The sequence below is a fragment of the Gossypium hirsutum genome, chromosome D05 (assembly GCF_007990345.1).
Source record: "Gossypium hirsutum isolate 1008001.06 chromosome D05, Gossypium_hirsutum_v2.1, whole genome shotgun sequence".
Lineage (NCBI taxonomy): Eukaryota > Viridiplantae > Streptophyta > Magnoliopsida > Malvales > Malvaceae > Gossypium > Gossypium hirsutum.
In genome coordinates this window covers 20,230,754-20,301,263 of record NC_053441.1, presented here as the reverse complement: position 1 = coordinate 20,301,263, position 70,510 = coordinate 20,230,754, and the positions used below count along the sequence as shown (strand labels likewise).

The window sequence follows — 70,510 nt, the reverse complement described above, 5'->3', positions numbered from 1 at the left end:
CGATGTAGAACCTCAACTAGCCAAGTAGACTAATATCTTTTAGCTGAAAACTCAGCTTGTGAAGTTAGCTCATTATGCCTGCCTAATACTACCAAGCGATCCTCGGGTAAGTTCTGATGATAAAGCTCTACAAAACCCAAAGATTCTAAATCATGCTTTCTGAAATTAGTTTTCATTGAGCCAACACTACCCAGTGACACTCGGTTAAATTCTGATGCAAAGTCCAGTAAAATCCCAAGGTCTAAAACATTCTCATAAACTTAGTAAAGTTTGACCACTTTCAAACATGATTTTTGAACCATATAGCACTGAGTAATATCATGAGAAGACACTTATGGCAGAAAACCAGAGTCTAAATATACCATGAGAACTGAAGGGACTATATGGTTGTAAATAATCATATAGTATGTGGAACTAAAATTTCACCTACAGGAAACTCAATTTATAAAAACAATAGTAGACATGCAGTGAAATTTCGCCCAGCTGATGGTGCTACAAGGACAAGGGAGGATTGTATATTTTGGGATTCAGAAATTTGTGGATGAAAAATATTTGGGGGTTAAAATTCATAAGAGTTTATAAAACTATACAAATTGCATTTCCACCTGTGCACAAGAAAACTTGCATGATAACTGCGAAATGATTAACCAGAACAAGACACGAGAGAAACCGGGAAGGAATAGTGAAAAAGATGGAACATCCACAATTATCTCATCTGATGCATGCTCCACTTTAGAAACAGAAAAAGAAATATCATCCATAATCCTTACAAGAAAGCTTCACGATTACAACATAATTTCTGTTGATTACTTTCCATTGCTTCTAACACATTCGCAGCTTCTGGCCCTGCTGACCCACCAGCAGCCATTGATGGGACAGCAGCACTTGGAGTCCATAACTACATGATGGGGCAACTAAAATTAGAAAAGCAATCTTGAAAATTGCATATAACTGAACTCCCATAATAATTTATGTTAACCTTTATTGTGTTGTCAATACCACTAGTTGCCACAAAGCAATCAAATGGATGGCTCTGAACACAGTTTACAACTGCAGAGGACAAGATGACATTTTTAGCGACTAAGAAACCATAGGGTGATAGTAAAGTCCATCTGCAGGGCATGACAGAGAGGAGAAATATTACCAACGCCATCTCCAAGAAGCATTTTTATCAATTTACCAGTCTGCTTCTCCCAAATAAACCACCTTCCATCATCACTGCCGCTAGCAACAAATTCACCTATTCGAATCAATCAGATTATGTCAATATAATAGTTTCATTACTAAAATTGCAAGCAGACCCAATTCAAGAAATTGAATTTAAAAAGCTAACTCGACCTAGGATGCAATAAGGAACTGGATTTTTAAAAAAAAGGAAAAACTGCCATATACTTATGAAAAGGCACAAATTCAACACTACAAAGCAACTGCCATAAATCTCATAAAAAAGAAAAAGAAAAAGCAACACAATTTCAACTGCAGCTAAAAATGTAACTAAGATGACATGAGAAAAGTACCTCTCTGACCAAGGAAACTCGCCTGCTTGATGTCAGTTCCAACATTGCAGTGCCCAGCATATCTCCGCTTCATATCAATTACCGCCTCGGGCTAGAAAAATTATGAATGCATGACATGAAAACCATAAGCCAGAAGATTAATGAAGAGTGTATCACAAGCAATATGATGAATATGTTGTCGAGCATACATAATATCCAAACAGGTATAGGAAGTAAACAAATTTCTTTTCCATGCTATATTATATAGGACACTCCATTGTAGACTTTTCTACAACATTTCAAAGCAATTTGACTTCTAATCAAGTTATTAATACACATCACAAGTTGAAGCAGAAAATAAGAAGTTATCTGTCCAGCAAAGGTTAGCAACTTTACCAGTTACACATTTAGCAATGCCTTAACAATTCATAACTGAATGAAGTCACTTTCAAGATGATTTCTTGATGACATAACAAAATAGGAGACATCAGATTACCGGAAACTTAAACCATTTGCAATCCATACCAAAGATAAGGATGTGAACCTGATAAGCCACTCCATTTTGTGATGACGAGGAAGGAGATCCACATGCACCAGTTTCTCTAGTTGAATCACCTCTTCGATGAATTCTAAGATTTAAACTTCCATGAAATATGTTGGATTCAACATCACGCCCTTCATCACCTGATATTAAAGTTTCAAAATCTAATTCCAGCTCCTCATCAAAATCAGAGTCTTCTCTTTCAGATCTTGGACCATCTTGTAAAGCATCACTGTTAGCTTCTGAGCGATATAGTATGTCACTCAACGACAATACCCTTCCAGTTCGAGGTTCACCCTTATGTGATCCATCACTTGCCTTGTTACTTTTTTCAGCCTCAGCTATTAAAAAATGAAACTAGATTAAGGAAAAGATTAAAATTCAGAAAAAGTCATTACCAATACTAGAGATATTGATCAATCACATTCATGGAATGGAAACTAAAAGGAAGGGATGAAAATTGAAAGAGGGTAGTTCAGCCTTAAAGTGATTACTGAAGTTCATTCCACACATAATAGTGGAAAGTTCAGCATAGGCAATAACCATAGTGATCGCATGCTGTCAACTTGATAAATATAAACATCATGCATGCTACAAGTACACTTGAAACTTGATTGCTCTCAGGCCTAACAACAAATTAAAGGTAATCTATGAACAACGGGAAGGCTTAGGGAAAATTCAAAGGGTGAATTGAGCAGAGAAGAAACTTCAGGAGTTCAGGACATCGCTTATAAGAACATGGCATCTGCAAATCCAGTAAACTGAACAGCAAAGAAAAGTCATACTAGTATTAATTTTAACACCAACTGTGCAAAGAAATTTCAATCAATACACGATTAGACACATAAAACAGTCTTTCAGTAAGAGTAGGATGAGTAAACCATCACAGCATTGTCCTACACACATGAATACATGTACAGCTATCAACTTTGAAGTCAAGAGATAAGATGCTTCAATTGAGACAATGATATGATTGTACAAGACACCAACCAGCAGCAAGATGTTTTTTAATGTTCTCCACTTTCTCAGAGGCCATATCATATGGAGATAAATATTGTGCTGCAACAGCAAAGTCTAATGCTTCTTTATGCTTTCCCAACTGAAAAAAAAGTAGAAAACAAATGATAATAGCCAAAATCTTAGTTCCACCAACTTAACAAGAAGAGACAACTATGAAACTGTCTTGGACCAGATGCAGATTTAGCCTACATAACATCTTTTGATTTACAACTACACAATTCATCCTAAACACTTATTGTGTTGTGCATATATGCATCTAGCGGTAACCACTGGCTTTACTTCATTAACCAACTTCTAAGAATATAAATTTGGCTAAGGAATAAATTCCATTTCCCCAGTGAAAATTAAACAACTTTCCACATTTTTTAAAATATATATACAAGAGTTCCACAAGCTTAAATTTTGTTTAAGCAAAAATGATTTTGAAAGGATAAAAGATGGATTGGAAGCAAAAACCAAAGCGGGGAAACTATTAACTGAGGGTCAAACTTAACAATTTAAAATGTTCTTGGCAACCCAAATAAGTTATAATTTTGTCCGTATACCATGTTTATAAACTCCACTGTAACTCGTTCTGCAGATTACCTGTTCTAAAGCCTCCGCCATACAATAATGAGCTCTAAAGGAAGAACTATCTATTCTTCGAGCATTATGGCAATCTCTAATGGCCATGTGGGCATCGTTTTTCCACTTCCGCTGAAAAAGGAAGCAACTTAATATGTTGGCTATGGCATATCAAATAGATGAAAGGTCAAAGAAGAAAAAAAAACAAAGTAATCATGAAACCTTAAGCCACAAGGCAGCACGTGTACAAAAGCATTCAAGCCTGAGTGTGGGCCCAATATCAATACCATGTCCATCCAAGACTTCATTGCATGCCTCAATTGCATGAAAAATATTTGTCCCATTGTCTAATGATCTCTTAGCAATTTCAACCAACATCCTGCATTTTTCAATCTGTAACCGCCATGTTAGAGTATGGCTGAAATACATACAGAATAACAACATAAGTTAAATAACAATCTACAAAAAAAAAAGGACAATAAAATAAAATATGCATACTCCAGCAGCAGTTTTGCCTCTACTCCGGAGACCATTTTGGAAGACGCCGGAAAGAGGTGGTCGGTGCTCTAGTTTATTTAGTACAGGAGTGAAGGTCATCAATTTTGAAGCATCTCCTGAGGTATATTGCATTGAACTCCCACTAGCTGGCAATTATGGAAACAAAAGATGATCAGATGAATAACATCTTAACAATCCAAATAATAGTTATATAAGCATCGTACTAACTGCAAATAAAGCAAATAACTTGAAAATACTGAGCCAGAGAACATTAAACTAAACTTGAGAATGTGACAAGCTACCACACCTATACTGACCTGAGGCTTAACCTTGACATTGAAATCTAAAAAGCAGTACATGAAAATGAAGAATAAAATAACAAGGGAAGAAGGGGAGGCAAGACACATTAAGCTAAGTTGAATCTTAAGACACAATTCAGTTCTTCGAATTCAAAACAGGAACCTAAATACGGAGAGAAACCAAAACTATAGACATCAAGTCAGGCAGCATGAAACCTCCTTTAAAAAAAAGGACAAACAAATTGGACCATGATTTACGTCCATTAGATATACTTACCATGATATACGTCCATTAGATACGGACAAACAAATTGGACTACAGTAGAGAATCTGGGATATGCTTACCATGATTTACGTCCATTAGATAGACATGCTCCCCACTATAGCTAAGAAGAACCTCTTCTCCATTAGGGCTGAAGGTAACATGAGTTAAGTGCAAACTTGAACGTCCCTGAAAAGCAAAGAAAGCAGTATTTAAATAATAAACCAGTAGTGGTTCAGTTCAAAGATATATAATGACACCTAGAACCAAGAAAGCAGTGTTACTAATGGGGATGTCAATTGATAACAATCAGCAGTTCACAACTGACTCCTGTCAACGCTTTTAACTTTAAACATCCAACAAAACTTTTTTTCAATGTGCAGAGTAATGAAGTAAAAGATTCCAGTAAGAGAAAACTAGTCAATAGTGACCTAATGAAGATGATGAGCTCACTCACTTACCAATAATGAAAAGAAAAGGAAAACAAACAGAGAATTATTATCATTTGCAAATTGAATAGTTACATCATTCAGGACTATCTATTCATAAGTCCACACTATTCAAAATAAAACTTGGTCCTGATGAGAAGAAATCATAAAATTTACCAGAGATATTTCTAAGAAAGAAGTCAACAAGAGTAAGAACTAACAAAGAATTTCAAAACTAACACGGTCAGAGAGATGCATTGGGCAGAAATAATTAACACAAGTAGGTGGTAACATTCTTTTCCGGCAGGAGGTCAATGGTGGCAGCATCCTTCTATCATATAGCCGGGCAAATGCATCACTGCAAACATTCAAATACAAGATTAGCAGAGAACAAAAAAAGCAAATAATAAATAATAAAGGAAGGAAAGATCAGCTACATACTTCCCACCAACAAGGAGTAAATGAGGTCTAGTAGAACTGATATCACATGATTTCAAGGCCAGAGTAAGCCTAGGAGGATCAGCTAGTGACCTCTTTGCCCCATAACGTAAGTCAAGCTGCCAAGAAAAGAAGGAAAATTTAAATGATTTACAATTCTATAGAGATACAGACATTTAAAGAGGAACTCAGAAAATGGATGTTATCTATTTGTTAATCTGACTTGCTGTGACAATTGTACAATGTCAAACTTCAGATAACAACTGAAGACAGATTGGCAAACAATACTGAAAATTTTCAAGCTACACGAGTAATAAAATGACCTTGAGATGATAATCCATTAACCCAAGAATCAAGGGATGTTTTTCTCTTCGCTGGTTAAAGTCCTCTCATGCCGTCTAAACTCTAAAGTAAAGTTGAATGTACAATGACAAGCTATGTAATTGAAACCATATCAAACTAGTAACTTCAGACATTTAAAAAGGTCCATTGAATGGCTGTTCGTTTTCAATCCCAACAAGGAAAAGTTTGAATTTCTATCAATTATCCTGATCGGCAAAAAACCAGGAGGAACAGAAGTACTTTTCCAAATCAAAGAAAAGACTTCAGTGTTGCATAGGATCTACAGAGAATAAAACTGAAATATCACAATTACACTAACAATTATAACCTGGTGAAGACAACAAATTGAAACTCCCTAATGAGCATTTCATGGATAGCTTCATATTTACAATCAACACACCAAATTGCTAGGTAGTACTATAGCAACAAAGTTCTCTAGAGGTATCTAGAACATAAAAGTAAATGAAAAGAAAGCCCTTCATGGTGAATGTGAGTCTCACTAGAACATTGCGACATTCTTGGTGAGAAGATCCAGCTGGAGGACAGGAAGTGCCCTCTCGAAAGTCATGCTGTCTCAGAGTTCCATCCTCACTAGCACTCCATACCATATTGGGGTTTCCAACTTCAAACTGAATTGGCAAACAAGTACAAAAAGTGACTAACTGGAGCAATCAGATAAACATTCATTTCACCATGTAAATCAACAATAAAAGTTGAAAATGCTACCAATTTCTCATGTTTGTTTGCAGTTATTGTTACTCCATTTATCAGTCATTTATGCAATAAATCTTACCGCCAATTTTTTAACTCTTCTTGTGTGACACTGATAGAGTGCTGACGGAGTAATAGCACCATCATTGAACCCTCGGCCATTTAAGCGGGACAAGTTAAATAATCGAACCTGCAAAAATATTAGCCGTCCAATTTACTAATTATAACTAATAGCAACGCGGTAAGGATCCACCATAAGAACCTTGTTTACCAATATGACAAAAAGAATTACCTCTGCATCCCCAGCTCCAGAGGCTACAAGCTCATCAGAAGATTCAGGAATGAATTTTGTACAGAATATGTTAGCAGAATGACCAGTCTCTATAGAATGCAAAAGCTTTCGACCAGAGTAGCTCCAAATATTTATCTGCAAAACGTAATTCATCAATAATTTTGACATACTTCCATAAAACCAACACCCACAAACACCATTCTTGGCACACCTTTTTCAACAGATTATAGGTGCCAAAAACTTTAAAGAACTGGAGGCCCATAAACCAAAAATTTGTTTCACCTTTTAATCAAACTTATATGCCATACTAGAAAGCACAAAAAACATTCCTTAGGTGAAAAGACAATAGTTTTTATATCTTCTAAAAAACTATTTCAAAACCTTTCAGAAACGGCATAAATTATTTACAGGCATCATTAAACACAGATACACAACCCAGTAATCCTGATTCAGAAGGATTACTAGAAGACACAATATTTCACATTTTCCAAACTAAAATGTAAATGAGGCAAACTTAGAACCAATCAACACCATATAAATACAAAACCCCTGATAACATAGTTCAGCCAAAATTCACATTATTAAACTTTGGCCACTTTCATGCTACCTATTACACTCGTAGACAAAAAAAGATGTCTCATACCAGTGCATCATCAGAACCAGAAATCAAAAGTGAACCATTTGAATTCCAAGCCACAGCATTTACACAGCCCTGATGTCCCTGCTCAAACAAAGAACATAGTAAGATGATTTACAAGGACTGGAAAAGAAAAAACTGTAAGTGTAACAAAACATTGTCCCATTGAAGCCCCGAAATTAAAAGTGGCAAATCAACGGGCAACTAGAAAACTATCCAGACAGCATTTAATTTAGCACAGTAGTCAACGCATAACTGCAATGTAATCTAGGAAGACAGAAAATGCATACATTCAATCAACTGCCATAAAATGCCACTACTATAATGTATGATGCATCATGAGAAAAAAGTGCATATATATAAATAAATAAATAAAGTGTTAAAAGAGTCTGAACTCTGAAATACTACCACTGTAATTGCTAATAGAAGATATGCATGTCAATTATAACATCTTTCTAAATGCAAATATCAAATATGCAAAAATTGAAACAACCTCCAATTCTTGTTCCATTGACAGCCTACGAATCAGAGACGAATGCATCTGCAAACTATGACCAACATCCTACATAAACACCAAAAAGGAATCTGTTAGATAAAGCACAGTCACCGTTGTAAGTCAACAAAAGGAAGAAAAAGATTGATAGTAATTGACTACAAAGAAACTAATAAAGATAAAAAAAATAGTCAGAGTTAAACTATCAGCAAGATTCAGGGGAAACTGAACAGAACAAAAAAAAAAATAGGCTCCAGCACTTCGATTCTTGATCAAAATTTCAATAATAAGCACGTATGGATAAAAATCCGGTAACACAGTAGCATTTACTCAAATTCTCAATTACACATCAGATTAACTAAAGAGAAATTATATTAATTCCGCAAATCCTCAGAACTGCAAACGAGAACACCAAATTGTTGTGAAGAATGAGGGGAAAATACGTGGCCAAAGTCGATGCGCCTGTTGTCGAGTAGATTGTGCACGTTGCCGTCGTGGAACGGCCACTGCTCCATCCAGTTTTAATATCGAAAAACAAAGAAAACTGGAAAGATATTCGAAAACCCTAGCTTTGATCGGCAGCGAAGCTGGTAATCAGCGATGAACATATGTGGAAAACAATTCCCATAGTCCTTTTGAAGCTAAGACGGGCCTTTTTTTTTATTCTTTTTGTTGGTTTTAATTACGACAACGCAATGGGTTTGGAGACATTAAAGCATAAAAGCAAGCAAATAAACAAATGCTTTTCTTCGCTTCCTTTGCGTCTCTGTGCGTACTGTGTAGAGATTCTCAAAATTTCGGAGAAGAAAAGACAGTGTTGGATTGTGATGAGGAGCATTGTTTAAGAGAAAGGAGGAGGAGAGTAGGTACTAAATGGGCAAAGTAGCCCAGTAAGGAAGGTCCAATCTATAGAAAGCCCGTGGAAACTTACGCCATTAATTCAATGGTTCGGATTGGTTGAAGAAAGAAGAAGGGGTGGTGATATGACATAACGTGAGGGGCCAACCTCTTTTGGGTGAAACTCCAGTTTCATGCACGCGCCATGTTTTCTCAAATCAATAATAGTGTCTCATCACCTCACTAATAAGATAAAATACGTGGTAGAAATGAAATACAAATAATAGACTGAAATTGATGGTTTTACCTATTGATAAAAAAATATATTATTAAATTATTAAATATAATAAAATGTATTAAAAATATATATTATTAAATTATTCAGGATCGAGCGGTTCACGCAATGTAGTAGGGTCCACCCAATAAGGAATGAAATAGAGAAGTACCCCTTTCATTGAATCATTGAATAAGGAGTATATGGATTAACCATTTCCCCTCTATAATAAAACAAAGCTATCGATATTATTTTGTTTATCCTTAAAATTCGGATCCGAAATTTATTTTATTTTTAATGAACTTACTTATAACACTCAAGAAGTAATGCGACTAATTAATTTTCATTTTAAGAAAATATATATATACACATGAGAGAAAATAGTAAACTGGAAGGTCCATGCCACTTAGACCCTAATGTAAAAAAAAAAAAAAAGCAGGCCACGCTGCAGCTTTAGTGGTCCCATGCATCACCTAAACCATCAGACGCCATAAAAATGGAAAAATAAACTACTTTGCACCGTTTCAGATAGTGAGTTAAGGGCACAACACATCGCTTTCTCATACATAAATGCATGCACGAGATGGTAAACGCATTGGCTAGATGACAAAACATTACATTACATTACACCAAACCAAACATAACATACATCAAGTTCCATGCCAACCATGGCTGCTCACATCATCATCATCATACATATATAACTTGCTAGCCCCCATTAAAAGCACTGCAGAATCACGAGTTCAACAACAAAAACACACACAGAGTCCCATGATGGCAAAGGAATAATACATCAGATGGTGTAATATGGGAAAGGGGGGCCCCCCCTTCCGGCTGAACTGTGGCATTAGCATATGATGAAATAGGAGAAGCCTCCTTGCTCGTGCAATTTCCTGCATCAAAGGTGAAAAAACACTTGACAAGAAATACAAAAAAGGGAGAAGAAACTGAAGGATTGGGGGTCCCAAAACACCTAATGGGCGTGCACTTAGACCCCCTTTTTTATGAGGCCGCGTCCCTCTTGGAATAACCAGTCTTCTCATTCACACATCCAACCCATCATCCCTCATGCCTAGCTGTGAGTTTCACTTTCTCTACAACCCAAGATGTTGACTAATGATGGTTCATCTTCCTTTATTGGGACATAGTATACACTCATGTATCCTTTGCTTCCTTTAGGAAATAGAGATGAGATTTCGACTCCTTATGCTACTGGTTTCCAACTCATATCATTGGGAAGGGTTCATGTTCTTTGTCTACGATCTTCTATTTTTGGAAGGGCTCCAAATTATATATGAAAAACACCATTCAAGATTGTGTATACTTCACTTATTTAACACAGCTCCACTAACAATGACAAAAATAACAACTAATACTACTTGTGAGAACAGCTGCAGGCTGCAGCTCATAGAGTGTTAAGTCCCAAGGTTTTGGCTTTAAGTTTCAGGGATTTCAGGTAGTTGATAGCTTCGTCAAGAACCGCAACTGCATCCTTTCCCTCTCCGCCTGGGATTATGCTTCGCAAAACAGTCACCGTCTCTCGAATTTTATCCTTTCTCATTCTCTTGTAGCTTGAAGACGAATCTGTATCACCTGATCCAGGATTTTGGCCTTTGGCACAGCTTGAATCTGCATCATCCTCGTATTCAGAATATCTGTTAAAATTCCCTGAATTAGCAGTATCCATAAGCAAGGGCAAACAACCATAACTGCCATCAAGCAGTTTTCGCTTTTTAATTAGCCTTGTAGAGCTATCAACCTCTTCACTACCTCCCTCAAATTGCTCATCCTGGGCAGTCATTGTACTAGGGGAATGACCAGTGCTTGTAACTTCTTCATCCTCGGAATACTCACTATCATCATCCGAATAAAGCAACGCATTGAGTTCCTCAGTGTCCTCGTGCATTTCACTTTGCACATCAGTCCCTTTGTCATAAGACACATCTGTAGATATCAGTCCAGAGTGAAGATTCCCTGTTGCTTTAGCCATGGGAACATCCCCGTTAAAGTTACCAGCAGCAGGAGATTTTGGACCCCAAGAAGACAGGCACTTGGTATGAGTCCCAAAAGCAGAACTGAAAATCAGGGTAGTTTGATCACCAGATTGATCAAAAACAAGGAATCTCTTCTCAGCAGCCCCGGTCCCTGCCTTGGAGGTACCACTTTCCTTAAGATTCTCATATCGGTCAGCCAGGTGTTGCTCTTTCAACAAAGGGTTTGAAGCAGGCTCAAAGACCTGTCTGAAACGGGGCAAACAGTAAAACCAGCCACGAGGTTCATTTCGTTGGCTAACCCCAAAGTGATGTAATTCTGGATTTGCATAAACCGGCGAAGTCCCAGTAGCAGAGACCATATCAGTGCCGGAGTTCATGAATCTAGGATTAGTACTTTGCAGTCCCAACGTATTGGGAGCAGCCAAAGAAATCAAGTTGGGTGATTGCCAATGAAATTGCTGCTGAGGAAACCAAGATCCACAGCCTTCTCCCATTCAACAAGAACAATCACCTGCATAAAAACACCATAAAACTTGAAAAAGGTATTCCAGAGAATAATAAGCAGATATTCATAAAACCAAGTAGCAGAGATATAACCACATACCAGAAGTTTATGCTGTAGCAGTGAAAATGGCAGTCTACTTGCAGTTTCTCTCAAAAAAAAAAGAACAAGGCGAAAAAAGAAAACTAAAAATTCCAGCTTAACTTGAACGCGAAAACGTAAAAGGCAACCTACGTAACGGGCTTAAGCAAATGACGGAAATATTCAGCCTGGAAAAAAATAAAAAGGAAATTCAGTAAGGAGTTTGAACATAAACTTTCTTACCAAACATCAATCACAAAAAATAATAAAAGAAAAAGGAATCTCTCATGATAAATAAAAGAAAATATGAACCAATGAAGTGTAAAAACATCACCAAACAAAACGGGTATCTAATTCTTTCATCAATTAAAAATAAGGAAGAAAAATGAACCTGGCAATCCTGAAGAGGTTGAAAGCATGCTATGACTCTAACTACAATGGTGGCACTCCCTGCAATACCATTTTCGTACTTCAATGCCCGGAATCTTGTTTGGGTCGCTGCTTGGCACACCATAACTACGTCCCAACACCCCTTCAATATGGCACCAAAAGAGAGGATCTTCCAGGTACGAAACCGTATTCAAAACCCCAAGATCCAGAATCTAGATTAACTAAAATTCAACAACTACCACTACTAAGAAATGATAATTTTCTGGGATCACAAATTTTGAGCGATGTGATTGAAGGTATTCAGCTAATCTGGCGGACATAACATGGAACAACGATGAAAAAAGTGGACCCCATGGATGATATAACACTAACTAAGAAACAAGAAAAAAAGAAAGGGATGGATCTTGAAGGCGCTGGGTTTTGGAATTACAGAATCACTCTACAATACAAGTTCAAAGAAATAACTTTCCGAAAAACATCAATAGAACGACTCAACCACCAACGCATGCTGTTCCTTCTTCACTGCAAATAGCCACCGTTCACTTCCCTTTGTTAACGCTCCCCCCCAGAAAAAAACACACACACACACACAACCTATTCAAGAACCCTGCAAAGAGGAACTACCACTAAACATAATGAGCTAAAATTCCTAGCAACAAAATCAAAGCTTGATTACAAAAGAAAAAAGAAAAATGTGAAAACCAAAAGCATCAAGGAAGCTAACGATTAACAGGGGGGGAAAAACTCCAGATTGCTCCAATCCTTAGCTACAAATAGAGAAAGAGAGACTTATGCAATCTGAAACTGGAAAAAAGAAAATTTCAGAGAGAGAAAAATGAGGACTACAGTCAAAGGGTTGAGATTTATGGAATGCACGGATCCTAACATATTACTGGATATATTAAATAGGGAAAAGAAAATGACGAAAATATCCTTGATGCACCTAAAAAAGAGAGGAAATTAATTAAAGTTAAAGAAATAATTAAAAATTAAAATTAAAGGTTTTGACATGAATTAAGTGAAGAAATGATGAAGCACAGTTAGAGTCCGTGTGGTGGGTGTTTGGTGTTCGGGCCCCTCTCGGGTGGTTATGACATTACCGGTTCGGGTTCTGGGTCCAATTCTTTCATTTTGCGGAAATGCTAATATTATCCAATTACATCCATAAATAATAAATAATTGTACACTAACTTTTTTTTTAATATTTTCCGTTAAAAAATAAAATTTTGAATACAAATAGATAAATGGAGACATCATCAAATGAAAACAAGCTTAATCTCATCATTGTTGCCATAATATTGAAACTTTTTACAACTTTTTTTTTAATTCCAAATAAAATAGTACCAAATATCAATTATCAAATAATGCCTCGAGGGATGGCATAATTGTGGTTGTTGTGGACTAACCACTTAACCGAATTTCTCTCCTACCTTTTCTTTTTTTTTTTCCTTTTCTTTTTGATACAAAATAAAAATGCATATGTCATTTTATCTTTCCCACGAAGTAAATAAAAATTTATATATGGTGCAAGGCACCATCACATAAAATTTCACTACATATACATATATTGACTTACTAGTGGACCGTCCATTTTTCATGGATATGGTGAGTTGAAACCCTAGGTAGCTAGCTAAATGCTAATTCAAAATTATAGACTACCCCAATGCTTGAAAAACTCCAAACATGAAAAATTAATTCTAAAGTCAAAATTCCATTTAATTTTTTATAATATTGTGTTGGTAGTTGTAAGGATTAGTATAATAATGGGGGAGGGGATTTATTAGAAAGTCATATGCTGTGTGGAATAATAAGCAAAAAAACTTAAACAAAATTCCATGTTTCATGCCACTGAAACTTGTTCTAAGGGGCCATATGGTATTTAAATATTGGTGGTGGGGATGGAAAGAGCATGGAACCATTTTGGTTGTGGATTCTCCAACAAACACACAACACCCCACGCTTTGAAAAGCGTAAAGCAAACCCCCCCCCCCTGCCTTTGCAACTTGCCATTAAACATGCTAATCCTCAATTGTCACTACCCAATATGATTAATGGAAATTTATTGGATAAAAAACAAAAGAAATTGTTCATGAAATATGAATAATAATATATTGTTTTAACAAAACTCGAGGTAAACTTCAGATTTGAGATTATAGCTCTTGTTTGGAGGGATATATGTATATCTATATTTAAAGTAAGTCAGAATGTGTTGTCTAAAAGCCAATGTCAACACTGCAATAATTAAGCAAAGGCCTCTTAAGCAATTATAACACTTATTAAAGAAATCTTTATGAGTTTATTTAGTCTCATTACTTAGCGGGCCAATTAGCAATTCCATAAATCATTTTCTTTTCTCTCTATGCATGCCCCCCTCAAGGTCAGGGGGGTTGAAGTTAATATTACCTTAATAATTAAGGTCAAAATTAACAGTAAAGTAATTATGATAATGAGTTACTAAACTTAAAAACTAATAAAGAAATCGAGATTAATAATTCCTCATTCCAACGTAAGAATCATAGTGAATAACATGACTGATGCTTTTTGGGTAGATATAAGTTGGATTTTTAGTTTTGATTTTTTCTTTTCTTTTCCCCTCTTTATTGGGTAGTTTAAGTCACATTATTAGTGGGTACCCCAATCAAGTTGCTTCAACACTTGGTTATAATTGAGGTTAGGTCCAATCAAGAAAGTGATTGTCATTATAATATATATTTCACAAAAGGATCAGTTATTGTTTTTATTTATTTAATAATGAAGTATTTCAGGGTTAAACATAGCCTGGTTAGTCAAGACATGAACCAAACTCAGTAGAGGTCACTCGCACGCTGCCCACAATGTTTGAAATTTAATTTCATTGGTAAGAAGATTCAATAATAATAATATTGGATTGAAATTGAAAGGTCAGTGTAGTCATTTCATACCGAATAATTATGTAAAAAAAAAATTAAAATTAATGTTTTCAGTTTAACCTCGAGAAAATTAAAATTATATTTATTGGAAGACTTTGAAGGAGAAAAATAAATAAATAAATGGGAAGAAAATCTTGCGATCCGACACCAAAATCTTTGGTACAGTAAGGAAACAGCAGACTTTAAAAAAAAAAAAAAAAAGTCTCCCACGCCGTTTTATCTTTTTCCCAACATGTTCACGCTCCTCCGCTTGCATACCACCTCACTTCCCCTCATTGCCTCACGATTTGATTCCTGTTGACACGTGGAAAAATCATGGTGGTTCACTCTCAAAATAAAATGAAATTCCTCTAAGCTAATCTAAATTTGGATTAAAAAAATATCGTTTTTATTAATTAAATTAACTTTAATGAGTGAAAAATGAAGTATTTACTGTTTAAAATTAGTTGAAGTTGAAGTTGAAGTTGAAGTTCCTATAAATGTTTATTTAAATTAAAATAAATCATTAAGAAACAATATATGTTTATCAGCGTTGGATTAGTTTATAGAAGTTGAATTTTCATTTTTTAATTTTGGGAAAAAGAAGAAACAAAAATAAAAACGTTGCATCAGCATCAGCGTCGGGATTTTATTAAAGAGAGCGCATGCATTTGTGCACGCTTTGGCTCGCGCTTTCATAACACAAGGAAGAAAGAGAAATATATATATTTTTAATTTCCTGTAAGACAGGGTTTTATTTGTTGGGTCAAAGTAAAGTACTATTAAGTAGCTTAACATGCACGCGAGTGATAAGGTTACAGGCGGGTGTACGGGGAGATCTATGCGATGTGGGAATGGGATCGGGGATTGAGTTAAGGTCTTCAGATTGATGTTGAGTACAATTCTGGATTTAACATTTTTCTCATAACCCCAAATTCTTATCTATAGCTGATATTAATTCAATCGTGAATTTAGCGAAAAATTCAATTTTACTTTTTCAGCCAAAACTATAATTATTTTCACCTACATGGTGAGGTGAGTGTGTTGTGATCTATTTCTAATTCAATTAGTGTGATCAAACAAAATCTCAATTAAAAATAATAATATTTTCAAAGATAATATATATTATTATTTTAACATTTTAATATTTTAAATAAAATAATTGAAAAATGGTGCTTAAAACAAGTAGGAATTGAGGATTGAATCTAAGACGTACAAATGAGTTTTAACACTCTAGTTAATTCAATAAATAATTCTTTTCAGAAAATCATTTAACATTGGTGCAATCATGTGATTAGAAATACAGTTACTATGATTCGAGAAACTATAATTAGAAATAATATTAGAAAACAGGGTTAGATTCATAATCAAAATCTAATTTATATAAAATAAAACTTGAAGAAATTATGTCCAAGTTGTAAGGCAATTTGAAATTGAGTATTTTAATCAAATAGAGAACATCTAAAGCGACTAATGCGGAGATGTAGCCGCCAGTGGCGTGCTCTTTAACTGCTAGTTTTTTTTCTTCTTTTTGACTTTTTTGTTTTTCTGGTGATTTCTATATTTGCCTTTTGCCCCCTCCATAACTATTTTAAACCCTACCTCATACTTACATATCAAATATTAAGTCATCAATTTTGAAACGATAAAAATTAAATTAGTAAACCGTTATGAATTTGGGACGTGTAGGATTCTTCTCTTAAAATTTTAATATGTCATAAAGATAAAAGACTTCAATATTGTAAGTAAAGTAGTGAAACAAGTCATTTATATAACCATTCAACGTACCTTTACATAAGATTGTGTTATTTTATTAGACAATTTTATCTGTAGTCATATTTTTTTATGAGATACTATGTATATGTGTGTGTGTGTGACTCACTAGCAAATTTCACTAATAGTTTTGATTAACATATCCCCAATATTATGCTAAGAATAGTTAGGATTTCCAGAAGAAGATATCATTCGTTTGATGAGAAATAAAAAGGAATATCGAAAATTTAAGTGGCTGAAGCCGAAGTATTTGCTTTCGAAGTAACAAAAAGAAAATCAACGACTGGAGTGAGAGAGTTAGAGTCTGAAAAAGAGGATTCCTCACTTCTTTCTCTCATTCAAAACCGTGCATGAGACTTTCATCTCGTATAGCTCCTAAGTGATAAAAGTAAAGAATAACTTATCTTCTTTCTTTTTTTTGATTACCTTCCTCGCGTATGTATAAGATCGAACCCATTCGATTTCTAAAACGGATTAATATGATTTTCAAACGTTTTAAAATTAAATTAGTGATCGACTGTCGGTTAACTAATTATCAATAGTATCAATCATTAAAAAGCATTGAACTGAATATCTTAACAATTAATTAACCAATTATAATAAATCTTAAAAAAAAAACTCATTCATCCAAACAGTGTAAAACTTAATTATATAATATCAAAGTTCTATGATCATAATATTACCATTAAGTCAAGGTTTTTGTTACCTGATAATAAATAATTATTAATCGGTTAAATTTCAATATAAAATATTCATGGACTTAAATTTCATCGGATACGTGAGAAATAGACCTGTCCATGGGCCGGGTGGCCCGGCCAGGCCCGATGGCCCGCCCGAAATATGGGAGGGTTCGGGTAAAAATATAGGCCCGAAATATGAGCTTGGGCAAAATTTTAGGCCCGTTTAAAAAATGGGCCGGGCCTCGGGCAAGTTTTTTTTGGCCCGGGCCCGGCCCGAAAAATATTAAATATATATTTTTTATTTTTAAAATATAATATTTTTTATTTTAAGTTTATTTACTTTCATTTCCTTAACTAGTGTTACAAAATAATAATAATAAAACATCAAGTTTATTTTACTAATCAAATGTTATATTTTGTTACAACAATTAATACAATTAATACAATTAATAATTTGATAAATTTACTAATCAAATGTTAGATTTTATTACAACAATTAATACAATTAACAATTAATAATTTGATAATTTTACTAACAATTAATTTTAATAACAGTTAGTTTTAATTTTATTAAAAAAACTAATTTTAATTTTAATTTTAATTAAAAAACGGGCCGGGCTCGAGCCTCATATTTTTTCTTCGGGCCAGGCCTGAGATTTTATTTTGGCCCGGGCCGGAGCCTAGTAAACGGGCTGAAAATTTTTTATGGGCCCGGCCCGGCCCATGGACCGGTCTAGTGAGAAATAAAGAAAACGCTGGGAGGGATGAGGAGAAAGGAGTTAGAAAAGTTGTTAAGCTTTTGGGTCGTGGACATGGTTAAGTTAGATGGGCCATTGTCCATTAAGGTGGGAGTCAAAGTCAACATGACGGCATTACCAAGAACTCCAAGTACCACCACCAGCAACAGTCAAGGCAAGGAGAGAGACAGAGGTAGGCATTCATTGTGTATTAGCGTTCACACTATCTCCTTAATTCGTGAGGTACTTTTTTGTGGATAAAATCTGTGGTTGTGGCATGGCATGGTTGAGATCTTCGATTGCTTTGCAAATTACGAAGCTTGGGATACCTTGAAACTCCTCTAGTCACCTCGTTTTGGTACGTTAGGTGTTGTATTGCTCATTGATTATTAATGAAGGAGTATCCAAATTCGGCTAAATGTTGTCTCTTTTAGTGGTGGGCTCAAAAGACATAGTAAAAGGTAGACATGGGATGGGAGTCAGAGGAGACAAACATCTATAAATGGGCCTAACATTTAAGAGGACTAAAGCCTAAGAATCCATCTCACTCAATCCTCTTTATTATTATTGGGCCTGGTTTGCACGGAGCAGAGCGGCGGAGCCACCATCATTGTCGCTTGATTGGTCCCAATGCCGTTGAAACCGATGGCCACAAATATATCGACTGAATAGGTTCCCAACGGCTGATGTGCCAAAAGAGTGAAGATAACAACAAAAACAGCTTTATGTATTAGCAGCTGCAGATAAACAGGGAACAGCAACCTCAGTAGTTCATAAAATCTCGTCTTATTGCCCAACATAGAGAAACAATCTTTAATTATTGTGAAACAAACAGTCAATCATAACTCCACTCGTCGTCACTTTTTTTTCTTTCCTTTGAGGGTCAAAGGCTGTTTAATGGGTTTAGGTCATATCTTATCGATTTAAGTGATTCTGCTGTAAATTTGTATTTTTTTAAATTTGATTAATCTTAATTTTTTAAAATTTTGGTCATAATGAGAATTAACTTTATTAGGCCAAATTTTATTATCAATTATTCTTTTCAAAATACAACCATATTATTTTAGAAGTATTTATATTTTTTTATATTTTGATAAATCTAGAAAAATAATACGACAATTGTGATATTTAAACTTGATAATCACTTTATATTTAATGATAAGAATTTAAAAAAATTGATAAAAACATTATTAAAAAAAACATGTTTAAAAATTCATATTCTTTTTAAACTTAGTTTCAATTTTAAGGTGTTGTCTTGTGGAATAACATTTTTCTTCACACTTCACTATCATATATTAATATGAATCCTTTAATTGCACCTTTATTTGACCATATATTATGTTGTATGTGCCCAAACCTGATTATTCTATTGCCATTGTGGTTTTGGAAAAAAAACGTGAATATTAATTTTGAATCTTTGATGAATTATATATTTCTAAACACGCATTAAATCAATGGAAAATAAAATTATAGTTCTGAACGAAAATAAATTTAATATTGAATGTTCCATGTGACCAGTTAATTTAATGCTTTTTTATTGTCAGAAAATAATAATCCACACAATCTTACTATTTCTTTTATAGCCCATCCACCAGTTAATTTAATGCTTTTTTATTGTCAGAAAATAATAATCCACACAATCTTACTATTTCTTTTATAGCCCATCCAAGCCCATTACTTAGAGTTACGCACTTTATATTTAGTAATAACATTATACAATAATAATTGAAACCATAGCAATATAAACAAAATCGAAATTTGGAAATGTATTTCATTTTCATATTACTATTTTTTTTTCTCCCAAAAAACTCCAAAACTAAAAATTGTATCTCACAAAGCAGAAAAAAACTGGGTTTTTTTTTTTTTATCTCTCCCACCTCTCTCTCCATTGCAAGTACTAGCTGCGAAGAAGTCTAATATTTAACAGCTGGTGACACCATCATCAAGTTATCCCTCTGTCCACGCCAAGAGCATGAAATGGCAATTCATACAAAATCCCCTCCACACTCACTACATGACAACTTATTCACCATTCATCTTCTCCCTTCTTTTTTAACACACCCAAAGCTATAGTATGCAACAGTAACAAAACATGTAGGAACGAGCATAGTGTTTTTGTGTGTGTGTGTGTGTGTGTGTGTTTGTTTGATGGTTTTACAGCTCCACTTCACAGGGTCTGTTTAGCTTTCTCCTTTTGGTACTGCGACTGGGACTGGTATGTGTTTGTGAAGAAGAGTTTGCAAATGACCCAACCGTGGTGTCATCACTTTTATAGCTGAAGCAAGCGGCATCCAGCACCCCAATTGGGCTCTGTGGCACGGATGGGACAGTTGCATTGCTTCCTACCTTAATAGACCCACCAACCAATGACATATCATTTATCACTTCCACACACTTCATCACTCTTTCCTGCAAATTCAAACCATATTAGCAAGTAAACAAATCGATCATTTATGGACCACCAGGGCTCACTTCATCACTCTTTCCTGCAAATTCAAACCATATTAGCAAGTAAACAAAGTTAAATCGATCATTTATGGACCACCAGGGCTCATTTACCTTTTTTACATGTTGAGTGAGAAAAGTAGCTTTCTCACTGTCCACTGTTGTGGTTTCTACAGCAACATATATGGCCACTGCTGCTGCAATCTCAGATGGCTTGAATTCCAAGAAGTCAATCCCTACATTTAATTCCCCACCAACCATCAGATCCCTCTCAAAAGAAAATACTACATTTGTCTTTCTGTGTTTCTGCAACTTCGAATAACACAAGAGAGAAAGGGGGGACCTTTTATTGTGCTTGAGATGAGTTGGATTGATCCCAATACTGAACTCCTTAGTGGGGTTTTATCATCATTGAGCTTGTAAAGGAAATAGTCTATGAAGGAGAATGGGGTGATTGCTTGCATTCTCCAACTCAAGGTACTCAACACTAAAAGCTCCATTCTTTGTATGGTTCTAGCCTCAAACACAAATTTAGATTCACAAACCTGTTATTCATGAACAAAAAACTGTTAGATCAAATCATCTTCTACAACACCTAAAAAATAAAATAAAAACTATTGCTAGATTTTTAACCTGCAAATCAAAAACCAATGGAACTTCAGTCTCCTCCATTTTGGCTGCAAGAGATAAACATGCAACCGCTAGTAATTGCATCATCCAAGCTTTGCCCTTCTGCATTATCCAAAGAATGGAGTTCAGTGAAAAGGGCAGGTCCAAAATGTTTAATATTCTCATGTTTGATTGGTGTTTTTTAAAAAAAAAAACTTACTGGTAATTCGTAGGCAGAGAGGAACCTGTCCAAGTAGTTTATTGATAAATACTCACACAAAGGTCCAAAACTGAAATGAGCATGAACCTGTTAAATAAACAAGACAATTAAAAAGAATCAAACATTTAAACAAAACTCAAAAGAACATTTAAACAAAACTCAAAAGAACAAGGAAAGGAATGAAATGATGAAGGCCAAAAGGCAAAATAATTGAACCCAAACAGGAAATGGAAGCATTGCAACTTATACCCTACAAACAAGGACCAATAAAGAGAAATGGAATGTTCAATAAAGCAGAAATACTTTGAAGCCGACGAGAAGGAAATGAAGAGACAAATACAATTAAACAATCAGCATAGGACCCAATTACAAAAAGGAAAAACAATCCACCGATACAAAATAAAAAGATACCAAAACAAAGAGAAAACCAAAACCAAGTTTATTTCACATAAACAGGATCAATCAAAGTCTAAGGGGGGGAAAAACCAAGATTTTCACTTTGAAACGATCCTCTGATAATGGCAAAAACAAGTCCTATTTAGTGAAATAAATGCATCCACTTCTTAAAAAAAACTCATAAATGTGAGACCTTGTAATTAATCTAATCAGAGTCAATTCTGAATTAAAAAGGATAAAATTAAAAACCCACCTTCCGAATAAAACCAACAGCTTCATTCCTAGCCGCCGGGTCTAAATCGCCACCTTGTAACCTCTTCAAGTAACCGGCATTGGGCAAATGCTGATGTTCTTTCTCAACCATCAAAACCACACATTCCTCGCTCTGCAACGGCAACCCATCTTCACCGACGCCATTAAAGACTCGGTCTTGATTCGAGTTTCGATAAAAACTATGATCCCATGTCGACCCAAACTCTCCCACCTCACCACTCCCGCCAAAGTAACAATCGTTATCACCGAAAATGCTGGTGTCGTCTTCTGCACATAGAAGACTCGAAACCATACAATCGAAACTGGGTGCCATTGCAGACAATAAAAAACCTCTCAACAAATTCAAAGAAAAAATCTAAATCTAAATTAAACTCTCTTTTATCGTACCTTCTAAACAATAAATGGATTTTCTACTTGAATTAAAAAAAAAAGTGTTCCTTTAATCAATGAATAGAAATGGGTTTTGTAAGAAATGGAAAAAAAACAAAGAAAAAAAATCAAGTATACAAATAGAGAGTGAAGTTTTGCAGCAGTCTCTGAAAAAGACTGCTGAAGAAGAGGGTCTCTTAAGAAGCAAATCAATGCCCTTTTTAGGGTAAAAGCAAGAGAGAGAGTGCGTGTGTGACTCTGATAGGGAAAGAGAGTGAGAGAATCGGAGGGAAAGAGGAGAATATATATATATAGATATATAAGTACTGCTTGCTAATTTACTAATTATTTATGTTGTTTTTGAGTCTTTGGACTTTCTTTTATATACGTAGATTTTTATTTTTATTTTTTACTTTTCTACGATTTTTTATTGAATCGCGATTGCTTTTGGATTCTGCTTCTTAATAGATTTTTAGAATTTAGTGCGTTGAAAAAAAAGGTAATATTTTGTTATTTTGGTAACAAATTGTAGAAAATTATGATTTATCACTTCATTTGGTGTGTTTATTTACCATAATTAGCCAAAAATGAAACTTGTTTAAAAAATTTTCAATTTTTTATATTATTTTCTTTGAAAAATTCACTTTTATATATCGGTTTGAAATAATATTACCATAATTAATAAAAAATCACTTCGTTTCGATTAAATCAGTTTTGGTTTCAAAATGTTCCATGAAAAATCAGTTTTCGTTTCAATGAAAAATCACTTTTATATATCGGTTTTGGTTACCATAATCAGGAAAGTTTGGATGAATATTCTTTCTTTTTTTTGCAATCAATTTGAAAGTTTTTTTTTTCTATTTCAGTTTATAAATGTTCAAGTTTATTACTGTACATATTTTGTGACATTCAAATTAATTCTTACATTTTAATGATTAATTTAACTCAATAATTAGGGTTTAGCATTACTTGCACTAAAACTTGATTGTAATTGAATAAATTTGGTTAGTTTAGTTCGATTAATTATCAAGTAAAATTGTTTATTTAATTATGTATTTTTAAAAAGGTTAATTTAGTTCAATTTATTAAGTTTTAATATTAAGCGAAACCGTTGATTCAATTATACATTTTAAGAAGCTTAATTTAGTTTGATTTATTGAAATTTGATATTAAGCAATTATGCATTTTTAAAAAGGCTAATTTAGTTTAATTTATTGAGTTTTTATATTAAGTGGAACCATTTATTCTGTTATACATAGTAAAACCGCTTATTCAATTGTGCGTTTTAAAAAAGGTTAAATTTAGTTGAATTTATTAAATTTTGATATTAATTAGAACCGTTTATTCAATTATGTGTTTTTAAAAATGCTATTTTAGTTCAATTCATTGAGTTACGATATTAAGTAAAACCGTTTATTTAAGTTATATGATTTAAGAAGATTAAATTAATTAAGTAAAATCGTTTATTCGGTAATATGTTTTTAGAAGGTTAGTTTAGTTTTTTATTTATTGAAATTCAGTATTAAATAAAACCATTATTTTCAGAAAGTTGAGTTCGATTTATTGCGTCTTAATGGCGTTAGCTTAATTTGATATATTGAGTTTTAGTGCCAAAGAAAATCGTTTATTCAATTATACATTCTCAAAATTAATAAAGTTGTGCTTATGAGTGAAATGGACGTTTTTAATATTTAATATTTAATAATTTAAATGTGTTTGATAGTTATATTAATTTTTTATTATCAATAATGAATAAATGTTGAATAAAATAATTAATTAGAAAACTTTGAAGTTGTTAAGTTGATTTTAATTTTTAAAATATGTTTACGATTATATATCTGGGTTTTTTTTTAAATCAAGTATTCAAATGTTATCATATTTAATTTTTATTCCAAGCTATTCAAATTATATAAAAATATTGTATCATTTTTAAAAATCAATTTTTTTTATTAAACGCTATAATTATATCTTGGACTTAATTTGTATTAATTTATCAAATAATATTTTTATATAAATCCAATACTTATAAATTAAGTGCTAAAAGTTCAACACTTAATTTTTTTAGCTTATCAATGAACACCTAAATAACCGGTTGTAGTTTAGTGGCAAGTGTAACAGCCCAATTTTCAGTAGTGTCAGAACAGTGATTTGAGATCACTAAATTCGATGAAGAAGTTAGAAATATTTTTGAATTAGTGAATTTTGTGATTTAAAATAAATTATTAGGTAAATTGGGTCGAAAACGAGGTATCGAGACCTCGATATTATAAACTGAGCCGTAAATATTTTTATAAATATTTACGGAGTGTCAATAGGATAATATTAAAGTTTCGTTAAGAAATTTTAATGTTTCGATAGTTAATTATGAAAAAGGATTAAATTGCAATAGGGATAAAAGTTTAATTATAGATTAAAGAAAAGTTAAAAGGACCAAATAAGCAATTATACCTTTTTCTAAAGTTGAGGCGGCATAATGAAAGAAATATCTGAGATATTCTAGTTAATATATATATATTATATGTAAGTAATGATTATTATTAATATTTTATATTATATTATATTATATATATATATAACAAAAGAAAGAATAGAAATGAGAAAGAAAGAAACAGAGAGCAAAACGAAACAGAGAAGGGAGAAAGAAGAAAAAGAAAGAGCGACGGTTCAGGGGTTTCAAAACTTCTAAATTTAATTGGTAAGTCAATTTAGTCCCTTTTTCTTATGGTTTTGATATTTTTGGAATCCTAGAGCAAAACACTACTTGATTTAAGTGGAAATTTTGGAAGTTAGTAGGTTATTAGATGTTGTTCATGTTGAATTAATTGATGAATTAGATGTTAAAATGATTAAATTTTAAGTTAAAAGTTAGTAAAAGGTTGATTTGTAAAATAAAATATAAGTTTTGAATCGATAGGGATTAAATTGAAAGAATCCCGAAATTAGGGATTTATGGTGAAATTGAAGAATTAAATTGATTTTATAGTAAGAATTAAGAGAGAATATAGAGTTAGAATGCAAAAATAAAATTAGTATTGATAAGGGATTAAATTAGAATTTGAGGTTGCCATAGAAGGGAAAAATGTTCAGAATGTTATAAAACATAAGAATAAGAGATGAAGTTTAATTTCCGAGCCTTGGGGCAAAAATGTAATTATGTAAAAGTTTAGGGGCAAAATTGTAATTTTGAAAAAGTTAGAGTCGAGGGCTATTTTGATGAATGTGATTATTAAATAAGTTAAATTTACTATTTTAGATCAAGAAGTACGAAACTCGAGGTTAGACAAAGGGAAGAATAAAGTTGAAGACTAAGTTGGTGAATTTGGCTATAATTGGTACCGAGGTAAGTTTACGGTAAATAAATGCAATATTTCAATATTTATTATTAATGCTGTTAATTTCCAGCAATTATGAATTTATTTTATGAATTTATTTGATGATGATCCAAGCATGAAATGATAGAGAATTAAAATTTAAAAGTCCCGTTGATACATAAGGATGGTTCTGGATACGAATGTCATGACATTTGGGTAAAGAGATCCCATGTAAGACCATGTCTGGGACATGGCATTGGCATCCTTAAGATCATGAGAGGTCCCCTGTAAGACCATGTCTGGGACATGACATGGGCACCGAGACGAGAGGTCCCATGTAATACCATGTCTGGGACATGGCGTTGGCACCGAGATGAGAGGTCCCCTATAAGACCATGTCTGGGACATGGCTTTGGCATGTTATTATCAGAAGAGACCCGAGTATTCTTATTATTCCAATGTAGTTCAACGGGCTTGTAAACGAATCATGTTCATGAAAGTTCAGTTTAAAGCATAAATGGCAAGCTCAGGTAAGTTGTAAGACTTAAGAACTTATTATACTATCAATTGATGTTCAACGATGCAGCAATGATTGAGTAAGTTATGCACACAAATATTCTAAGTAAACAAGTAAGAGAACTAGTATGATATTAACTAAAGAGTAAACTAGAGATATAGACATTGAGTTTAATTATTTAAGTTAAATATTGTTATTTATTTGCTAGTAAACTTACTAAGCTTTATGCTTACTTCTTTTATTTCTCTTTCTCTTATAGTATTGCAAAGCTACTTCAAGGATCCTAAAGAAGTCGGAGATCGTCCACACTATCAACTACAACTGCTCGGTATTTTATATCGAAACACGTTTAAGTTATGGCATGTATAGGGATTTAGTTATTTTGTATGTTTGTAGTGATGATTTTGCTAATGAGTGATGTGTAAGTATTTGATGATGTATGGTTATTAAAATGATTAAGGATGAAAGTGTTTGTTGTTATGAAATATTAGGTGATAAATTATGCATGGAAATCATGAAAGGATAAAATTTTGCAAAGAAACAGAATTCAGGCAGCACAGTGACGTGAATTTGAAAAATCACCCAAGATAGTATAAAATGAATTAGAGGGTGAATGATATATGGAATTAAAGCTTGTTGAGTCTATTTTCATGGAAAAATAACGGTGTAGAGAAAAGAAATTTATATTTTAAGATATGTGAATTTTAGTAAGATAGGGTCAGAACTGTTTTTGGAGTCCCCTGTTTTGAGTTTAGAAAATAATTACAAATTGTAAAAAAATGGTTATGAGTTGAAATTTACATGCTTAGATTCCTTAATGAGTCTATTTTCTATAGAAACAAGTAAGAACTTCATATGAAAATCCTATAGTGAGAAAACTTATTTTTAGTGACTAGAGGTCAGGGCAGTCTGGTGGTGACACAGGGGAGACTTTAACTAATAAACTGTACTAATTTGCTGAACCAAAAATTCTAAAAATTTTATGGTGAGTAGATATATGAGTCTAGTTTCAGAGAAAATTTACGGGATTAAATTTCGAGTTCTGTAGCTCAAGTTATAATTAATTTAGTAACTGCTGCGCGATTAGACAGATTTGCTGCGAATAATGAAATAAATTTTCAAACCTAGTTTTTATGCTCCGAATTGGTAAGATAAGCTAAGTAATGCCTCGTGCTCGACTCCGGAAACGGTCTCGGGTAAGGGGTGTTACAGCAAGGGACTTTGTGTTCAAGTTTTCTGTTAGCCTTTATATCGAATTCAATCATTAAACTATAATTTAGTTGTTGGAATCAGACTAGTTGAACCAGGAACCAACATGTCAGTATGGATAAAGGGTTGAATTGAGCTAAGAAACGGTTAAAGTGGTGGTCGAATTGATTTTCTCTTTTTTTATGATTTTTTAATAATTTATTTAATTAAAATCAGACCGGTCGGGTGAATCGGAAATTGATGGGTCTAACTAGTTCGACCACCAATTCATTTTAAAAATCACTGCTTTATAAAATAAAAAATAAAATAAAGAAGTTAACTCCACTAAACATTCCGAAACTATGATCTCATTCAAAATCAGTCACTAAACTTCACATCATTCTAATCACACCCTCAAACTATCAAGATTATATCAATTAGGTCATGTTGTTACTAAAAGCATTGATTTAATTGTTAAATGAACATCAGCTTATACCTAACATAATTTAAAATAAAACTTTAAGAAAAATGAATGTTTTAAAAAAAAAACTTTTCAAAACTTGTACAAAAGCTTTATCGTTTATTTTTTTTGGTCTAACTTTATTCTTAGTCCGTACCTTAAAAAGTTATATGGAACGTTTTATTTATTTTTTAATTTTAAAGTTAGTTAGATGGGATTGAACATGTTATTTAACGACTAAATTAATGGTTTTAATAATGAAAAGACTTGGTTGATTTAACACTAATAATTTGTTTTGAAATTTAAGGATGAATTTAAAATGAAAATTATAAGTTTAAGGATATTTGGTAGAATTGGTATGTTTTTTGGGGTTGTTTTTATATTAGATGCCATAATTTGTGGAAATTTTTAAAAATAAAATTAGTGATGCCATAACAATGTAATTTTAATTATTTAAAAGGATAAGAAAATTATGTGTAAAAATGGTATTCTTAAATGAAAGGAGTGAATCCGCAATGAAAACTGATTAGAGAGAAAGGACCAGCAAAAGGGGTGAAGATTGGCAATCATCACCAGGAAAACAAGTACAATTTCCCAATTATTTACCAATAAAACTTTCATTCCCATAATTTTTAATTAAAAATAATCAACATTTAATTTGTTATATTTTTCTGAATTTAATTTATAATTTGAATGTTTAACATAAACCTTAAACCTGATTTTAATCATTTATATATTAATTTTGAGATAGATTTTTTCTCTTTTATATTTTAATATTTTTCTGTTTTATAATTAATCAAATATAATTTTATTTATGAAAAAAGTTAAACATATTTATTTTTATAATAAATTAACGTGTAATTAGATCTTTCTTATTTGGTAATTGAAAATAAATGAATGAATGGATTTAATAGAAAATTTTTATTTAAAATTTACTTTGTAAATAAATTTTAATAGGATTTTATGGCTTTTTTTTTTTCTTCAAATTTGATGGATAAATGTATTTTACACTAAACCTAATTTCACAGAGAGGAATGAATTATCAACAATTTAAGCTCCGTGATAAGGTTAAGTACCAATTGAAGATTTCGTATTGAGGTATATTCTGTATCACTACACGAGAAATTTTAGTTAAACGTCAATGTAAATTACATGTATATTCAAAAATTTAAAAAAAAATTGATAAACAAAAGAGAAAATTATATCAAATTAAATTGAGCGTTAACTCTGCCTTGTTGAAGGAACCCAAAATTTCATTAATAATTTGCAGGCTTAACCTCTATACTAAATTTAATTTAGTTACACCGTCAGCAATTAGAGTACATTCTCTGAGAATGTATCTTATCCACCACTAACTTTCATCCGTTAGACTCTCTTAGACATTGTAATTCTTGATCACCTCCAAATTATTTGTTTAAATTATAACCTTTTGATACCTTTAAAATGGTTATCAACCTAGTCTTATCATAATATTTTCCTTTTTCGTTTTAATTTTGGACATTTAACTTCCTGTTTGTGTCCAACGTTTCTTTTAAAGCATTAGTTAGAACTTATGATCTCAAATTCCAATGATTCCAGTTGGTGAAATCAAATGGAGTTTTTAATGAAAATGTTCCTTAAATTATCCATCTGCATTCTTACCTGTTTTAATCCTTATTCATACGATTGCTATTTTTATTTTGTATAAAATTAATTTTCTCAGTTGAAGCACAAAGGGAAAAAAATGCTAACCCCAATCACTAATTCAAGAATTTTCGTTCTTCCCAAACAGAAACTCAGGGAACAGTAATTAACTCATGCAAGTAGAAGAAGAAGAAAAAAAAGCATTTGAAATATTCTCAAAATCAGCCCCTAAAAAACCATTTTTGTACAAAGAGGTATGGATTTTTGCTTTTCCTTTCACTTTGTTTTGGATTCTGCAAGTAGAGCTTTTTCTATTATTACTTTTCAGCAAGTGAGTGATTAGATCCTTCTTTCTTTCTTTTTTTAATTAGGAACATTAAACAGTGAAACTGGACTTTGAAAATGGGATTAAAATCATTAAAGGAGAGACATTTTCTGAGGGTAAAAATCCCATCATTTTACTTCATCGGTAATGGTGTGTTTTTAAAACAAAACAATGTCTGGTCGACTGCTAATATTTACAGTCAAATGAAGACTGTAGAGATCAAGTAAAAGAACATCTCACGACAGTTGGTCCTTTCTTTATTTTGTTTTTCTTAGATGTTCTTAAATCACACACAGCCAGATTCGATACCCCTCGACTAGGAATTTTTCTTATTCTCACAATACCAATCCCATGATAATCACATTACAATTACGACTTCCATTTGCCTATCAATTATTCCTCAACCAATTTTAAAATTCGATTAAAAAATGATTTTTTTAAATGACAAGATAATTGTTTTTGAATTATTAGTTTGTCCGTTTATTGTCACTTATCATTCACATAAATCGTGATTTCATTACACCAAGTCAAGTTGATGATCTAATGAGAAGATTTATGTTATATGGCATTAATGATAATCTACCCGTCAACAGATACACAAGCGTTTCCCTTTGAATATATATTTTTTAAATCAATAAAGGATATAAAATAACTAGCACACCTATAATTGTTTTCATTTTTGGATAGCTCTCTATCAACTAATAGCCCCTCTTGGTCCTAAAACACCACTCGTGGTTCTTCGACCTTCTGGGTGAGTCGTCTCTCCATCCTCCTTTTGTATTATGATAACTTTGTTTGATTTATCCATCAATATTATTGATGTGAGTCTACCGAAAATCTGATTTCATTGAATTTAACTATTGGTATATCAGATTTTTAGATATTGAATCGTAGATAAAAGATAATAAATTTAAATAAATAAATAAAAACAAAAATGACGAATTATGAAGGATAGAAAATGTAGAAGCAAACTTTGAATTCAATCTTCATGATTGTATTAACATAAGAAGATAAAAATTGGACCGAATTACGATTTAACCTTGGATGCTTCTGTAACTTCTCAAGGCATTCATCAAAGGCGTGCTTAGGATATAAGTAAGTAAATTAAAGAGACTTTATTATCACAAATTTCAAACCCTCTTTTCCTTCCCCAATATTCTTTCAACTTTTTTCTAACCTTTTTATATTTTTCTTTCATAAAATCCCCCCCCTTTTTTATTACAAAATTTCACCCTTATTTAACTTTTAATGTTTTACCCCCTTTTGGACTTAAAAATGAAAATTTGGGAGTCAAAATAAAATAAAGAACAGGACCCTCCCATAGGCATATGGGGGGTGATGTTGTTGTCAGTTATGCTTGTGCTAATCTCAAAGACCATATTCCCACCCACGTCCATTTTGATCTAAAATTTAAACTTAAACTAAACAAAAGCAAAGCAAAGTGTTTAATGTGATGGTAGTGTTTGAGATCCGAGCTTAACCGAGTGTCATGTCATGCCTCATTGCCCACCACCCATTTTTTTAACTCACACTTCCAATATTCTTCTTCTTCTTCTTCTTTTGTTACTCTTGTCTTGTGGCAGTTTTTTGTTTTTTTTGTTTTCCTCATTTATGTGACTTAAGGTCAATTTCACTTCGTTTCAATATACTAATATCTATTATTATTTTTATGTTTTTGTTATAATTTCTTCATTTTATATGACTTTTTAAAATTATTTTCATCATAATTTCTTAATTTTTCAAATAAAATATTTTTAAATTTTAGGGTGATTTTTTTTCTTAATATATACCATACCAATTTTTATTCATAATTCTTTCGCAACTCTTAAATTAGATGAAAGACACGTTTAAATATATTTAAATCTATTTTTTTATTAACGATTCTAACTGAATGGAAAATTAAATCGAAATCAAAAACACAAATTTTAAATAAAAGCAATTTGTGGGTAAAGTCAAAAGCTGGAAATATAAAGAATTGGATAGAAATTAGGGCGAGCAAATCAAATTTTACCATAAGTAATGCAAACAAGTGGGTAGAAACTTAGATGAGAGGGTTGAAGTGGGGTTATATTGTGTAATGGCATTATTCATGTGGTGAAGCTGTTTAAATCGATGTATTTAAAATATGTAAACTGCATAAAAACTAATATATGTATATTATTTGTTAAGAATGAGACAGTAAGAAGTACAAATCGAGGAATCATTTAAGCGATCCAGATTCAGGAATGTAGCTGCACCCCCATTACCCAAAACCTTGATTAAATATATATATATACTATTCACCCCTTGCCTTAAAATATGACCTTCGCTAACTCATCCCAATACCCCAAACACGACACGAATGAGTTTAAATAAACATACCCCAAGTCATAAATAAAACAAGAGTTGTTAGAATTAATTCGTTGGATTGGTGATCTATTTGTAGGACATGGGCAACACCGCCACCTACGCCGTGGTCCGCCATCACAACACCCGCCGTATCTCCTCTGTCTCTGCTATTTTACGCCACCACCTCCCTTTAAAAAAAAAAAATCCCCCACTTGTCCACTTGTTCACTCAGTCATTAACATTAACATTCAGATTGTATAACATCATATGACATTTTTGGTCTCACCAATAAGAGTTACTGTCTTATCCACAAAATTTGATTTTTCTTGTTTATCATAATTTTATAATAATTTTTTTATGATTATTTATTTTACTATTCAGGTTAGAGTTGATATTCAAGTAAAACTCTATTAATAAGAAGAAAACAATCACTTTCACTCCTTCCAATTCATAATGCATTTATTAAATCCTTAATCCACATTGAAAAACTTAAGTAAGAATCCAATGCCTAAAGGGTTGGATGTCATGGGCTGAGAGCAAAAGCATTTTGGATTTAAATCCTCAGATTACCAAATTGGTATGGTGGGCTTGGTCTTATTGGAGTTTAGACTTTTGGAAATTCAAGCCTAACTTAATCTTAGATATTATTTTAATGAATAAAAACTAAATTTAATAAAAAAAATTAAAATTTTAAATCCCGAGAGTGCAGTGATATCAAATTAGGTGAAAATAAGTATTATTGAACCAAAATTTTATTTTATTTTATGACACAATGAAATAACTCGAAAAGTAAATAAAATTATTCCTAATTTTTAAAAAAATTAATGAATCTGAATCAATGAAATCCAAACTAAAAAAATTATCTTTGATTTTAAAAAAATTAAAACGCTATAATTATTATTTTTTTCGAAAACCAAACTAAATCCAATGATGATATTTCAGGTTTGAACCCATCTTTTAATATCAAAAGGGGGCTAAGTAACAAAAGTAATAGGGGCAAAAACCCCATAGGCCTTTCAACAATGGGTCGACAAAGCTTACTGAATGAAATGGTGGATAGTACACGTGGCAAAAACCTCATCTCAATTCTAAAATATATTCTAAAATTGTGTTGGGTGTCAGTTGAGAGTATCGAATCGAATGGAGTGAACTCTTAAGTTTCCAGATAGGAATGCCAGAACCTTCTGCCACCTAATATAAAAAGCACTACACCCAAACCAAACAATGGCTTCCACTCTTTGTTGTAGAGCATCGTTTCTTGTTTCATCCAACGCAACACGACGCCGTTTCCAACTGCTCGCTTCGTTTCCCACTCTCTCTTCTTCTTCCTCTTATCTCAAAATGGGTTGCGTCCAGCCTCTCCCCTTTGTTCGTCTCTTAAGGTAGCAGTTATTCGTTAGCATCACCCCCACTAAATAATTCAACTATATATATATTCTAATTTTCTTTCAATTTAGCCTCTAATATCCTTCTGGGATTCTTGCTTAGATCCAAGTTCAGTACCCGTGCACCTGATAAGACCGTCCCCGTTGTAAAAATGGAAGCGAGTAGCAACACTGTTCCAAGCATCGTCGTTTATGTTACTGTTCCAAACAGGGACGCAGGTTTGTTTGTTTTTTTAACTTTTTTGGTGCTGGAAAGAGTCATAGAATCTGGGTTTGGTGAAAGAAACCATATTTAAGTATCTTAGCTTTTGGGAATTTATAGCCAATTCATAAACATTCATTTGCATCACGGCACCTTTTTCCAATTCATTCACAATGTACGTGCAGGTAGGAAGCTGGCTGATAGCATGTCAAAGAGAAACTTGCAGCATGTGTGAACATAGTACCAGGTTGGAATCTATATGGTTCTTTATTTTGCACCATTGATACCATAGCAAATCTGTTTCATCCATTGAAAATATATCTTGTTGTGTAAATGTAAACTGCCATGATATCATAGCAATCTGGTTCAGTCAAAGACTGACAGGTTCTTTGTTTCTGATTTTGTAATCATTTGAGCCAACAATGGTTACTAAAATATAATTGTTATGAAGCATGAATGTATTGTGAATGCAGGTGTGGTATCAGTGTATGAATGGGAGGAAAAGGTATGAACTTTATTTTGGATAAATTGCTTTTTTCTTTTTTTTTCGAATAATGCAAGTAAACCATTAAGGCTTCAGGTTTCCTGGCAAATTGAGAAATATTTGAAAATCTAATTATTCTTAATTAAAAAAAAAAGAAAGAAGAAGAAGCCTTTTTAACTTAATAGAGCTTTTGCTTAGGCTGCCAGTCTAAGTATTTCTGATGGCCTTCTGTAAAAGCTATGTTTATATTCATTTATACAAGAAAGAACGAAGTAAATAGGCTATGTCGCTGCTTCTTTAACCAATTTATGGGCAGGTCAACAGAGATCCTGAGGAACTGCTGATAATCAAAACAAGGCAATCCCTACTGCCAGCACTCACAGAACATGTCAAGGCAAATCATGAATATGAGTAAGCAAAAAGCCTCTTTACTTTTTTTTTCAACTAAAATGTTATTCAGACGTTGAATTTTAAAGTTTGAAATTGCAGCTACTACATAGATGAAGTCATAGGGTTGTCTTCAAAAGAAAAAAATTATGGGTGTCCCCCTTTAACTTCGGGACATTATTATCTTTTTACAATTGCATCAAAACTTTTTATTTTTTGTTGAACCCCTTTTAAAGGTAAGAAAAGAGCACCGTTTTATTTTTGAACAAATAAACTAGGAATGCAATAAAACAGCAATGGCGAGATTCTTTTGTTTATCTTACTTTTTTACCCTTTCTTTTTCTCAGTGTACCAGAAGTAATTGCCTTACCAATTGGCGGCGGCAGCGCTGAGTTTCTAGAATGGCTCAAAAACAGTACAAGGGAGTGAAATTCTCGGATCTTGTATTATGGTGTGACCGTGTGTAAAACCTTTTAATCTTTTATGTTTCCTTTTATGAGGATCTGGTGTCTGGCTTGTATGAATGTATATGGCTTCTTCTGGCCTAAATAAAGACTCTCTCATGTTTACAATATGTCATATGAAATCTAAAACCTATTTTTCATAAGAATTTAAGTGTTCTAAAATTTAGCGTCGGTTTAAAAGGATAAATACAATCAACCAATTTGTTTTGAATTCCTTAATTTCCTTTGTTTTTAATCTCTTTTTCGATCTAATACGAATTCTACCCTAGTTATTATGTCCAGTTTTCTATGCCGTCTTTATAAACAAAATCTATCATGGAATTACTACTGTGCAGTAAATATAACTAACTAATTGGAAAATGCCACCTATCCAAGTCGCTTCCAAATTCAGAAATCTAGTCGGGGGTAGAGTATAGCATCATGCCATGGATTACTTCCCATTTTAAATTACACACTTTAATCAACATAAACAAATGACATTCAAAGCCCACCTCCTCCGGAAGAAGACTAGGACCAACACGGGTTACACCACCTTCTATGGCTCGTCTAACTGGTCCTGCATCACAACCAACATCACATACAGTTAGGCATTGGTCAAGTCAATGTGTTAAAATCCCTATAAACATGGTCTTCAAGTGCGTGTACGTGTGTCTATGTGAGAGAGATAGGACAATGACCTGAACATCCGAAGTCCAGAGAGTAAGGTTATCCCTTAGGAGTTGCATAATGAGAGTGCTGTCCTTGTAAGACTCTTCTCCCAGCGTGTCAAGCTCAGCAATGGCTTCCTCAAATGCCTTTTTATAAAAAAACATGGAATATTTAATGAATATCCAACCATTAATTCATCTTTTATTCTTACTAAAACCATCAACTACTCAGCAACATAATTTTATACATAGACGGCAAAGAATGTTTCAGAAAAATAAGTCAAAATGCCAAAAAAGAGATAGCATTTATTTAAAGCATCCAACTAAGAAAGTCCCCAAACAGGTTAGAAAGTTGCAGTAATTTCAGAGGTTGCCCACGTTCCATTTATTTTCTCCCCATAAAAACAAACAAGGAAGACAATAGGAAAAACATCCAAATAAAAATTCATCTCCTAACATGCATCTATGTAATGTTTGAAAATAATGTATTTGCTACTTAAACTCTAGTGTGCTATGCTCAATAAGGATTTGGTTTAGCATATCTACATGTACACATATAGAATATAACTATTTTGCTAATAAGAGGATTGATATTAGTTTCTAGACAATCCTGACTTCACCAACTTAAAACTAAGAAGTAAATTTAAGGTACTAGAATGACTAGAATCAAGCACATAACAAACAGAGCTATATATTTGCAAAAATATAAAATAAAATCATTTGTCACTTTAATTGCGCTAATGCTGGTTAAAACCAAAACTGATTCAAAGTCTTGTCTAATCGGCTCTTAACAAAGTCATCTAGACCAAGTCACCAACACAAGAAGTCAAATCAACCTCGTTTTGGACCCTAGTAAACCTTAAGGGACAAAATTAAGGATAAAAGTCATAAAATAAGGAGCACTGGACATGGTATAAAACTGAATTTAATAGCCTAACAAAGAAGAGCAAACTTTCCAACGTCAAACTACAAAACTAATTAGATTAATTAAGCTAATAATAATATATTCCTCCATAAAGAAACAGCCAAGATCATCGACCAAAAGTCACATTATGTTTCATTTTTAATTGGTTTATGCATCAACTCAAGCAAGGTGAAGAGTAGTTTGGAGCTTAAAGCAGATTCACTTGCAAAGGCTTTAAACAATTCATGTTCATGAGTTGAAAATGAAGAGCACCTGTTTAGCCATGCTACAAGCCTTATCGGACTGATTCAGAATCTCATAGTAAAACACCGAGTAATTCAGCGCAAGTCCCAGCCTGATCGGGTGCGTTGGTGCTAGATCCGTCAGTGCGATATCCTTCAATTAATTCAACACAGGATCCAAAATTTTCAACTTCAAATTATACAGAATTCTCAAATCCAAAAACCTAACCCTAGAATCATAATTCCCAGTCAACATCCAAAATTCTACTCTTAATATTCAATTACTTAGTCAAAGCTTGGCTCTAAGTTAAAAAAAAGTTACCTGAGCAGCCTTGTAAGACAGCATAGTATCCTCAGCAGCAGCTTTCCTCTCATCACCAACCTTAAACTCTGCTAAATACCGATGATAATCCCCTTTCATCTTCAAATAGAAAACCTTCGATTCACTCGCAGCAGCAGATGGGATCAGATTCGAGTCCAACAAAGTCAAGATACTAGCGCAAACATCCGACAACTCAGATTCAACCTTCGATCTATACTCCTTGACGAGCACCACATGTTCCTCGTTCTTCCGACCTTCTTCTTTCTGCTCGATGGAAGAAACGATCCTCCACGCGGCGCGTAGAGATCCGATCACGTTTTTGTAAGCGACCGAGAGAAGGTTCCGTTCCTCGACGGTGAGCTCGGAGGCAGGAGTAGAGCCGAGGACGAGCTTTTGCATGAATTGAACCATCTCCTCGTAGCGTTCGGCTTGTTCCGCTAACTTGGCTAAGTAAACGTACTGGTCACGGCTTAGATTGTCAGGCACCATCGTCGCCATTTTTGCAGAAATTGGTGAGCTTCCGATGGAGAGAAAGAGAGGAATATTTTTTTTCCGGGTTGTTTTCTTTTTCTTGTGGGCGCCTAAATTGAAGAGGGTTTTTTTATGAAAGAGATGTGGAGGGCAAAATGGTAATCACGTCGTTGGGATTAGTGCAATAATTGTTGGTTTGTTTAAGGAATAATAAAAATATATATTAACATGGGGAATCTTATATCTGATTTGAGGAATGGTGGAAATTTTTAGGACTAATAACGAGTAACATCGGAGGCCTCAACCAGCTTGGAACGGTGCGTTTTGAGAGGTCAAAAGATCATACGTTGTGAAATGAATTGAATTTTAATTCCGTCTCCTATCCCATGCCGCCAGCCGAGCTGGCTTTGTGGGTGTGTGTTTTTTTTCTTTTGGCGGCTTTCAGCCTTCAGCCGCGAAATTTGTCGAACCAATAAAAGTATTTTCCACGTATGATAATATATTCGCAAAATTTTTAAAAAAAATCACAGTTTAAAATTACTGTGTAAGGTTGACCTTCATTCTAAAGTTGAAGCACGTCGGCTTAAATTAAAATCATAGTCAATCAAAAAAGGAAAGTGCATTATAGACTTGTGAGCAAACGCCATAATTCTCATCAAAGTAAACCTGTATTAAGGGTAGGCCATAATCTGTAAAGTGAAGATCAAGCAAACGCATATTAAATTAGCTACGCACAATACCACATGATTTGATTATGCTTAATCCTGTAATAATCCTAACACAACATTGCTGTCATGCTAATGTTGCTTAACATACTCTTCTTTTTTTTTTTTTATGGATATCAATATGTTATCCTAAATTAAACTAAAAAACAACATGAAGATGTGTGGAAATTAAGTTCACGATTTTAATTACTTTAATTTTATATTTGACTTCAACTGGAATTAAGTATTTGTAAATTTATATTCAATCCAGTTGTATATTAACGTTGAAATGAAACCATTAATTTATTTTTATTTGAATTTTAATTACCAAAATAAATAAATGAAGATGTTAATAATATAAAAAATTCATTTCAAAATTAACATATAATTCAATTTAAATTTAAATATTTATTGTATGTTTGCATGAAAAATTTTAAAAAAATAAATGAGAAAGATAAAAATAAAATATAATTATCACTAATAACATTTTTCATATAAATAATTTTAGAGTTAAGGAAGCCTTAACTCAATAACAATGTTAAGACCTTGACAATTCTGAGATTCCGAATTCGAGTTTCACTCAATGTAAATAATATATGGATTCGTAATTTATATTTGTTATGGTTTATATCACACTATATGTGATCTCTATATAAATTTATTATGATAAAGTGATTAATATATATTCAAGTCATCAGTTCAATTATGCATTATAATTATTTATAAAAAAATAAAATAAAATAACATCTTTCAATATAAGAATCAAAACTACCATGAATTTTGATTTTTTTTTTCGCTGATTTACTCCACTAGTGATAGAAAGGTTTCATCTTTTCATATGAAAGAGTGTTGAAAAAACAAAACGCATGAAAAAGTTTTAATTGGTGTTTTTAATAAACACGTATAAGTTGCGAACAATTCATTAACCTAATAATAAAAGGATTATGTTGCGAGGTATAAGATACTGAATTCGATCTGGAATAATTTCATTCTCTTCTCCAATTATAATAATATATATACAAGTTAAAACATATAACAAAAGGCATATACCATCATTTAATTGATTTAATTAAACTATTCAATTATTTAACTTTCTAACTTCATACTTATCTCACTAATTTCTCAATTTAAAATCTTAAACAACTTGGTTAAGAAAATCAAGTCTTGAATTGGGGTTTCAGACACAAACAAAAATTAGATTGTTACATTTCTCTCTTCCTTAAAAAATTTCATCTGCGAAATTTACCTAAAAAGATATGAGGATATTGCGATGGTATTGTTTCCTCGGGCTCCTAGGTAACCTCCTTAGCATTATAACTACACCGCAATACTTTAACCAAAGGAACTCGCTTGTTTCTCAATTCCTTCGTTTCCCAAGTCAAATTTTTTTGCAGGTTATTTCTTGTATGATAAATTAGATTGAACCTTATTCGATTCCATTGGAATGATATATGAAAGATCAAAATGATATCTCCATAGCATTGGAGCATGAAAAACGTTGTGTATCTTATCTAGTTCAAGTGGGAGAGCCAACCAATATGCTATGGGTCCAACTCGTTTTAAAACCTTATAAGGTACAATGTATCTCAAGTTCAACTTGTCTTTTTTGTTGAATCTCAATATTTTTCTTTTTCACGAGAGCACTTTCAAAAACACCTTTATCTCCATGTGCAAACTCAATGTCTTTTTATATATTTTAGATCAACACATAATTTTTATTTATCCGAAGTTACCTTCAATCTGTATTTGATCAAACCAACCTTATATTCAGCATATAATTGTTTTTTCCCCCTAAACTCCAAAAAGAGAAATCAAAACGAAGGAAGGAATATTCCAAGGGCATTGATCATATCTACCGGTCCAACCAGTGAACAAAATTAAATTTTGTTTAAACTGAGTTGGATCTAATTTTATTTGGTAAATAGTTAATAATCTAAATAGTTTATTTGTAAATTGGCTTTCTATTTTTAAATTCACCTTAAATTTTTTTATTCATTTTTAAATGAGTGTTTTTAGAATTGAATTGACCGATTGAATAAAAAATTGATTAAAGCATTATTTTGAAGAGAAGCAAAAAATAAATTGTTCTATAAATTAATACCGGATTGATTGAACTTATACTTGAATTAGTTGAAGTAAATTATAATTTCAATATTTTTTATTTTATGAACTTTTTAATTAATTATTTACTTAGCACTAAATAAACTAGTTGGATTAGGGTGGTTTGGATGGATGATTGGTTGCGGTGCGACACGTTTAGTTTTCTTTTTGTCTCACGTTACAATATTTAATCTCACAACCCACTGCTATTTTTACACTAAACGCAGGTAAACGCACTACCCATCCAAACCCACCATTAATCGAACCGATAACTAGGGGTGTGGTTGGTTCAAGCATCAATCTAGTTCCAAAAAATTGCTTTTTATTCCCTCGAAAGAGATATCAACTAATAAGAATACAATACACGAGTATCTTAAGAAAAAATGAGATAAACTTAATAATTGACAGATCACCTTTGATTAAAAATACTTTAAAAATGGTAAAAGTATTTAGGACGTCCCTTTATTACAGAGATTGAATTATATTAATCCCTCTATTATTAGATAGATCAATTTAGTCTCAATATTATTAAAAAAATAAGTCTAAATTGTAGCAAAGTTAACATTTAATATATAAAAGTGTATTGAAAAATAATTGTAGTTCAATTCCAAATAATAAATTTCGTTTACAAAGCCATAAAAACTTTTAAAAAATATTAACTTTATTAGACAATAAATAATATTTTCCAAACAATAAATATTAACTCTATCCTAATTTGACATTATTTAATTCTTTTTAATAATACATAATTGATTCATTTAATAACAGATATGTTAATTTGATCTGATCCCTAAAACCTTTCAAATACATTCGCCCTTTAAAAACTATCCTACAAATTAAAATATAATTTAGTGGTAATTTTTCTAATAAAAGTTAATTTAAATTTGTATAATTTTTATATTCTATTACACTCAAAACATATTCTTAGCATCTACTTTAAACAAGGCTTTAATCTTTTAACATGCATGTAGTTAAATGAATGAGATATAAGATTTAAAATTTTACAATAAATTATTTAATAATAATCAAAATCAAAATAATTTAAATCATTTAAATATTGACTTGAAAAAAAAACAGTGTTAATAGAATATCAATAAAAAATTAGATAAAGATCATGTATGGCGGTTTATCTTACTTAAAGAAATACAGTGAGCCACCTACGAGGTAATTAGAGACAGAAATTAATTTTACTGAAAAATAAAGAAGGATCAATGAGAAAACAATATATATAGAGCGAGAGAGACCCCTTCAAGTAGGGGATCCAAAATTTAAGTATTTTGGGCATGATTTCGATGTGCCGCATGTCCCTTTCCTATAGCCAATTTGAAGGTAAGTTGGTCAATTGCGTTGCTTCAACAGGCTTAGGTAAGGTTATTAGGGTGGCGATTGGACATGTTGCTAATCATTTCAAATGAAACGTGACAACTGATATCGTAAATGACAGTTATAGCATGAGTCCTACATGACTTGATCCGAGGAGTTATTCTAATAGGACTTATTCGGAGAGTTTATTAAAAAATTCGTTCGAGTTTCACATGATTTAGTACGCGATGAGTTATCTTAATAGGCTCGCTTCAATGGGTGGTTTTGAGGAGTAAAGTTTGATAGTCCCGTCCAAGGAGTAAGAGTATAACACATGTTTTTTACTAGCATTATTTTTATCCTAAATTTATATGGAATATCTTACATTTTTTTATTTGAAATTAGTTGTAGCACAAATGAGAAAAAGAACAAAAAAAATTATATTTATACATAAATTTTGGTTTAACGTACAATTTGATATATGAATTTTAATTTGGCACAATTATATAGATAAAAATTTAATTGGATTAAAATCTATACATAAAAACTTTGATTTTGATTCAGTTACACATATTTTAAAAATAAATATATACATTTATTTTCATATTGATTAAACTAATATAATTATTTGTATATACAATATATTCTGAAACTTAATATATAAATTTAATATTTATATATAAAAAAATCAATCTAACCCGCGGCAACCAACCAATACAAACCTAAACCGATAACCAAACGATCAACGTGTGAACCGAATAGCAAAAGACAATCAACCCTCCCAGGTTAACTCCAGCACAGCACGTAAAACAAAAACAAACCCCAAAACCATTTCAGTTCATCGATTCTTCAGAAAATATCGAACCAAACCCTTCCTCGAATCCAAGCCAATGGCCTAAATTTAAAAAAATCCTTGCCATTTCATTTATTGCACATCGCTATCATCGTCTCGCTTTCACTTGTATTTGCGTTCTGCAATGGCCTCTCTCTCGGGCCTCTGCTCTTCTTCCCCTTCTTTGAAGCCTAAGCATGATCGAGTCGTCATTCCATTGTTTCACAAGTACTCGCTTGCATTCCCCACTCGGTCCAATTCTTGCTCCAAGCTCTCCGTTGCTGGTGAAGTGTCCGCCGATTTGTCCAAAACGAACAGCGTGGCGTTTTGAAGAAGGCCAAGCAAGGTGGGCTGGAGAAAGATCCTAAAGCGCTTTGGAGGAGGTACGTTGACTGGTTGTACCAGCACAAGGAGCTCGGGTTGTACCTCGATGTCAGTAGGATCGGGTTTTCGGATGAGTTCGTCGCGGAAATGGAGCCCCGGTTCCAAGCCGCGTTTAAAGCTATGGAGGACTTGGAGAAAGGCGCCATCGCCAACCCCGATGAAGGGCGGATGGTGGGCCACTATTGGTTGAGGAACGCCAAGCTCGCGCCAAAACCGATTTTGCAAGTACAGATTGAGAAGACTCTCGACGCCGTTTGCAAGTTCGCTGACGACGTCATCAGCGGTAAGGTCAGTTTGCTGTTCCGTTTTCACTCACCGTAACAAGCTAGTTCACCATCAATGTTGAGGCCAGATTAGTTGACTTATCAATTTGCTTCATCCCTTTGGAACTGCAGATTAAGCCTCCGTCTTATCCAGAGGGTCGTTTTACTCAAATACTCTCTGTTGGGATTGGAGGTTCAGCTCCGGGCCCACAATTCGTTGCCGAAGCATTGGCTCCTGATAATCCTCCTCTAAAGGTATTTGATCAATTTTTTTCATTCTCTTTGAAATTTGCTCCTGATAAAGAACAGTTTGATCAAAAGCTGTGGTAAAATTGCCCAGTTAAAGAATTAGTGATTAATTTGGACCAATCACATAAGTAGACTAGTTAACTTGTACCTTGTCCCTGGTTTTATCAACTTGAATTGCGTTTTGCAATAGTGTTCATTTGTTAAAGCAATCCACCAACTTCCCTTTTGAGAAATTGAGTAGCTTTCTAATTGAATGACTTTAAGTCTTAATTACGTACATACATACTATATGCTGGAATAGGCTATTGATATTTGTTCTCTGTATTGGCAGATAAGATTTATTGATAATACTGATCCCGGTGGAATAGATCATCAGGTTGCACAGCTCGGTCCAGAGCTGGCTTCTACCCTTGTAATTGTGATCTCTAAGGTCTGCATCAAGTCATCCTTAAGATCTACTTAGTTTTCTTTGTTATTGTTTTATTCTTCTCTACTTATCTGTTCTATGGACCATATATCATATATTACATATAGTTTGTATTTATCTAATATATTTATCTAATAAAACTTAAACCACTCAGAGTGGAGGTACCCCAGAAACTAGAAATGGTCTGTTGGAAGTTCAGAAAGCCTCCCGTGAAGCTGGTCTGGATTTTTCAAAACAGGTTTTGATCTCAGGTTCTTGTTTCTGCTTTTATTTGTTTACCTTGCTTCAGAGTTTTACTTTAAAAATTTAATTAGGTAATTAATTCAAGGTAGGTTGTAATTTGAGTATGTGAAAAGGCTTTGTAACTGGAATTGGACTTAGATGTAGATGCATGTCATTTGGAAGTATTCTTTCTTAAATGCGGTTGTTTTACCGACTGTGTTCTGCCACTCTAATGAAGAGTGTTCTACAAATACTTGTGTGATCCTATGGTCCCCTTTTTCTTCTAATGGTTGGTCTTCTCATTCTATAAAAGAAATAGTTAACTATGTTTAGTGAGCTTGATGAATATTCAAATTATTAAATGGTCACTAGAATTTTTAAACCATAACCCCCCAGCTGAAAATCTACTTGGTTCAGTATGATCCTTGCATAGAGACTTCACTTGGTTTTACTTAATCAACTATTGCATCTCTGGAAGCAGATTTGTCCTGTAATTTGATTCTCAGATTTATAGGTGTTGCTTATTTACACGTCATGCAGGGAGTTGCTATAACACAAGAAAATTCTTTGTTGGACAACACGGCAAGGATTGAGGGTTGGGTAGCCAGATTCCCTATGTTTGATTGGGTTGGTGGCAGGACATCTGAAATGTCTGCTGTTGGTCTACTTCCAGCAGCACTTCAGGCAAGTAGTCCATGGATTTAATATTTTGTGGTTATCAGAGCAAATTGGAACAGTTCTTCTTAGTGAATATTTCTGCAGGGAATTGACATAAGGGAGATGCTAGTTGGTGCATCTATGATGGACAATGCCACAAGGAGCAGAGTGGTAAGTTTTGGACTGGTGTTTTCTATTTGCTTTGACATATTTTGATGCTGCTTTCAAATGATTGAATAGGGAAGAATTGAATCATGATAATTGCAATTTTTAGTTGGTGACCTTGGTTTACTTGTTTTCATTCCGTGTTGCCCATTTTGGAAACTAAAGAGTTTAGTTGGCAGTTTCTTAGCACGGGAAAAACTTGCTCCTCATCTTCTATTTGGAATGTTTCCTTGTTTCAGTTTGCTTTAACTTCCTATGTATATTATGTATCTGGCTTGTATTCCACCTGTCATCCCTCCTGTTGTCATAAAGAATTTTTTCCTCCTTTCCTTCAGCTTAAGGATAATCCTGCAGCATTGCTTGCTTTATATTGGTATTGGGCATGCGATGGGTTTGGATCTAAGGTATTATATACTTAACAATATTACAGATCTTATGTTGTCCAGATTTTGGTTTCTCATATTAATGGCTTCTCTTGTGGGGTTCTTTTAGGATATGGTTATCCTTCCATACAAGGACAGCTTATTACTTTTTAGTAGGTATTTACAGCAGCTGGTTATGGAATCACTTGGCAAGGAGTTTGACCTGGATGGTAACCGGGTATGTATAACTGTTTAAGATGACTCCTACCACTTCATTTTAAGATGTGTATCTTGGAGAGTACTTTTGGATCACTAGCGGGCACTTTCTATAAAAAGCTAAACTGTAGGACCTTTTCTTGTCAATAACTTTAAGCGCCCTTCATATTGGGTGTAGTACCGGATAAAGCATATAAGCTGATATGAGGAGATTTTATGTTTGGGGAGAGTGATTCATGGTCTTCCAATTCTGATTGACTCTTCAGAGTATACCTTGTGTCGTACGTTTTCTCACTTATCTGGAGCCGTTTTAATAGATTAATTGTTGTAAAATCTTGCTCAATGAAGCTTTTTGGCATAATCAAAGATCTATTACTTGGTTGGATTGTTGCTAAATATTAGCAATTAAGCAATTTGGCCTCTAGTTATGTATTGATGAGATCCAGATGCATGTTTTATTTGTTCTATTTGCTGGCATGACATGAATAATTAGTAGAATTTTGTCTTGACAAACCTTATTGGAGGTCCATGCCTTAATTCAACAAAATCTGTGCTTTAGTCCCTCAATGCAATATCAACCAAACCAGAACCTGCCAACATTTATCACTTTGGATATAAAAAATCACTGATGGTGGAGCATGATGCAATTCTATTGCAAGTATTTTCAGGCTTTGTGTCAAATATTTGCTCATTATTGACATGTTTGAGTTGCTTTCTTACATTATTAGAATTGGTAAAAACACAATTTTTAATTCATCAGGTAAATCAAGGAATATCTGTTTATGGGAATAAAGGAAGCACAGATCAGCATGCGTAAGTTCTTCTTGTGCCTTCAAAATTGATCTATATTGATGAAAATGGTGCTCAGGCCTGATGCAACCTTCCGTGTATTATCAATTTATAGTTATATTCAACAGCTGAGGGAGGGTGTGCATAATTTCTTTGTGACATTCATTGAAGTGTTACGTGATAGACCCCCTGGTCATGATTGGGAGCTTGAACCAGGTGTCACATGTGGTGACTACCTATTTGGAATGCTACAGGGTTGATAAGTGCCAGTTTCCTTAAACAGGGAGATTTTTACTCAACGTACACATGATAAAAACTGATGGTGTTTGCAATATATGACCTTGCTTGTGCAGGGAACAAGATCAGCTCTATATGCAAATGACCGAGAGTCCGTTACTGTCACCGTCCAAGAGGTGACACCTAGATCTGTTGGGGCTCTTGTAGCTCTTTATGAGCGAGCAGTTGGACTTTATGCCTCACTTGTCAACATCAATGCTTACCATCAACCTGGTAAAAATATGTTCCATCTTCTATTTAAGAAATTTAGTTCTTGAAGTGGACTAAGGAGGATATTGTTTGGTTACTAATTGGGTTCTATCTTGGCACCTAGCTGTTTGATCTAAATGTTCTTGTTGGGCTAATTGTTTATTTTTTGGCACTTAATTTTCATCTTAGGTGTGGAAGCTGGGAAAAAAGCAGCAGGCGAAGTATTACCTTTACAAAAGCGGGTTTTAGCAGTACTCAATGAGGCTAGGTAAGATCAGATGCTTATAATCTGGTATTTATGGTGCAATTTTTCTGAAAGCCTCAGATGCCATTATATGTCAGATATTTATTTAGGGAAGCAATATACTGAAAACAGTTTTTTGCAAAGGTTATCAGAATTTTCTAAATTTCCTTTATGGATGAAGTATAGTATCCTTATTCCTTATAAGTCGGAATTGAAGAAAGTTATGACTGAAAAGTTTTTTAGATTGCAGCTACTGATATTCTTTCTCCCTGTCTGTCCTTGTAGCCTATGTTTCTTCTCTCTCCTCTTTGGTTCAAGGGCTTGATGACTTTCAATGCTAATCCCTTCGCATGAACTTTTTTATTTTCTTATCATTGGGCTTGGATTGAATGCATGTGTGTGGTTTGTTGTTGTTTTGCTGATTACTGTTTTCTGTTTCACTTTGTTTAGCTGTAAAGAACCCGTTGAACCATTGACACTTGAAGAAGTGGCTGAACGTTGCCATGCTCCTGAAGACGTATGTACAACTTCTTGCAACTTGTACAATAAAACACAATTGCTAACATCCTTTGTTTAATGGTTGCAGATTGAAATGATTTACAAAATCATTGAGCACATGGCTGCCAATGACAGAGCACTAATTGCTGAAGGCGATTGTGGCTCACCGAATAGCTTAAAGGTTTTCCTAGGGGAGTGTAACTTGGATGAATTGTATGCTTAAGTTAACACATTGAAATTCATGTTTCAGGTTTCATAATAGTGTTCCAGGGAAGAAAAAAAAGCTTCAATAAAATTATTTAACTGTTTACAATGTATCTGATTTCCCCTCTGAAGCAGGTACTTTTTTTTTTCTATCAATGTTGAGTATAAAAAAAAAAAAATCCACTGTTTCCAGTTCTGTCATTGAAGGATAAGGGCAAAATTTCTGGATTTGACGATAATATGTATGATATATAATATTGATATGTGTTTATATTTGAATATATGTATGATATAAGTGTTATAAGAGAAAGAGGAGTTTGGTATTGAAATTATGAAACTGTGGTCGAGGCTTGGTATCAAAAATTTCCTATTCACACTGGATGAGAAATTTTTAACTGTTTACCCCTTTTTACTATTGTTTTGAAAATCACAGAAGGTAATGCCAATGGGAGTCTGCTTTTTCCATTCCGTTTGGTTCTGACGTTCTGGAAGTTTGCTTAAAATTCAAATTTCAGGACGGGTTTTTCCTTGCCAAAGGCTTTTAAAAACATAAAATAATGCACCCATGTCTCGGTCAAATGTGGTGCGAATATAGTGGATGTTATTCTTGGTTTGTCTTGTTTACGTATTTGTTTTGGTCTCCCATCATCTCAGCTAGGACCATTTGCTCAGATTACTATTAGAGTAAGAAAGTTCCTGGACTAAAACATCCAGACCAGATCCATAGAGGAACTATTTCGTCATTCATCTACAAATTTTGTAATTCAGTAACTTTAGTGTGTTCTCCACTCGGTCGCTTTGAACCTAAAATACAAGAAACATCATTTGTCTTCCATGTTTGGAATCCTTTCTCTTCAAGACAACCAAGAAGTAGTTGAGTACCTTAAAGTTAGGTAGTGAGGAGCAACGGCAGTTTCCATCTCAAGAAAGCCGGTTCCCACCTCTCCCTAATTGATTTGTAATCTTGGTTAACATTATGTCTAGGGTTTAAATCTAAGCCCTTCTTCCTTTATCACCTCCCATTTGAAGTTTCATTCTAATATTATGTAAGAGTTCGATTGAGTTGGTGTCATCTATTAATTAAGTTTTAATTCATTTATGAAATTAACAAGAATTATTTTTTTGACAAAGTAGCAAATAGTACTTTAAGAGTATATTTTTATTTTTATATAAAATCTAGAAAAATACATATGATGGCATTTGAACCCAGAGCACCATGACATTTACTACTTCAAATTTATAAATTCTTTTTTATAATTTTATTACATAACTATTATGTTTTATCATTTTTTTATAAAATAGCAATGTTTTATATTTTTTTATGTTATAATTTAAAATATTATATTTTAAAAAGTTACAAATATAACCAAATAGAATCAAGTTAATAATAGAAATACATCTAAACAAATTTTACATATAATAAAAATTAAATCATAATAAAAATGCGATGAAAGCTACAATTTGAATATGAAATTTTTAAAAGAATTTAAACCTTTAACTTTATGATTAAACTCATATTATATATACAAATTATAGTTACTTTCATATATTGACTTTTTTTTATACCCTTTAATCATATTTTATTTAGGCATAACTTGTTCAAAAAGTTAATAACTGCATGCAACAACCACCAAAACAAACGTTCAAAAATATTTCAAATTAAAGCATATTCGGCCCACGTATGCCCATCAACATTGAATAATAACTAGTGCTACGTTACAGCTAAGTTCATCACTATCAAATATATGGCGGCATGTCATAGCCTCGTCAAAACAAAAATCAATTATGTCAAAAGCAAATCGCAACCGTCCATCATAATACCTTAAATTATTTAAATCATCATGTCACTTTTGTCTTGTTCTCTTTTTGTTACGTCCAATAAAAAACATTTTAAATCGGGACACTAACACTAAGCCAAGGCCATGACTCAACGATTTCAAACACATAATAAATAAAATATATTGAAACACATATTTTGAACTTAGAGGCAAAATATGGTTAAATTTTGCTGTTATAAAAGTTATAAATTTAGTTATTATACTTTAATTTGATTATTTTTAGTGTAAATAATAATTGTTAAATTTATTTAATTAAATTTATTAATTTTTAAAATTTTACGTGACAAATATATTATTATATGTATAATGCCATATCAGTTTGTTATTTTTATATATTACTTGCTAAAATTTAGTGAATGGAGTAATTTCTTTTATTTGTATTAAGATTAAAATTTTAAAATTTTAAAAAATATAAAACCTTAGAATAATCCAATTAAAAACTTTTCAAAATTTCAACATTAAAAAATTACATAGACAAAAATTAACTAATTCAAAAAATATAACAATTAAAATTAATAAATTTTAAAAATATAAAACCAAAATTTATTAAATTAAAATATAAAACACTAAATCCATAACTTAAAATTTATTCCAACCAAAGAAAAAAAAAGGGCGGGGGGGAGGAGTCTATCTAGCGAAATGTGTGTGTCGGGTGTGTTGGGACCCACCTAACCATGTGAAGCATACAATAGCGGGAAATATTATTAATGTAAGGGTTAAAAAAGCGTCCCCACTTACAACGTTCGACTCTGAATAGTAACTTTTATTAAAAACAAAATTAAGAATAAATAAATAACGGAGTTCCTTTTTTCCACGTCAACTCACCCTTTTTCTTTCCACCTCGCTACGTGCGCTGTTTATTCGCACTTTTTTACCCATTTTTTTATTTCCTAATTCACAAAACTCAAAACGCAGTCGTTTTGCACGAATTCCGAAGGTAAAAAAATTGAATTAAAGAAAAAAAAAAAGAAAAAAGAAAAAGGGCAAAAACTAAGGGTCCCCATAAATGTTGTTTTGCAGTGAAGCTTTGAGTTTCAGTGTTTTTCTCTCTCTATTTTCTCTGATTTCAGATCCGAAGGAAGCTTTTCACATAAGCAAAGTTTTTTTATCTTTATCTTTTTTCTCATTTTTCTTCTTAAACTTACAGAAAATTTGGTTAACTGCTAAATACTATACGCTAAGCTGATCCTTCACTGGATTTTTTGATTCTTTTTCAAAGCTCGAGCTTTTTCAGTACCAAAACTCTCAGCGCCGTTTCTTATGTAAGTCGTTGTCGTTTCACTACTTGCATTGCTTGTTCATCGGTTTTCTTCATTTTTTCCTTTTTACTATTTTTTTAGCTACCGATTTTAGGCTTACAAGGGAAATTATTGACAATGTTGGATTTAGGTAAGATTTAAGAGACAAGACAAACATCATGTTCACTGAAGGACTTGACAACAATGCCCTCAAATGGGTTCGAGAAGTATATGAGCTTTGTCTTTCTTTCTTTCTTTGAGTTTATTTAATTTTCATTTAATTATAAATTCTCATTTCTTCTTGTTATTTTAGCAGAAGGAGCTTCCATATTCAAATTCTAGCTTAAGGCCTCGAATGGATCCGATTACCAACATCCGCTCCGGTGGCCGGAATTTTGGCTTGCCACCGACGGCGAAATTCAGGAGCGGTCATTTGCCGGTGACCTCCACTACTTTGTCCGTAGACGAAGAATCCGCTTCTGAAAATGACGTAACTACCGACTCAGAGGAAGATACTGTTTATGGGGGAGGTATTCTCTTGATTCTTCTCCTCAAGATGAAAGAATCCCTAACGGAACTGCTCAGAGATACGGGAACATGGCCCAAAGGCGGCCGCGATACACCACTGCTAGTGATTATACATATTCAGATGTTAGTTCTTCAATGGAGACGATAATGGGAGCGAGAAGAGGTAGTTTGGAGGGTAGGTTAGGGAGGGGCAATGGGAGATACCCTGGGAGGGATGGGTTTACAGAGGAGGACGAGGATTCGGATTCGGCTGGTAGCTCCGAGTTTTCAACTACGCAAGTGGGGAGTATTAATGGTGGAATTCCTCGGGGTAGAGCATATGTTTCAGAAGGCTATGCATCGAGTGTACCATCTGGGGTTAACGTGGGAAGTGCAGCTCAGAAGGTTTGTGTTCCTAAAATTTTGTTTCACAATGTTTTTGATTGTTTTCCACAGATAGATATATTGAAATGTAGCAAATTCATTATAGCTGGACATAATTGAAGGCCAAGTTTTACATTAATCAAGGTTTGCAAATGTTACTTGAATGGATTATGTAGGCAAACTATTAGTAGCTTTGCAGATTTCTAGCATTTAGTACTTCATTAGCTAGTCTTTTTATTTGTTGTCTGATGGAGCACATACATCTAGAACCTCTGGTGAAGGGGGATTATGAACTTCTTGGTTTCAAAATGTTTGTACAATTGGACAATGGTAGGAACAAGTCCTCGCTTTTAAATTCATTTTCACCAATGTGATTGACATATAGATTACATAGTTTTAAATATAGTTATTATGAGTTTTATATAATGCCCTTGCTGAGATAGTTTCTTTGCAGGATTTGAATTCTCGAAAGCTACAGGATGAAAAGTTTTCTGATGATGATATTCCAAGTGCACCACCATTTTCTAGCTCAGTGCAGGAAGCTAAACAAGATTCTCGGCAAATTCCATTGACTGAAATAAGAAGTGCCAAGGGTGCAGCTGATTCATGTGATCCAAAGACATTCAAATCCATGTCAGGAGTTGAGCCTGAGCTTAACACGAGTCACAAAAAATCGAACGAGTGTGTAAGGTTTGTGCAATGGTTTTGTGTAATACTTATTCAATAATTAATCTGAAAGCACATTAATGTATCCAACCACTGCATATACAATCTAGTGCACATGGATGTTAATTATTCTCCTTGTTCCCAGAAATGATGTTGGTGCAGAAACTGCTACTACATCAGGTGTTCATCCAGCTCGCGTCCCCACATTTCATGCGAGGTATCTCTGATAAACACAGATTGTTAGATGATCCCAATGATGATTCTTTTTCATGCACTTCTCCACTAACTGCTCTAAGTTGTTTATTCTATCAAAACCAGTGCTCTTGGACCTTGGCATGCTGTAATTGCCTATGATGCATGTGTTCGACTTTGCCTTCATGCTTGGGCTAGGGGTTGCATGGAGGCTCCAATGTTTCTGGAAAATGAATGTGCACTTTTACGAGAGACATTTGGGTGAGTTTACTCTCGTTCTTATAGAAAGCAACTGACTCATCTTCTCACTGTAATTGTACTACAATGGTTTGTCTTGTTTCGAAAGCTGCCCATGCATTTTTTTTCCCAATTATCATGTTTATGTGTGGTCAATATTTGCAGAAATCTAATACTGATAGGATCAATTGCTTTTGATATCTAACTGTATTGATTTAGTTAGTCTGATAAAGGTTTTCATGTCTGGAAGTCCAATCAAATCAAAGAATTATTTGACTAGCGGCCTCTTATATTGATGAAAATGCCATCCATATTCTCAGAAGGAAATGATTTAAAGAATCTTAATTCGGTTATCTGATCATGGAGGTTTTGAAATTGTTTATCATTTGTAAACAAGTATGCTTTATTGTTCTACTCCCACTAATACTTTTATGTGGTGCATAGATTACAACAAGTTCTGTTGCAATCAGAAGAAGAACTAATGGTAAAACGCTCATCAGAGCTTACCAGTGAGGCAGCTGCTGCTAAACCTAAGAAAATTATTGGCAAGATGAAGGTGCAAGGTATTTTTCTGTCTTGGATTTCAGATTTTCATTTTTGAGTCTCTTCGACTTGGTGATTGCAAATATTTTCTTTGCTGGCAGTGCGCAAAGTAAAAACAACCCTGGATCCACCTACTGGCTGTTGTATCTCATCTCTTAGTCTTAGGGCACCAACAATTAAGCTGGGGAACATACGGTATCACTTGACCAGTTTCCAGTCAACACTCGCTTCAAGGTGGCACGCTCTTAGAAAGCTTCGTGTTGCACCTCGTTTACCTGCAAATGGTTCTTTCTCACGCCAAAGTTTAGCATATGTGCATGCTGGAACTCAGTATATAAAACAAGTATCCGGACTGCTGAAAATTGGTGTAACAAGTTTACGCAATAGTTCATCATCATATGAAGTTGTGCAAGGTATGTCTTTCCGATTCCCATACTCTGTCATACACAAAGTAGGATCATGTTTAACTGCATTTATTCATCCTAGCCACAGACTTGGACTTTGATGTACCTTTTCGTACTACATTAAGATGCCCACATCATATGGTTTTGCTATGACTATTTTGTGAAGGATATTGTTTTGCTGTTTTGCTCTTGAATTATAGATTGCAAGCCTTTAAGGGAATCTCTGTTTATTTAATTGTTTGTAACTAAAGCATCTGGATTGTACGTACTGATAGTTTTGCTTGGTAATTGTTCCTTTCATTGCTTTCATCCATTTTCTTTTTTATTTTGGATCAAGCCAAGTTATTGTTTTCTCTTTTATTTTTCTGACATTCTTCCTCTTTGTGCACATATGTCCTTAGAAACATACTCTTGTGTGCTGAGATTGAAAAGTTCAACTGAAGAAGATGGCAGAAGGATGCAGCCTGGATCTGGTGAAACACATGTTTTGTATGTGATTGTCTCCAAATGCTTCTTCTTTATTCTCTAAATTTCTATAAGATACATGCTGACAAGATAGGTACTGATAACTCTGCAGCTTCCCCGATAGTTTGGGAGATGATCTGGTTGTTGAAGTTCAAGACTCCAAGGGGACGCAATTTGGTCGTGTCCTTGCACAAGTGGCTACTATTGCTGAAGACTCGGTACTGTTTCTGCATTCCAACATTAGTTCTACTTAATTTGTAGTTTAATTTCATTTAGTAACACTCATATGATAGTTGAATGCAGACTGACAAGTTGCGGTGGTGGCCCATATTTCGCGAGCCAGAACATGAGCCTGTAGGGAAGCTGCAGTTGTATATAAATTACTCAACAAGTTCGGATGACAATAGTCATCTCAAGGTGAACTAGTCTTTGATTAGCTTAAAATCTGAAAATTGTAGTTCTTTTTCTTAGCTTAAAGTCTGTAGTTCATATTTTAAAAATTAAAGGAAGAAAGTTCAGTTCATTTATTTTGTGTTCTAACCTCGTATTATTGCATGATTCAATTTTTAAGATGAAAAATGGGATTATTAATTTATGATATTAATTGCGTCCTTTTTCTCGTTCTAGTATGGTTCTGTTGCCGAAACAGTTGCATATGACCTAGTGTTGGAAGTTGCAATGAAGGTTCAACGCTTCCAACAACGAAACTTGCATTTATATGGTTCATGGAAATGGCTGTTAACGGAGTTTGCCTCATATTATGGAGTTTCTGATTTCTACACCAAGCTAAGGTATTTGGGGGTGGAAAAGGCAAAATTGTTTACCTTTCCTGTTAACTATTGCAATTCATTTCTACAAGGCTTCTTTTTTGGTAAATGTGTTTACGTTTGATATCTTTAATGTACATTTTTAACAGGTATCTTTCCTATGTAATGGATGTTGCTACACCCACTGCAGACTGTCTCACATTGGTGCATGAATTGTTAATGCCTGTTATTATGAAGGGCCACAGTAAGAGTACATTGAGTCATCAAGAGGTACCATGCCTTCCACTTTTATTTTTAAAATAATTTATAATATGTTCCTCATTCCCTCTATAACATGGCTCATTGTTTGTTTGCTTCACCAGAACCGAATTTTGGGAGAAACCAAAGATCAGATCGAGCAGATTCTTTCTCTGGTTTTTGAGAACTACAAATCCCTTGATGAATCGTCACTCTCTGGCATTATGGATGTCTTCAAGCCTGCAACAGGGCTTGCAGCACCTGCACTTGAACCCGCTGTCAAGCTTTATAGTCTTCTATATGACGTTTTATCTCCAGAAGCACAGAAAAATCTTTGTCATTATTTCCAGGTTGAGGAATTTAATTTCCTTGATTTCTTGTACCTATCTTTCTACATGTCTTGTCTCCACTTTCTAAATACTAGGGTCTATACAGGCCGCTGCAAGAAAGAGATCAAGAAGGCACCTGGCTGAGACAGATGAATTTATTACAACCAACAATGAACCCAATTTTTTGGACCCAGTTGCTATGTCTACTGCTTACCAGAAGATGACAAGTCTTTGTATGAACATTAAGAATGAGATATTCACTGATATCGAGATTCACAAGCAAGATATACTTCCCAGGTATGTTTTCTCATTTGTCGTTTGATTTGTTAAGCTTGCTCAGAAAGTAAATTTTCAATCATGTGGAGTATGGTCACAAGCAATTTATAGCTTAATATGCTTAAGCAAAATTTTTTTATTATCATTTTGAATGAAATTGTTGATACAATATGTCTATTCACTTTTGAGAACATCATATCAGGTCATATACCATGCATGTTTCAACATGCATACAGTTGCTTCCTGTGTGATGTGTAGTTTATTGAGCACTAAATTGCCTTCTTTTGCAGCTTTATAGACCTACCAAATCTCTCGGCATCTATATACAGCACAGAACTTTGCAGCAGATTACGTGCATTCCTTCTTGCATGCCCACCATCTGGCCCTTCACCACCTGTGGCAGAACTTGTCATTGCAACAGCAGATTTCCAGCGAGATCTTTCCAGCTGGAATATAAGGTGATTATTTTAGCAACAATATATATATCTTTGCGCTATTGCAAACTCATTTATTTTTCTTCCAGTCATGTGAAAGGTGGAGTTGAGGCAAAGGAGTTGTTCCACTTATACATCATGATATGGATTCAAGATAAGCGGCAATCTCTACTAGATTCATGTAAACTAGATAAGGTACATTCTTTATTGTGGATGGTTAATGTGAAATCATAGATTCTTACTTTTGAAATAGATTTCCTGCTTGTAACTTCACAAATGTACTGCTTCTCTGTTTCTTGTTAAATGAAATATTTTATCAAACTAGCCTTCAAGGAATTATTTGAATGTATACTTGCAGGTGAAGTGGTCAGGAGTTAGAACGCAATATTCTACAACTCCTTTTGTTGATGAAATGTATGACCGACTGAAGGAGACCTTAAGCGATTATGAAGTCATCATCTGCCGGTGGCCTGAATATATTTTTGTGCTGGAAAATGTATGTTAATATATTTCAATTTTCATTTTCTAAGTGCTAGTTATTTATGTTCTGCACTAGTGCTCTTCTGATCAATGTACATCATGAATTGTTTAATCAGTTCTTTTGAATAACAAGTGATAAACTTTGGGCTACTTGTCTAAACTAGGCTATTTCGGATATTGAGAAAGCAATAGTGGAAGCTCTGGACAAGCAATATGCAGATGTGGTAACTCCTTTGAAGGAAAACATGGCACCCAAAAAATTTGGCCTCAAGTACGTGCAGAAACTTGCTAAGCGATCTGTATGTGCCTATACTGTTCCTGATGAGGTAAGCCGTAGGTTTTTTGGTTAACAAGAATCTTCTTCCTTGGCTTTGCTTACTCCGTTAGTTTTTTAGCTTGAGAGTTCGATTGCTTCTTTCAGCTGGGCATCCTGTTGAATTCTATGAAGAGGATGCTTGATGTGCTACGTCCGAAGATAGAGACACAGTTCAAGTCTTGGGGTTCTTGCATACCTGATGGTGGAAACACAGCCCCTGGTGAGCGTCTTAGTGAGGTTACCGTGATGTTGAGAACCAAGTTCAGAGGGTACCTGCAAGCTGTTGTTGAAAAACTTGCTGAGAATGTAAGTCTTGCTTAATTTCTCTGGTCCAAGTTCAGAGGAGGGTACCAGCAAGTCTTGTGGTTGTTTGCTTTCACTGTGGAATTTATTTTGTTTTCCTTTTCGTTCTTTATTTCAGACCAAATTACAGAATGTGACAAAGTTGAAAAAGATTCTCCAAGATTCTAAAGAAACAGTGGGAGAATCTGATATACGAAGTAGAATGGAGCCACTGAAAGAACAGTTAACAAGTACAGTAAATCACCTTCATACAGTTTTTGAGACTCACGTTTTCATTGCTATCTGCCGATGGTATTGGGATCGAATGGGACAGGTAAGGTATAGGTTAATGGTGATGGTGATGGTGGTTTAAATTTTGTGAATCCGAGTTAATAATGTTGCTCATCTGGCGTGATTTTTTTTCCCGCTCACTGCAGGATGTTCTCAGCTTCCTGGAAAACAGGAAAGAGAATAGATCATGGTATAAAGGTTCCAGAATTGCTGTATCTGTAAGTGAAAACATAATTTTTTTGCTTCCTTGCTGAAAATAGGTCCCAAGTTATTACAATGTTTATCAATGGAGCATTTCCAAGCTCTGCATCTTTCAGTAATACCTGAGTATTTTGGTTCTTTCATTGATGCAGTTGTCATTATGAAGTTTGCATTGATGCACTGGTTATGTCATTTCTTGTTTTCTCCATTGAAATCCTCAAAATTTCTTCATGTTTAGTTTTTTTTTGACATTGCACCCTGTTGTTGATACGCAGATCCTGGATGATACTTTTGCGTCACAGATGCAGCAGCTCGTTGGCAATGCACTCCCGGAAAAAGACCTTGAGCCACCTAGGTCAATAATGGAGGTGCGGTCGATGCTGTGTAAGGATGCACATAATAGTAAGGACAACTCATTCTTTTACTAAGCACACAGTTTTTGGGTAGTGAGAGATGAATGAGTTTGGTGATTCACGCACATTATACATGGAAAGCCTTGAGATATAGAAAACCACCCAACAAAAGCAAAACATGGAGATATACAAGTTGCCACACAGATGATATCTGATCTGAATAGCCTTATAAAAGATTAGATGATTGAATTTGGTCATCTTGTTATTTGTATATGTAAAATATGATACAATTTTGTGGCTATTAACTAGCTCTTCTTCAAGTTTTGAAAGGGAGCAAGTGACTCAACTGCTCTAAATTCATAGCTTCTCTCAAATCATATATATAAACCATAATTGATAATCCTCACATTTTCTTTTTTCACTTCCCATTATACAATATGGAAACTTGTATGGTGAACTATTTGAAATATACTTGCCTTCCTTTTTTGGTTACAAAATGGAAGGTAATTAACTAAACTACCGAGAGGAAGAAACTAACGAATGCAATGTGACGTGGTCAGCAAGCATCAACTTCCAAGCTCTCCCTGAGTAAGTTGAGTGCATCAGAACTATCACATTCCACCATCACTTGCTTGAAGCCTTGTTACCAAGCAATAAGCTTGACCAGAATCCGGAATCACGGCCTTGACTGTATTTATTTTTATCCAACCCTCCAAAGGTAGTTTTCAACCATTGGATACTGTTAAATGCCTTCTCGACTCATATTGGCCCAGCTCCAACTTTGCCAACAAATGTTTTCTGTGGAGTAGTTTTCCTACAAGAAGATAAAATTGTTTTTATTTTTTTCATATGTCCCTCATTTCGAATGTTACTCAAAATCCTGTCTCTAAGCGGCTGTAGGAAAAAGAAAATCATGTGTGTGAGCACGTTGCATTGCAGCCCATACTTTGGTTGATTCACCAACACCTCGGAACAAAACCTCTCGATTCCATCGTAAAAGGCTATCCCTTGTAAGTTCTAATTTTCGAACTATTTAACAGGGCCGTCTGTAGAATGGTATCCTGCAATCTGTATATAGTATCATAGGGCCATGATCAGACATCATTACTGGGAGGTTAGGCAGTACTAAGTTCTCCATCACCAAAAAGGAAATGAAAAGGTTAAAGTGCTGTACTATTGAAAGCAATGCCCAAGAATCCGCTAGAAATCGATCAAAGATATGTAGTTGCAGCAAAATTACTTTTCAAAATTTAAATTTGATTTTCTATTTTTAAAAAAAAAAAATTGCTGCTATCCTTTTGTTACAATTTGCTGTATAAATACAACATTGGTCATTCAATAAAATGTATGGTCAGTGAAAAATATATAGAATTCTCTTGTTTCCTGGGTGCTTTTTTACCAACAAATTGGCCTCAAAAGTTTTTTGTTATCTTGAGGACCTGTTAAAAATGGAAGAGACAAGTTTCACAATGGCGCCACCAGTCTTCAACGGAGAAAATTAACAAAATTGGGCTGTTAGGATGATTGTTCATTTGCAGGCTCTTGACAAATTTGGGAGTATCTTAAAGAAAAATATGAAGGGAATCAAAGGATCAAGAACATGCAAGTGATGAACTTGATTTGAGAATTTGAAATAAAGAGAATGAAAGAGTCTGAAGCAGTTCAAGATTATGTTGATCAACTGGTGAGTATGAAGTTACAATTTCTCTTTGGAGAGTTCTGAAGATTTGTCAAGTATTACTTTGGCAGAGCTACTAACTACTTTGTAGGCTTTAGAACAAAAGAGACTCATGAGGCAAGAGAATTCTGTAGGAGCTTTCCAAGCTGGCACACAAACAAATGCAAACAGAAAGAACAAGAAGAACGTTAGAGAGCCTAGCGAAAACAACCGAAGAAATGGGTCCTATCCGCCTTGTCTTCAATGCAAAAAAACAAATCCTCAGCAAAATTGTTGGAGGAGATCAGATGTGAAATGCAACAAATGCGGCAGACAAGGACATTCGGGAAGGATTTGTAGAACTCAACAGTTGCAGCAGAAAACTAGCGCAGCGGCTGAGCAATACCGGGGAGCAACTGTCTGTTGCAACATGTTTTGCAAGCAGAAGCACTTCTGAGAGTTGGCTGGTGGATAGTGGTTGTACAAACCACATAATGTTCAGTATATTCCAGTAAAAGGGGTTCAAAGCTCATTTTTTATGTTTTATTTGTTCCCAAAATTGATCAAAATTTGTTAAGTGTTGCACAGTTCTCAGTCTCTTTTGGAAATAGATATTGTTTAATCAGAGAGAGAACGAATGTCCCTAACAATCCCTCCTACGTCTGTTACTAGGATACCTTACAACAGCCATCGAGAGTGAGATGAGTTACCATAAAGAAACTAAAGTCCACTGACCACTCTATATTTATAGGTCAGTCTAAAGCATTGATGGATTTTAAGGGGTTGACCCATTCCCTTTACGTTCTAACTGAGGCCAATCATGGCGCCGTGCCAGGTTGATAAGGGTCAATCTGTCCAAACTCGTCTTTCATAGCATCAAAAAGGAGGCGGACATAACCGTTGATATTGGCGCAGCGGTAGGGGTAGAGGGCTATAGTCGTGGGTACCGTTCATAGCCAATCATTGCATGCGTCGACAGATCATCTTTAAACTCATAATCCAATCTCTTCCTTTTGGAGCCGGGAAACTCAGTTGGGGAATGGTGGCCAAAACATGGACCATTTCGTACTGGAACTCTACCCATGGAGGGCATTACCCGACGTTAATAAGCTTCATATCTCACTTTCTTTCTTGATACCTGGTTCTTGAATACTCAAATTTGTGGAAACTTCAGAAAAGAAGAGTTTATAATTGAATTAATAATTAAAAATATACATTTCCTTTCATTTCCATTCTTTAACTTTAACCAATCCCTTTTTTTTTAATTTGAGCTATACAACCAAGAGATAAGTGTGTATTGTTTATTTTCTTTTTCCTTTCCTTTCAATTATCCAAACACATGGTAAAGGAAGAAATAGAAAGTAGTGGAATTTTGCTTCAATTGAAATGCCAATGAATTTGAATTGCAATCAGATATTCTTCGAGAAATTAATATTTACAAAGGATGAAAAATATTTTGACAGATGAAAGATCAATGGATTTGTTGCAGAAAATAAAAGAATAATAGTGTATATTCATGTTTACACAACTTGCTAAACACCAAACTCCGTTCTCCAAGTAATGCAAGTAGAAGGAAATCAGATAAGCTTTGATAAAACATTACAAGAAACCCAGAAGGCTTTCGAGGCAGCTCTTAGAAGTAGAGGGTTTTGGTATATCCTGTCCACAACCAACCAGCCAACAAATAAATAAATAAATGAATTAGAATATAAGCTAATGGAATAATATATATAGAAGTTGCAGCATATGTTAAAACCAAAGCATGACTGAGGCAACAGAGGAACACTGGTTCGTCAAGATTAAAGTTATAACTGACCCGATTGCAGTTGCTCCCCAGGATGCTACATTATAAACGACTTTGCTTCCGTCCCATGCCTTTCGAAGCTTTCCCTTTTTCTTTTTCACAGAGAAAGTCTTGCTCAGTGCTACAATAGAATTCAAATGGATGTCAGAATTCAATGTGCAAAATACATGGTCAGGAATATAGTATAAATTTGGAATAAAAGATACTTGAGATGGAAAATATAAGTTTTTCAGCGAAATGGTATCTTAATTTTTTTTTAACATTTAGGAAGGAATACAAAAACTCACCTTCCTGAAGTTGATTGGGGCTCAAATCCTGGGAAAGAAAAAAAAATGAAGTCTCTTTAGCATTCAGTGGTGAATAATCATATAGACAGTGCCGAAACGTACAGCCACAGAAAACTTTGAAATAAAAATATCGTATTCCAGAAACAAGAATTTCAAGTACCTTGGTCTGTTTAAGTGACAGCAAATATGCGGCCATAAAACATGCAATGCCTTCTACTATATCTTCCTGCCTAACAAGAACATAATCTTCTTGATCCAAATCAAGATCTTTATCTTCCCAAAGATCATTATCATTGACCATGTCCCAAGAACTACCTTCTTCTGGTTCCATAGAAGAATTTCATTAGCATCCAGGCAACAAATATCTTTTTAAACACAAACAGAAAGTTTTCCTAAAAGCATGAACTTCAATATACTGAACATATATGCTTGATAAAAGTCCTTGCAGCGAGTTGAAAATGATATATGCTTACAGTCTAAAGGGGACCATCTTTGGATGCATACCTGAAACGTTTTCTGAAATTGGCACCCGAGCACACTCTAGCTTTTCTAGAAAATCAGAACATTGAACTCTAGATTTCAGAAGATCGCACAACTGCATTAAAATAAAAGGGACAGAAACTTTTATACCAAGATATTCAGAAATATTTGATAGGAAAGCAAATGCCAACCTCATAAATTATCTCCTTTCAAGAAGGTTGCAGTTGTCATAAAGCTATTTATATTTAAAAATTAAATAAATAACTACTTCATAAACTCAAGTATTTGAGCATATCACATCAAGTATTAGAGATCAATAATTTATGTGGGATTTCAACATTTTTCCAATAGAAGATGCAGGTTGTCAATACAAGTACAAAAAATGGAATGTGGGCTTTTATCTTAACCCATGATATTTAATAAACATGCAACTGCACGGAGGAATGATGGAATACAACACATGCTTCAAACTCCAAACTGGAATACAACTACCAAAGGGAAAAAGAATCAATTTCTTTATTTTACAAAACCATCAGGCTCAACTTCTTGATGAAGAGAAAAAAAAAAAGGGCCCAGTTTTTCATAAACTTTGCACTATATTTTTGAACTTCTATTATCAATTTGAAATCCTTTTGCTTTAATTCCCAATCGTAAATCTTTAGATCAAAATGCTTCTCCGTAGGATGACTGTTATGATGGAAAAGTTTCAGTATCTTTTTGGTTTTTCATTCTCATATACATACATACATACATAGAAAGAAAAAAAATCATAAGAAAGGATCATAGCAATTGAGATGACATCAACGAGACAAAGGCCAAGAGGCAAATGGACTCAGAAGCAGATTTGAGATGAAATCCAACTTATTTACTTCTTTATTTTGTTTTTTTTTTTGTTGAATGCAATCGCAGCAATTATTAGTTTTTAATCGAGAATTATTTCTCCAACATAAGACAACATAAACACCACTCAACCTAGCTCAGTTCAAGAGTAAAACTGTCATCATAGAAAAATCTGCAAACTCGAGAACAAATCAAAACGGAAAAACCAACCCTCATCAGTAACTTAAAAGTCCACCAAAACTACACCCTGTTACTAAGTTTAATGAAGTAGAGGAAGAAAGTACTTGACAGTCGACATAGATATGCAACTGATGCATCACAAACCTGACCATTATACAAATGAGAACTATCATTAAGCTATAATAATTGTTTAATTATCTCATTCTAGCTGAGTTCAACTCAAAACAGAATTACTCATCACTCATGGAAGAAACGCTTAATCCTCCAATGAACTACTAAACTTAGCTGAACCTCTATGAAATAAAAATTCCAAAATTCTCTTTTGAACATAGCATAAGTTAATACAAATTACAAAACTAAACTTCACAAAGAAGCAACATTAAAAACAATTATTTCTACCAGCTAAGAAAGTTACTATGTAAGTTTTCTCAATTAGAATTCCTCTCCTTCCCTTAGTGCCCAAACAAAAACCTAAAGCAGATAACAAGCAGAAAGAACAAAACAAACCTCGTCGACTTCTTGATCTCTTTGAAGACCGGCGCCACTGGCTTCCCCTTGAGGATCCATGTCATCTTTATCATCCTCGTCGTCATCGTCAATTCCACCTTCGCTGTTACTAATCGATTCGATAGCTCTTTGGCACTGTTCCAGCACAGCTTGCAAAGTCTTCCTCGTAACACGAACCTGATCTTTCTCTTCCACAACTTTTCTCTTCAACCCCCCTACTACCATCGCAAACGATTCCTTGCTGCTCGAACCCGTTACCTCTATCTCCATCTCGCCAGAACTAAAACAAATCTAAAAGACAATTCACCTAAGATCCCCGGATTTCAAGCCATATTGAATCTAAAAAAGAAAAGAAAAAAGAAAAGAAATTCCCCTATCACAGGGAAATCGCAAATGAAAGAAAAGGGAGGTAATTGAATTTATTTATTTATTATAGAATTAGGGAAAGAAAGAACACAGGGTTGCGTGTCCGACAACACGGGCTAATTAGAAATTTTATAATTTGGTAAATTTTATTTAATTATTTATTATTAGTTTATTTATATTAAATTTTGTGTTTAACTCCAACTTCTGTACGTATTTATCCAAGAACAATGTTTTGTTTCGTATTAGTTAAATTTTTTTGTTGGTTTGTTGTGTATAAACATATATTTTTACTAATTTATTACATATAAAATTATTGAATTATTGATTCCGACAAACTTTAACAATATTATTTTCTAATTTTCAGGATTAAATTTTGACAAATTCAAGAAAATGGAAATTCATTATTAAACTTATTTTAGTATCTATTACGTTGTTTTACGTTTTTCTTTTCTTAATTCTAGTGAAAAAGAGAAGTTCACTTCAAATTGAATTTTAAAAAATTAATTAGTTTTAGCTTCACTGGAACAATCTCTCTTTTTATTTTCAAATATTGTAGTATAAATTGCCCTCTATTTTGCTTCCTTATCAATAGAAGTCCCTTTTTTTTAGGAATAAAAGGATACTATGAATTACATTGACCCGGGACTACAATCCCACCTACATCATTCCATGGTAATGCCCATGCACCTGGAATTGGGTACTGGTGAATTTGAAACTGTGTAGCTCCCCATTTTACTGTATAGCAACCTCGCACAAATGCTCCTGATGAGCGACTAGGCATGGCTATTAAGTATTAACCGCTCAGCAAGACCTGCTTAAAACCCCTTTGCCCAAGTAACTCCTGCTGCATTACCGGGGCCTGTCCAATGCTACGTCTATAACCCACAATCCAATTACCTTTGCAGTCTTTAATTACTCCGCCCGCTGCTGTAGCATTACAGTTGGGAAGGCCTGTCTGTAAAGCATCTGTTGCACGTCTCGTTCCTAAGCAATCGGCCATGCATCACCAACCATAGGGAATGACGTACCCTATTCGGCACTTGCATCCTACAAATTTTCTTCCACGTCGGGCATTGCGGGTTCTAGGTAGCCTCCGTAATAGCTGTGTAAGTATCAGATATTTTAAGAAGGCCTAAAGGACTCCCTTTCCAACTAATCATCTCTTCCCTAAGCGAAGCATTAGGGTAGCCATCAATTTTATTCGATCAATAACTCCCTGATGAAGCAAATCCTGAATTTCGCTCAGCTTCCACCTTTCTTGTTTCGTGGTCATGTGCATTATCGATTGGCCTTGGGAGATACTTTTTCAATGGGCCCAAGTCCGGGATCCAATTGTCAACCCAAAGGCACGTTGAGTTACCATTCCCTATAGACCAATAGACATTTTCTCGTACATCATCCCAGACTTTTAGTGAGTGAGCCTCAAATGCACGAGCAATTCCCTCTTTCAGTGTTATTAGGAATAGCTTACTTAAGTTTGTATTTTCCCCTCAATATCTTATCACAACACGAGTTCCAATCAATTAAGTTCACTTTTTTTCATCATTATCCGAGATAAATGTTAATATTATACACAAATTTTAATTTAATATGCAATTTGACACATAAAATTTTGATTGTAATTAAAATGCATACATAAAATTTTAATTTTGATTCAATTATACACATTTAAATAAATACATCAATTTATTTTTATATTAGAAAGTATAATCATTTCTATATGCAATATATAAATATAAAATTATGCTACATCAATAATTGTGTTAATAATTTGTGAGAATTTGATCAAATTTAAATTTCATGTATGAAATTGCACAAAATCAAAATTCATATATACAATTATACGTTAAACCAAAGTTCGTGTATAGTTTTAAAGTTTATCCTCCATTAGTTGCACAGGCTTAGCCCTCCTTCAATGGAAAATTACAATTTTAGTCCCCTATAAATTAATATAGGATAAAATTACACTTTGCCCGCTAAAAAATATTTTTTTTCTATTTAGTTCCTTCAAAGATAATGAAATCATAAATTAATGCATGAAAAATCTATATTTTGACATCTTAAAAATTTATAATTCATTTTTAACCCCTTAAAAGATTTTTGTATTCACCCCTTACCCCAAATGAAATCTCGAGCTAACTTTTCAATATTGTTACTAACACCAATTAGAAATTTGGAATCATCAAAATTTAGAATGGGTTTGGATGGGTGATAGAATGCGGTACGATGCGTCTAGTTTACTTTTTGTCTCACGTTATAGTATTTAACCTTATCACCACTGTTATTTTTACACTAACTATAAATAAACATACCGCCCATTCAAACCCACCGGTAATTACTAACTTAGCTAGCATTATATCCACTAAGCCGTCGTGGAACTTTGCCTATCACAAATTAATAAGTAACTTGAGTTACCCTTTTATGTAAAAGTGATACTCCCAATAAGTACACAACCCAAAGATGAAATGAAAACTGGCATATGATGTAATGTAAATAAGCAAAGAGTAGATTAGCTTTTCCTTAAAGTAGGAGATTAGGGATATAAATTGCTCTTGCGAAGGATGCAGAAATGATGTTTTTAAAGAACTTGATGAAGACATCCGACTCACCCGCAAAAAAAAACAGCAAAAAGTCAATCCAGTCAGAATTCTATGAAAGATGGATGAATGGAGATCCAGATATTGGTCCTTTAGGGGAAGATAATGGAAAATTTGTCTACCTCGTAGACTATTCTGCAAGAAAGCCACAGTCCCCCGAAAATTCAGGATCAACTACAAGTACCTTCGCCATCTCCACCAAAGACAGACCCCGATCAGAAATGGCTTGCTAAACCCTTAAAGCAACCATGTTATAAAAGAATCAACAAATGGGTCCAGAAACACAATCAGTTCATGTCATGCAAACAAGAGGAACAAAAGATTGTTGCCCCTGCTAATCCAATTCCAAAAGTCCACATGTATGAGACAACTTCCTCTTACGACCAAGAATTTCCACCATTAGAAGAATTTTCAAAGAAGGAATATCTTCATGTACCAAAGATTCCTTCAAAGCTACAAGCAGATCCAGAAGGCCGACAAGTCAAGATAGCAACAGCAGAAGCTACTCTAAACTAGCAGACAGAAAATGCATTGGCCCAAACTCTGCAATTAAAAAGATTGACCATAAAGTCAATCAAATAGACACTAAAGTGTCAAAGATTGAAAAAACGACAGATGAAAACTCTGAGATGATCAAGAATCTTATCAAGCTTTTCCAGAAAAAGGCTTAAAGAAGTTGCCACTGAACCAGCTGCCCAGGACAAGATTTATTTTCCCATCTAGCTCAGAGAGAAGAAGAAATCCAAAACCTCAAAGATCAGATCAAGTATCTTAAAGAAAATAGGAAGCTACCACCGCCACAACCTGCTAGAAATGGGATTGAACTTTTTCTCATCCATAAGTAGGGGTGTGCATAATTCGGGTAAAACCGAAAAAATTCAGTTAACCGACCGAATTTGGTTAATCGGTCGGTTAACCGAATTTTTTCGGTCGGGGTCGGTTAATTTTTTTATGATTTTTCGGTTAACGGTTAATTCGGTTCGAAACCGGTCGGTTAACCGAAAATTTTCGGTTAACCGAAAAAATTAATAAATAAAATTATCCAACCCAACCCAAACTCAATTACCCAACCCAATAAAACTAAAACTAAAGTTTACCCAATTACCCAATCCAATAAAACTAAAACTAAAGTTTACCCAATTACCCAATCCAATAAAACTAAAACTAAAAGACAACCCAATTTACTAAAGTCTAAAACCCAATTTACTTTAATAATTTATAAATTTTTTAAATTTTAAAAATAAAAAATAAAAAAAATTCGGGTATTTTTCGGTAATTCAGTTAATTCGGTTAATTCGGGTAATTCGGGTAATTCGGGTAATTTTTAACCAAAAATAAAAAATACATAATTTTCGGTTAATTCGGTTAACCGACCTTATTAACCGAAAAAATTTCGGTTCGGTTAAATTTTTTAAAAAAAAAATCGGTTCGGTTAACGGTTAAAATTTTTGGAAGGTCGGTTAATTCGGTTATAGTAATTTCGGGTCGGTTAACCGGTCGGTTAACCGAATGAACACCCCTATCCATAAGGCAACTTGATAAACCAATATCATCAGGAACAGAAAAATTTTTTTTCTTTCGCCTCAAGAAATAAAAAAACCCATTACCTATGATTTGTATCTACAGATCAAGGCACAAAAGGAGGAAGAAAAAAGAAAAGCTGCAGAAGAAAAAAGAAAGAAATAAAAGGCTCTGGGAAAAAGACCAGTGGAGAAACAACAGGATGAAGAGGAAAGCTAATTCTCCTCACCATCATCATCTCCACCAAAACAAATGTCAAAATCTTTAATGATGCAGAAGGAAGAACAGTCTCATAATCCTTTAACAAAATTTTTAAAGGATTACAATCGAGAAGTTCTCCCAAAGATATCTGTCTTACATGAGCCAGAATCAAACCCAGATTTTCCAGAGAAGATATCAAAATCATCATCACAATCTCTCTCAGAAGATTCAGAAATATCAAATGATTCTGAAACAGAAGAAATTCCTCCAGATATAATGGCCTCATCTGGAGTTAAAGTTGAAGAAATGTCAGAAGAATAGATGACTGAAGCAGGAGAACCATCGAGTGCCAGAACAGCACCTCATGTTTCTACAGGAAAAATGGTATTTACTCTTGATGATGTCCCAATAACCAGATGGCCAGAAAGGCTTCAAGAATTCCACTCATAGATGGAAACCAAAAAATTGACAGAGGAAAGTCATTACAATGTCTTGATTGAATTCGTTTCAAGATTCACTGGAATGTTAAAAGACTGGTGGAATTCGATTGATCAAGGGAATCAATTACAATTTCTCGTGTTGACAGACTTTTCTCAAGCAATAAGGATTATCCATAATTACTTTATTGGAAATCCTAATGATCTGCAGACACTCAAAAGAAGAGAGTTCTTCAAGAGAAAGTGTTGTTCTTACAAAAAAAAAATTTATCCAAGCACTTTTATGCAATGATGAAGCTCTTCTATGCCCTTGGGTTAGAACCAAGCCTAAAGCAAGTTGTTGTAGCATCTATGCCAGATCCTCTTCAAGTGGCAATCAATCAAAATCTTTACAGGTAGAACAAGAACATTCTCAATTTAACCATGGGAGAAATTAAGCAATAGACATTCATTGCTTTAGAAGATCTATGCAACAAAAGAAAGGTCTTCAAAGACTATCTCCATAGTGACAAAAGATTAGATAAAGCATGTACTGATTCACATCTCAAGATCAAATGTGGCAAAGATAAGTCATGTCATTGCCTTACCAAGAAGAAGAAACATTTTCAGAAAATGAAGAAATTTTCTCGAGAAATTCTCGAGAGAAGGTATAAATGGAGATATCTAAAGAGAAAAAAGAAATTCTTTAAAAAGAGCAAGTTTACACGATGCTACATCTGCAATCGGAAAGGTCACTTTGCAAAATCATGCCCAAAAAAACAAAAAAGGCGTAAAGATGATTCGGCAGATACAATAAAAATCGGGAATCAAAATCACCGATGAAGATGACATTGAGTCATTGTTCTCTATTGATGACAAGCCAAATGACCAATCAATAAGTGCAATTCAAAGTTTTGAATATAGTGATTTAGAACTTTGCGAAACCACTTCAAGTGAATCATTTATGATTCAATCCTAGTGGAATTACTCTCAGTTGAATTATCACTCTCTGCTATGGACCTCTCAAAATCCTTCTCACAGTCTTTCAACCACTGAAGTAATGGTTCATCATATTCCAGTTTCTATCTATACGAGAAAATACAGTAAACCAATTACTGTAATTGCCTTCATTGACACTAGAGCTGCAGAATCTATCATGAATCCAGACGTTTTACCAGAAGAATGGTGGGAACCTCACACTAGATACTTCAGCTCAGCTTCAGGAAAAGTTTTTACAACAGACTTGAAAAGCAAGCCCATTAAGATTCAATTTTTCCCTACTTGCTCCATCACTACAACAGTATTGGGCTCCAAGTTTCCTGGAAAAAATCTAATTGTTGGTTTTGATCTTTATACCAAAG

At 33.8% G+C, this 70,510-nt stretch overlaps 5 protein-coding genes, 1 non-coding gene and 2 pseudogenes across 12 annotated transcripts in view; 3 read left to right on the top strand and 5 right to left on the bottom strand.

Moving 5' to 3' along the window:
• The window catches only part of LOC107905062 (protein ALTERED SEED GERMINATION 2), a 10,349-nt gene extending 1,374 nt beyond the window's left edge, over positions 1-8,975 (bottom strand). For 4 of the 5 annotated variants that reach the window (XR_001686441.2, XR_005914049.1, XM_016831626.2 and 1 more), the window contains exons 1-18: positions 8,465-8,975; positions 8,022-8,090; positions 7,535-7,612; positions 6,892-7,026; positions 6,682-6,789; positions 6,389-6,517; positions 5,550-5,665; positions 5,349-5,466; positions 4,764-4,869; positions 4,120-4,265; positions 3,844-4,014; positions 3,643-3,753; positions 3,028-3,136; positions 2,041-2,378; positions 1,518-1,608; positions 1,145-1,240; positions 980-1,050; positions 771-898 (exon numbers count right to left, since the gene is read on the bottom strand). Coding sequence is in view for 2 of the 5 variants with exons in the window: in XM_016831626.2 (XP_016687115.1) it covers positions 771-898; positions 980-1,050; positions 1,145-1,240; positions 1,518-1,608; positions 2,041-2,378; positions 3,028-3,136; positions 3,643-3,753; positions 3,844-4,014; positions 4,120-4,265; positions 4,764-4,869; positions 5,349-5,466; positions 5,550-5,665; positions 6,389-6,517; positions 6,682-6,789; positions 6,892-7,026; positions 7,535-7,612; positions 8,022-8,090; positions 8,465-8,536 (2,192 nt within the window). In the remaining 3 variants the exon portion in view is untranslated. Of the gene's footprint in view, positions 1-770; positions 899-975; positions 1,051-1,144; positions 1,241-1,517; positions 1,609-2,021; positions 2,379-3,027; positions 3,137-3,642; positions 3,754-3,843; positions 4,015-4,119; positions 4,266-4,763; positions 4,870-5,348; positions 5,467-5,549; positions 5,666-6,388; positions 6,518-6,681; positions 6,790-6,891; positions 7,027-7,534; positions 7,613-8,021; positions 8,091-8,464 lie in introns of those variants that run through there. The other variant, XR_001686443.2, reaches the window with a different exon arrangement.
• A 654-nt stretch (positions 8,976-9,629) lies between these two features.
• Positions 9,630-12,980, bottom strand: LOC107905060 (transcription factor bHLH145). The gene is made up of 3 exons (XM_016831625.2): positions 12,101-12,980; positions 11,731-11,897; positions 9,630-11,637 (listed from the first exon to the last, which is right to left on the bottom strand). Exon 3 carries the CDS (start codon positions 11,618-11,620, stop codon positions 10,538-10,540), a length of 1,083 nt encoding a protein of 360 aa, XP_016687114.1. The 5' UTR covers positions 11,621-11,637; positions 11,731-11,897; positions 12,101-12,980; the 3' UTR covers positions 9,630-10,537.
• A 7,327-nt stretch (positions 12,981-20,307) lies between these two features.
• LOC107905059 (cyclin-D4-2) lies at positions 20,308-22,787 on the bottom strand. Of its 2 annotated transcripts, none has more exons than XM_041094261.1 (6): positions 22,101-22,787; positions 21,452-21,538; positions 21,256-21,354; positions 20,966-21,167; positions 20,737-20,858; positions 20,308-20,663 (listed from the first exon to the last, which is right to left on the bottom strand). In XM_041094261.1, exons 1-6 carry the CDS (start codon positions 22,431-22,433, stop codon positions 20,646-20,648), a joined length of 861 nt encoding a protein of 286 aa, XP_040950195.1. In that variant the 5' UTR covers positions 22,434-22,787; the 3' UTR covers positions 20,308-20,645. The 2 variants fall into 2 exon arrangements, with proteins under 2 accessions (XP_040950195.1, XP_040950194.1); XM_041094260.1 differs by having other exon boundaries at positions 20,308-20,586; positions 22,101-22,786.
• Positions 22,788-33,217: 10,430 nt separating this feature from the next.
• On the top strand, positions 33,218-35,278 carry LOC107905058 (protein CutA, chloroplastic-like; annotated as a pseudogene).
• A 420-nt stretch (positions 35,279-35,698) lies between these two features.
• LOC107905057 (14-3-3-like protein B) lies at positions 35,699-37,776 on the bottom strand. Its single transcript, NM_001326944.1, has 4 exons — positions 37,279-37,776; positions 36,988-37,110; positions 35,841-35,957; positions 35,699-35,719 (listed from the first exon to the last, which is right to left on the bottom strand). The coding sequence occupies exons 1-4, from the start codon at positions 37,774-37,776 to the stop codon at positions 35,699-35,701; spliced, it is 759 nt and encodes a 252-aa protein (NP_001313873.1).
• A 4,848-nt stretch (positions 37,777-42,624) lies between these two features.
• Positions 42,625-47,966, top strand: LOC107905056 (glucose-6-phosphate isomerase 1, chloroplastic-like; annotated as a pseudogene).
• A 2,755-nt stretch (positions 47,967-50,721) lies between these two features.
• On the top strand, positions 50,722-58,699 carry LOC107905054 (uncharacterized). The gene is made up of 23 exons (XR_005914048.1): positions 50,722-50,953; positions 51,086-51,156; positions 51,246-51,841; positions 52,275-52,510; positions 52,632-52,703; positions 52,805-52,939; positions 53,360-53,478; positions 53,560-53,871; positions 54,264-54,351; positions 54,440-54,545; positions 54,631-54,744; positions 54,955-55,118; positions 55,244-55,364; positions 55,457-55,681; positions 55,767-55,957; positions 56,227-56,394; positions 56,460-56,565; positions 56,729-56,866; positions 57,015-57,176; positions 57,272-57,472; positions 57,588-57,782; positions 57,886-57,957; positions 58,216-58,699. It is a non-coding gene; the product is annotated as an uncharacterized protein (transcript).
• A 2,648-nt stretch (positions 58,700-61,347) lies between these two features.
• Positions 61,348-64,515, bottom strand: LOC107905053 (uncharacterized). 2 transcript variants are annotated; one of them, XM_016831615.2, is made up of 6 exons: positions 64,049-64,515; positions 62,546-62,636; positions 62,202-62,362; positions 62,042-62,069; positions 61,767-61,875; positions 61,348-61,609 (listed from the first exon to the last, which is right to left on the bottom strand). In XM_016831615.2, exons 1-6 carry the CDS (start codon positions 64,316-64,318, stop codon positions 61,528-61,530), a joined length of 741 nt encoding a protein of 246 aa, XP_016687104.1. In that variant the 5' UTR covers positions 64,319-64,515; the 3' UTR covers positions 61,348-61,527. The 2 variants fall into 2 exon arrangements, with proteins under 2 accessions (XP_016687104.1, XP_016687105.1); XM_016831616.2 differs by having other exon boundaries at positions 62,202-62,359; positions 64,049-64,514.
• Between the last annotated feature and the right edge of the window lie 5,995 nt (positions 64,516-70,510).

What these genes read in the sequence shown, in the direction of transcription:
- LOC107905057 (NM_001326944.1), bottom strand. Translation starts at nt 37,776, where the DNA reads ATGGCGACGATGGTGCCTGACAATCTAAGCCGTGACCAGTACGTTTAC. An exon ending in TGTCTTACAAGGCTGCTCAG is followed by an intron (nt 37,111 to 37,278) that starts GTAACTTTTTTT and finishes AATTAATTGAAG; the next exon opens with GATATCGCACTGACGGATCT. An exon ending in CTTGTAGCATGGCTAAACAG is followed by an intron (nt 35,958 to 36,987) that starts GTGCTCTTCATT and finishes TTTTATAAAAAG; the next exon opens with GCATTTGAGGAAGCCATTGC.
- LOC107905059 (XM_041094260.1), bottom strand. Translation starts at nt 22,433, where the DNA reads ATGGCACCCAGTTTCGATTGTATGGTTTCGAGTCTTCTATGTGCAGAA. An exon ending in CTGTTGGTTTTATTCGGAAG is followed by an intron (nt 21,539 to 22,100) that starts GTGGGTTTTTAA and finishes TTTATTTAACAG; the next exon opens with GTTCATGCTCATTTCAGTTT. An exon ending in TCACTCAACATGTAAAAAAG is followed by an intron (nt 20,587 to 20,736) that starts GTAAATGAGCCC and finishes TTGAATTTGCAG; the next exon opens with GAAAGAGTGATGAAGTGTGT.
- LOC107905060 (XM_016831625.2), bottom strand. Translation starts at nt 11,620, where the DNA reads ATGGGAGAAGGCTGTGGATCTTGGTTTCCTCAGCAGCAATTTCATTGG.
- LOC107905053 (XM_016831615.2), bottom strand. Translation starts at nt 64,318, where the DNA reads ATGGAGATAGAGGTAACGGGTTCGAGCAGCAAGGAATCGTTTGCGATG. An exon ending in GAGATCAAGAAGTCGACGAG is followed by an intron (nt 62,637 to 64,048) that starts GTTTGTTTTGTT and finishes ATTTTAATGCAG; the next exon opens with TTGTGCGATCTTCTGAAATC. An exon ending in AATTTCAGAAAACGTTTCAG is followed by an intron (nt 62,363 to 62,545) that starts GTATGCATCCAA and finishes CTATGGAACCAG; the next exon opens with AAGAAGGTAGTTCTTGGGAC.